Below are 72,089 nucleotides of genomic sequence, written 5' to 3' on the forward strand. Positions count from 1 at the left end.
CAGGGGTGGTCAACTTCCAAGAGACTGTGATCTACTCACAGAGTTAAAAACTGGCAGTGATCTACCGGTACCCCCTTTTGGGGGGTTCAGGTCAAAGTTGTTGAGTTTGGGTTTTTTTAGGAAGAAAAGCCCTGTTTTTGGTGGTTCAGGTCATTTTAGGGGTGCAGGGCAAGATGTTGAGCTTTTTTAAGGGGAGCCAAAGTTTTTTTAGCTTCTTTGGAGGGCACAAGAATGTAGTTTCTTTTATTACTCCATTCATTCGTAAAGAGCTCAACTGTTTAGTTACTCGTTCATGCATAGGGATGAGAGAGAAATTTGATTTAGTTCACATTTAAAGATGACTCTATCAAATTCACATGTTCTAAAACAATATGAGAACCAAAATTCGCACTTACTGAATTTTACAATGCAGTTCTTGAACCAAGCAGAGATTCATATATTAAGGGTTAATGTTGTCAAAATGAATACAGTAGTGAAAATAACACCAAGTATTGTTGCCTCAAGAGAAATTGCCTGCAAAAATGTGTACATGAGTCAAAACTACGTACAAAAATACATTTATAGTCATACCTCGGTTTACGTCCGCTGCGGTTTGAGTACTCTTGGTTTGAGTACTCTGCGGATCCGGAAGTGCTTACTTCCAGGTTCCGCGGTGCGCACATGCGCAGAAGTGATCTGCACAGCATGCGCATGCACAGAAGCGCTCTATCGGCACGTGCAGAAGAGGCGCTCCGTTTAAGTACTGCTCAAGGAGCGAACGGCTCCCTGGAACCAACCAATTGTGTACTTAAACTGAGGTACCACTGTATCAGGAGAAATTGGCACTAAAATGCTGAATGACTTTCAAACGGGTTTCTTTCAAACCAAAGGCAAATTGCTGGAGAAATCTGGAGAAGTGAATAGAAGATTGGAAAAATAAGAAACTGAGAATTGATAGATCTTCCCATCTCTAGTCATGAATGTCACATTTATTTTGCCATTTGTGTGTTAGAATATGTTTGTTGCATTACACACATTTCCAACAGTGGTCTTCACAGTGACTGCCATGCTTTGTTTACCCACAATACCCTGGATGTTGCATTGCTCCAGGACATGTGGGAGGAAATAATAGGGGAGAAATGCCAGCTGAGAGCCCCAAGGAGCATTCACCAGAGTACATTCTTCTGCCACTGGAGACAGATAAACTCCTTACCCATCCCAAGTGGCACGAAGATTTATGAATAGGACTCTTGAATGGAATTCCCATTTAGACTTCTGAAGCATTCATTTCAGACTGAATGAAAATTGAACCAAATAGACTCCGTTCAGTTCACTATTTAATCCAGCCCAAAGGCATATCCCTCTAGCTTGGATCAGTTGAAAAACAATTATCTCTGAGGCAGAAAACAACAATGGACGGTACCCACTGAGGTAGTTCCACTAGAACAAAGATTTCTGTTTGTGCCATGTAAATTCCCTTCCCTCTCTCTCCTCACGTGACGTGCCCCTCACACACACTCTCCTCAAATCTGTTCCAGATAGCTGGGGGAAACAAATTTAGGGGGAATGGGAGAGAAAATGGGGAGGGTAAATTCTGTGGCACAGCCACATATCCTTGTGTTAATGGAAGAACTTTGCTGAATTCTGCCCAATGACTCAAAGAGTGAGTTAGCATTAGGGCAACCTGATGCCCAATCCCCTGAGAGCTACAGATCGCTCTGGGCCATCCGACCCAAATTGTAGCGATCCGTAACTGTCTGTACCCAACTCATCCGATGCCCAAGTCCCTCCAAATATGCCTGATTTGACTTGGGCCTCAGTTGGTATCCAACTACTGTGTAACCCCCCCCCTCTATGTTAGCATTTAACAGAGTATTAGTCAATGAGTATTGAAACATTTCCCGCAAACAGGTTTTCACTCACACAATGTTTTGTTTTACTCAAAAGTCCTACTACATTCTATGGAACTTAATTATTAGCCCCAAGGTCCAGTTCCCTTAGATTTCACTTAGGAGAAGATGCTGTCAAAGCAATACATTATGAGGCCTCTTTTGAGGTTCCAAGGAAGTGGTATATGAAAGGAACGTGAGAGGTGTATGTTCTCCTAATGTGGCCTGCCACTTGTATTTCCTATCTCACAGTTCTTGTCAAATGCCCCCCCCCCCAAAAAAGTGCCACCTGACCAGAATAAAATGACCCAACATATTCCTGTACCTTAATGAACAGACATGTGTAAGATTTTCCTGTCTGCCTACAGCAATCAGATACTTTCTCCTCACCCAGGTAGGAAGTTTCCTCTTTGGACATCCTTCTTTTGAAGCACGCTAGACCAGTTCGCGGCATAACATTACATAATAAGCCTCCTGAGACAGCTTTTGAGTGGCATGTCACAGTGACAGCGCACAAAATTGTCGTCTAGGGTATCAAATGGGATTACCATATAATAGAGAGATGGGAAGGGAAATGGTTTGACAAGCAATGATGTGCCAACATTTTAACATAAAAAGCGCTTGCCAGATCAAATGCACTTTCTCTCTGTGGATGGAATATTAGCTGCGGCAAACTTAGTCATGCCATCCTTGTATAATCCTCGCTACGGTACAGCCATAGGGATGCAAGACATCAAGCCTCCTGCTTGAATACTGGGCTCGGGATGCAACCCTGTGGCAAAACTCCTTTTGATTTCAATGAATTAGGCTAAGATCCAAGAGGAGCTGTTGTGGTTGGTGGGTGCAGCAAAGGCCAAGAGTTGCCCTCCCAGCACAGGCACTGCTGCAGCTTACCTAGAGGGTGGGGTGGGTGGGGGGCAGTGAGGTCAAGGTTGTGTGGATGCACTGGATTGGCTGCACTGGTGCATCCACCACCCTGACCCACCCCATTGCCATCCAGGTAAGCTGCAGTGATGCCAGTGATGGGAGTTCACCTTGGCTATACCTGCAAAAGATAAAGGTAAAGGAAGGTAAAGGTAAAGGACCCCTGGACGGTTAAGTCCAGTAAAAGGCGACTATGGGGTTGCGGCACTCATCTGGCTTTCAGGTCGTGGGAGATGGCATTTTTCCACAGACAGCTTTCCGGGTCCTATGGCCAGCATGACTAAACCACTTCTGACGCAACGGAACACCGTGACGGAAACCAGAGTGCACAGAAACGTTGTTTACCTTCCCGCCACAGCGGTACCTATTTATCTACTTGCACTGGTGTGCGTTCGAACTGCTAGGTTGGCAGGAGCTGGGACAGAGCAACGGGAGCTCACCCCGTTGTGCAAATTTGAACCGCTGACCTTCTGATCGGCAAGCCCAAGTGGCTCAGCGGTTGTAAAGGTGGTGTCTCCCCCTCGCATTAACACCCTGGCGCAGTCAGTTTGATATTTACAGTCTTTATTACATATGTACAAGAAACAGTTACAGTTCAGGATTACACATCCGAACCCGTTGAGTCAGATTCGGAGAGTGGCTTCCTTCGATTCCCGCGCCAACAATGTAGGCGTGGGAATCGCACGAGACGTCTTTGATCCTTACGTTTCATTTCCCTCCTTGTCTGTGCTGATTTGAAAGCCCCTTCCCTTCCAGAATCTGAGCTCCCTTCCCCAGCCTCTGGGTGGTTGAAGAGCTCTGCAGCACCCCTGAGCCCTTCCTCCTCCTGGCTAATCTCCGCCCTCTCTTCCACTTCCTCTGTCTCTGCATGGTTGAAGGGCTCCACAGCATCCCCAAGCCCCTGCTCCGCCTCTTTTGTCACTTGCTCCTCAGAATTCTCCGTGGCAGTGGTTTAGACCACAGCGCCACCCGCGTCCCACATACTGGGAGGGTATAGTGTGAAAAGACCACAAGGCTGCCACCTTGCTGGCGCTAAGCAGGTCTGGGACTGGTCAGCGTTTGGATGGGAGGCCACATTAGAACCACCACCGTGGTGGAAGAAAGGTGGGGAAAAAAATTATGAAATAAATAAGAAGAAATGAATGAGTGAATGACTGCAATCCCAGTACTTTGCCTTTATTGAAGTCAATGTGACTTACAAAGGTGTAAGCATGGTCAAGACTGGGCTGTATTGCATAGGAAAGGAACCCAGTATAGCTTCTATTACCAAATATAAAGTGTATTCTACCTGGAACTGGCACGATTACAGGTACCACATAATAGTAATTCTGCACTTGTAAGAAGTTAGCATGGCGACACCTAAACTTTGGAACTCCCTGCCAATTGACATCAGCTATGTTTTGGCACCTGCTAAAAACATTTTTGTTCGGGCAAGCTTATTTAGACGTGCAGAAAATGGTGCATGCTTTAGTCTGTTTTTAGCTAAAATATTAACTTTTATTATATTTTGACTTTTGTTACACACCTGTTTTTAATTTTGTCTTTTAATGACAAGTTTAATATTTGCTTCATTTTTTTTTTGCAAACCACTTAGAGAATCTATGAAACAGGACAATCATGTAGATATACCGGTAGTTTTTCTAACGTTTCAGTTCTTGGAAGGAGAAAGAAAAAGAAAGAAAATACATTGTGTTCCATCTTAAACAATGAGGGAGGGACAGTACAGGATACTTCAGGGACCTAGGGAAATGTACAACACAGCATGATTTTATTAAAACAACTTTAGTATCAACAAGTTCTGAAGGGTTAAGTCTTCCAGAATGTTTCATGGCTGGCTGGCTAAGGCTACATTCAGAAAACACTTTATTCTCCTTCCCCAATGTTTCCTTACCTGACAATTACAACATTTTATGTGATCTTTCACATGATGGAAAAATCGCTTCTGGAAATCTAGCAGAGGTTTAGTGCTCATTTCCCTGTCAATTGCTTCCAAAAAAGATACATTTCCATCCTGTTAACCTGAAAAATCATGGGAGTTTTGTGCTGTAATTTTCCTGAAATATGATGAAAATTTGAGCGGTATTGTGGCATACGTCTCTCTCTCTCTCTCTCTCTCTCTCTCTCTCTCTCTCTCTCTCTCTCTCTCTCTCTCTCTCCCATTTTCACAAGTTAATCCTAAGGGAACAGAAGCACACACGCTCATAAAGATGGCGACATGTCCAATGATGTTCGCTGTTGTGTCACACCGCACCTACTGTTGTGAATGAAATTTAGTGCAATGTGGTGATAAAAAAACCCCACCAACCACAATTCCATAATGCAACAGGAAACGCAGTGCAAACAGAATGTTAGAAACCAGGACAGAAGTGCTGACATTATAACACGGAAGGCTAATGTGAAAATCTCAAGGTCTGGATGCACCCTAGGTCCAGCAAGTGTAAGAGAATCAGAACTTGAGGTCTACGTAAAACGAAGGCTGGCACTCCTCCAGATTCTGGTATGGCGTAACTGCTAGGAAAATGCATAATAATAATAATAATAATAATAATAATAATAATAATAATAGTTTACTATTTATACCCTGCCCATCTGGCTGGGTTTCCCCAGCCACTCTGGGCGGCTCCCAACAGAATATTAAAAACACGATAAAACATCACACATTAAAAATTAAAAAATTGGGTAGTAAATTTTAGGTTTATATATGAATTTTGAAACACATGGGGGGAAATACTGCATGTTTTGTGAATTCCTAGAACATACTTTCTACTCCCACTTATGCTTGGTTGGAAAGGTCACCCTTGTTCCCATGTTAGAGGGTCCAGGCGAGACAGTTTAACATTCATCTGGCCTCTGCTAGCAGGCTGTTGCTTACATGTTCCCCTCGCTTTATGTTGGCCTTCTTCCTAGCTGCTTTGCACAATTCAGTGTCCTCCACCTACCTCCTCCTCCTCTTCCTCTTGCTTCACCTCAAGCTATGAATAAAGAAAGGCAGTTGGTGTTTGGGTGTCATGTTACTGATTCAACAACTTGCATACCTTTCCTCTGAATCGCTCTTCCTGAGCCCCTCTCTGCACCAGCGGCTGCTCCCGCTTATGTAAAAGCAACATGAGCTTGCTGACAAAGGGCAACAGCTCACTGGGAAGCACTGCCAGACATGATGGGGGAAGGCTGTAACAAGGGGGGGCTGTAGCTCAGTGGCGGAGCATCCTGCCTTGCATGCGAAAAGTCTTCGGTTCAATCCCCGGCATCTCCAGTCAGTGCAGCCAGTACATGGCTAAGATGGAGCAATAGTCCGACACAGTTAGGGATGTGGGAGAAATCCAATTCAGTTTGCATTTCAAAGCGAACCTACCCAAGTCACAACTGCCCAATTGAAACATGAATGGAACATGGCTCTCCTTCGAAATTGGCACTTCTCTGAATTTTGCAGTGCGGTTTTTCCCAGCCAAGTAATGTGTCTAAAAATGCACACTCCAGGGAAAAGTGTGCTTGAAACACACATTAGTGAAAGTAGCATACAACTCTGCAAAAAGTGTGTATGGTGCAAAATTTCACACAAAAATATGTATATTAGGAGGGATGTGCAATGAAATGCTGATTAAGTTTCACATATTTATAGATATACACCAGGCATCCCCAAACTGTGGCCTTCCAGATGTTTTGGCCTACAACTCCCATGATCCCTAGCTAACAGGACCAGTGGTTAGGGATGATGGGAATTGTAGTCCAAAACATCCAGAGAGCCGAAGTTTGGGGATGCCTGATATACACATTTGTTGTTGTTGTTGTTGTTGTTGTTTAGTCGTGTCCGACTCTTTGTGACCCCATGGACCAGAGCACGCCAGGCACTCCTGTCTTCCACTCCCGCAGTTTGGTCAGACTCATGTTTGTAGCTTCGAGAACACTGTCCAACCATCTTGTCCTCTGTTGTCCCCTCCTCCTCGTGCCCTCAATCTTTCAGGGTCTTTTCCAGGGAGTCTTCTCTTCTCATGAGGTGGCCAAAGTATTGGAGCCTCAGCTTCAGGATCTGCCCTTCCAGTGAGCACTCAGGGCTGATTTCCTTCATAATGGATAGGTTTGATCTTCTTGCAGTCCATGGGACTCTCAAGAGTCTCCTCCAGCACCATAATTCAAAAGCATCAATGGAAAGCACATCTCATTGAAAGGAATGAGAGCATACAATGCAATCCTAAGCATTGAACTTAAAAGCAAGTCACAGTGAATTCAATAGAATGCAACCCAACCCCACTTACCTGAGTCAAAAGCCCACTGAATTTAATAGCGCTTGCTTCTGAGTAGATGTAGTTAGGACAGCCCTGTTATTTCCAAGTTAATATGTTTAGGATCAGGTTGTAAGTAACCTATGCATGCTCTCTAGATATGCCATATTGCAATGTCCCCACACCTTGAATGTGATGGGGATTAGAAAGAGGAAACTGTTACCTGGGAGAAGAGTAAAGCCCCATTTCCTCCTAGATCTGCTGCCAATTTAGCGTTGCAGGGATGCATGCTACTTTCATTACCTTGAAAAATGCAGAATTCAGGATGTGCCTTTGGCAAGATATCGCTTAGGGTGTTTTTACAGCACTGTGCTTTAAGAAATGATCTGCTGCCATTTTTAAAATGTTACTTGATGTTGCTGTTGGTGGTTTATTCTATTGTTTTAATAGCTGATAGCTTATTATATAAGCCATTTCCTGTTTATGAGAGTGGTTAATGGGGTGGCACATCATGCTAGGTATGCACAAGCCAGTTCAGGCCACAACCCAATACTGAGGAAGGACCGTAGCTCAGTGGTGGAACATTGATATTGGAATTTTGCACCTCAAACTGCACGTAAAGGCGCAAGAGCAGGTCAAAACTTGCTTTTTGTCCTTTGGCCACCTCTCACTGGGATGTGCGACACTCCAGAAACTAGATGCATGCAGCCTGTAGAGCAGTGTTTCCCAAACTTGGGTCTCCTACTGTTTTTGGACTACAACTCCCATCATCCCTAGCTAGCAATATCAGTAGTCGGGGATGATGGGAATTGTAGTCCAAAAACAGCTGGAGACAGGGGCGTACCCAGGATCAAAACGGGGGGGGGGCAAGAGAGGGGAAGAGAGAGGGAAGGAAGGAGGGAGGGAGCGAAGAGAGAGAGCGAAGAGAGGGAAGGAAGGAAGGAAGGAAGGAAGGAAGGAAGGAAGGAAGGAAGGAAGGAAGGAAGGAAGGAAAGAAGGGGTGTGAGAGAGAGAGAAGGGAGGGAGGGAGAGAAAGGAAGGAAGAAAGAGGGGGGCAGTAAGGATGGAGCTCCCATCTGCCCCCCCCCCAGCTCAGGCTGCTCCTCCCCCCTCCCACGTCCCTGTCGCTGGCTGCAGCAGCGGAGGGGGCAAAAACGGCCTGATTTCCATAACCTGCAGCGACTTTTCCCCTTCAGTTTTTGGAGGGAAAAAGTGCGGGTTATGGTCCATAAAATACAGTATTATTATTTTTGCTTCTGGGGGGGGCAGCTGCCCCCCTGCCCCTCACTGGGTACGCCCATGGCTGGAGACCCAATTTTCAGAAACAGTGCTATGGAGTTTTCATCATAGCTGTCAGCTTTTCCCTTTTCTCGTGAGGAAGCCTATTCAGCATGAGGGAATTTCCCTTTAAAAAAGGGAGAACTTGACAGCTATGGTTTTCATCTCTCTCTCTTTTTGCCTGGAAAAGGCCCAAGCTGCTTATGCACAGCATGAAGAGGCAGTGAAGGAAGAGCTTCACCGGTTGAATTTCTACTTATCATACATTTATTAAAGGCACAGGAATTCTATCAGGAAGCAAATGTGCCAATTGGGTCAGTGGACCATCCATATGTTGCCCAGTCCTGTTCTAGCTTGTCCACAGACGAAAATGTCAAGGTACCCCCCAACAGGCTGTCCCATTTGACAAGCCTTATACAGAAGCCCAAATCCTTATACAGATGTAATTTCATAGACATGAACACAGATCTGAAGCTGATCCCAGGAGACTATCCTTTTGTGAGCTTTGAAGAGTTGAATAAGAATCCCCAAACATGTAGGACATACCTAACTCTTTGTCATTTCAAACTCTGTTTCATAACCCTTCCATTATTTATTCTGTACATCATCCTATCAGGTTGGCATGGTAACTGCCTAAAATTGGTAACAGGCTGAGCTTTTATTGCCGTTTAATCAAAAAGTTTTCAGTACACCACAATGCTCTGAGTACAGAAGCTAAAAATATTTCTCTCCCTGGAGAATAAACAACTGTAGCATGTTGCACTTACATGCAAAAGAGAAAAGGTCTGAATTTCTTCCCAAGCAAGAACCCAAGTTTGTGTGTAGTTCACCAGCACTAAGTAATCTCCTGAATGCTTTATCTTGAATATATTTTATTTCTCAGCAGTCACATTCAATTCCATAATTTTATTTTATTTTGCCATGTCCAGTATACCTGAAGGAGCGTCTCCTCCCCCATCGTTCTGCCCGGACACTGAGATCTAGCGCCGAGGGCCTTCTGGCGGTTCCCTTGCTACGAGAAGCCAAGTTACAGGGAACCAGGCAGAGGGCCTTCTCGGTAGTGGCGCCCACCCTGTGGAATGCCCTCCCACCAGAGGTCAAAGAGAATAACAATTACCAGACCTTTAGAAGGCATCTTAAGGCAGCCCTGTTTAGGGAAGCTTTTAATGTTTGATGGATTTCTGTATTTTAATGTTTTGTTGGAAGCTGCCCAGAGTGGCTGGGGGAACCCGGCCAGATGGGCGGGGTATAAATAAATAATAATAATAATAATAATAATAATAATTATTATTATTATTATTATTATTATATTATGTTTTCATCCTGCATTTCCTCCAGGTTTCTCAGGACCATGTATATGCCGGTTTTTCAGCAACCTCTGATTTTATCATCACAACAACCCTGTGAGGTTGTTTAGGTTGTGTTAGAATGGCCTAATATGAGTTTTACAGATCAGCAGGGATTTGAACCTTGATCTCCTTGGCCCAAGTCTGATAGCCCCAAATCACCTCAACATCCTCGCTCTCAGGCAACTGAGATATTAGACAATCCTGTTGTTGTGGAAGGGGTCTTAAATTCACAGGTTAGATTATGGTAGGTGGAAACCACATGGGTTCAAAATGCAGTGACTGAAGGCACAATCCACACTTACCTTTTGCTTTCTGCGCTGTAAGGCTCCGTGTCCTAGCATTTCTATTTTTTGGCCCGCCACTTTCCCCGAGAGAAACCACTCTTTAACGCTGAATTGGAACAAACAGCAATTTGGGTTTCCCTCATATTGCTGTTTGCTCTGAATCAGTGGTAAAGAGTGGGCTTTCATTGCCGGGCATGGTCTGCAGGCACTGAGGGTGAATGTTGACCAAAGGAGGGAGGAATCTTAGGAAACCTTGCTGTGTGCACAGAGTGCAGCTGCTAACTTTGCCCAGGTGATGGGAGTAGAAATTACACCCATCAGTTAATGGACAGCTGCCCGGACTTAAGTTGATTTGGTTACATTGGTTGAATCTGACTAGTTAATTTGTTTTGCAGATCCTCAACTTATCTTTAATCAATGTAACCTATTGATCTGCATTTGATTGTCTTGACTCTTCTTCCTGGTGTGCTGGCAAAGCACTGGTAGGAAAAAAAGTGTTCTGACATGGAGGTTTAAAGTGTAGCCCTGTTCCTAGAAACGTAGCATGAAAGGAAGTCTGTACGAGCCGTACAGAACATTAACTGGAGCTCCTCATCTGGAACATGGCCTTCAATTCTGTTGCACCTTCACTGGTAACCAGTTTGTTTTTGGGCCCAGTACAGCCATACCTTGGTTTAAGTACGCTTCAGTTTGAGTACTTTCAGTTTAAGTACTCCGCGGACCCATCTGGAGCAAATTAATCCACTTTCCATTACTTTCAATGGGAAAGTTTGCTTCAGGTTAAGTACAGACTTCCAGAACCAATTACACTCATACTTCAGGTTAAGTACGCTTCAGGTTGAGTACTCCACGGACCCGTCTGGAATGGATTAATCCACTTTCCATTACTTTCAATGGGAAAGTTCGCTTCAGGTTAAGTACGCTTCAAGTTAAGTACAGACTTCCGGAACCAATTGTGTACTTAAACTGAGGTACCACTGTATAAGGTGTTGGTTCAACTGACAGTATCAACTATCTCTTGAAGGAGGTGTGTTTGGATAGTATTATCATCAGTGCTATTTTTCTAGAAAAAGAGGTGCCGGAACTCACCATGAAAGTCTCCCTTGTTCTCTTATAATGGCAACGGTGCCCACCTGAGAGGTGCCAGAACTGAGTTCTGGCTGAAGAAAAGCTCCTCTTCTTCTTCTTAATTACAGTCTGATCCAGGTAAGCTATACATGTATACAGCACTATTTTTCTAGAAAAATGAACACCTCCCTTGTTCTGTTATAATGGCATTGGTGCCCATCTGAGTTCCAGGAACTGCCATTTGGGGTGGGGGGAGCCCTGCATGTATACATGCAATTAAAGCTGGCTTTGGATCAATGGTAACTAAGTTATGGCCCAATGGACCTCCTAGTGGATGCAGAGGAGAGCACCAAGTATTTAGAGTGCTGGGTGGAGACGCGGAAAGAACAAGCCCAATAAATCACACACAAAGAGGCAACACCTGTGGAAAAGGATGTCCTTACAGGCGTGTCCTACCAAAGGCTATGGCTATTATGACATTCCCCAAAACCAGGAATACAAGTTTCAAAGGCACCTTCTGTGTCCTTGCCTAATTATTAGACTTCACTCCGAGACTGGCTTCCAGCTAAGTTTCTCAGCGCCGGCTGAGATGTTGCATCAGCGAAAGCGTTTCACGTGGGAGGAACCCAGGCTGCAAAACCAGCCCGTAGGAAAGGAGTGGCAGAATCCCTGGTTGCAACGTCCCACCTCCGGCAGCGTGAAGAAAGAATGCATTCCCCATGGGGAGAGCTCATGCTCCTCTGCACAAACAAGGAAGGAGTAATGAGACGCCCGTGTGCATGTGCGTAGAAACTGGCGAGAAGCGTAATGGAATCTGCACAAACATTCAGAGGGGTCGTTAAAGCCAGCACACCGTTGTGAAAAGCATGGGTGGCCAAGAGGCCAGGGGAGGCAGGTGGGAGGAGCAGGGAACATTACTCCAGAGTGTTTTACAAAATACTTTCCTCCACGCCGCAGTAGAACAGGCATTTTCCTTATTTAGCTTTATATGAAGGTGGATGTGGAAGCAATGATAGAAAGAACATTGTTAATTCCTGCGATATCAATTGCCCCAATGATTACCTCCACTGTGGACAATGACTCACAATTTAAAGCAGATTCGATACTCATCATTTCAAGGAGTGACTGAGATTCACCTTGTAAATATTGCAGCCGTTCTGCTTTTCCACACAATTATCTCGAAGTGCGGCTGTAAAGTACAAAAGGTACCTGTTTCTCATTTGCAGCACGTTCTTGCCTATGGCCTGGTTTGCCCAGACTCAATGCACATTTTAAAAATGAAAGAAAATACTGGGAACTGTAGTTTGTTAAACATGATGGGAACTGTAGCTCTGTGGAGGGGAAACTACAATTCCCAGGATTAAGGGGGGGGGCAGCCATGTGCATTAAATGTGTATTGAGTATGCTTTAAAAATATGGTATGGATCTATCCACTACTGTTTTCTGCTAGCTCCCAGGGAGTTAACCTTGACAACAGTTCATGGTTAAGAAGCCTGAGTTTGGCTGATGCACCAAGACTTGACTCAGGGCTGGCTCTAAGGCAAGGCTGGGTGGCGCAGGGTGCCAGGGCGCCGGGCTGCCAGTGGACCGCCGCGCGGCTGCACCCGCTGCAGCAGTGCTGCGCGCTGCACCCACCAGACAGCCGCGGTGGGAAACGGGGGGGGCGCACCGGAGCGATCTTCGCACCACGGCGCCCGGGCGCACAATATGCTTAAGACGGCCCTGGCTTGACTTAACTGCCCAACTGCACTGTGCTAAACAGTCCAAGAAGCAGCAAAGCAGTTGCTATCACTAAGCCATGATTTTGCTTAACATTGCGTGTGAACACAACTTATGTCTATTCAGAGGCAATTGAGTGGGACTTACTACAATTCTCATCATCCCTTACCACTAGCCATGCTGGCCCTATAACACCTGGAGGGCCACAGGCTCCCCATCTCTGAGTTTGTAAATTGATATTCTATTTAAGTATTTCTTTTCCAAAACTTTGATACATAGCATTAATGATTCTTCCTTCTTCCCAAAAGATAAGCACTTCCTCTTCATCCTTCTGTCGTTTTCCCAATCTCTATTTCTTTATCTTTCCACTTTGGGATGTATATTACTATTGCTGCTGTTGTCACATAAAGAAATAGACCAAAGCATCTGTTTTGGGAATGTCTGAATAGTACAGTGGTACCTTGGAAGAACTGATGCTTTTGAATTATGGTGCTGGAGGAGACTCTTGAGAGTCCCGTGGACTGCAAGAAGATCAAACCTATCCATTCTGAAGGAAATCAGCCCTGAGTGTTCACTGGAAGGACAGATCGTGAAGCTGGGGCTCCAATACTTTAACCACCTCATGAGGACTCCCTGGAAAAGATCCTGATGCTGGGAAAGATTGAGGGCACAAGGAGAAGGGGACGACAGAGGATGAGATGGTTGGACAGTGTTCTCAAAGCTACGAACATGAGTTTGACCAAATTGCGGGAGGCGGTGGGGGACAGGAGTGCCTGGCGTGCTATGGTCCATGGGGTCACGAAGAGTCGGACACAACTGAACGACTAAACAACAACAACCTTGGTTTAAGAACAGCTTAGTTTATGAACAACTTGGATTAAGAACGCTGCAAACCCGGAAGCAGGTGTTTTGGTTTGTGAACTTTGCCTTGGAAGCAGAACATGTTCTGCTTCCTGTTGAGTGTGTTCCATTTGTAAATTGGTTTAAGAACGCTTTGGTTTAAGAACGGACTTCCAGAACGGATTAAGTTCGTAAACCAAGGTACCACTGTACAAAATGGACAGGACCAAACCAGACTGTAGAGCAGGAATGGGAAACTTCCCAAACCTTCCACTTTCCTTGTTCATTGGTCATGCTGGTTGGGGTGGAAGGGAGCTGGAGTCCAATAACATCTGGAATGCCTCAGGCTCCCCATCCCTGCTGTAGAGTAGAGAAAACATGCTGGAAAACCCTTTTGCATATAAAAGAGGGACAATCCAGCCTGGGAGCAAAATTTCTCATGGGAACCAGTATGAGAATATTTCCTGTTTCACAGTTATCATGTTTGCTGCTTTCTGGGGGTTTTTTCCACACGGGTAAGAGGATGATGGGTAATGAAATGATGGTCGGTTTTTTTATCGCAGGATGCAGCTACTGCCTAAGGACATCTGGAGTTCATTATGTAAACAAAATGTAGGAGAAAATCAAAATAATAACTGTTTTGAAATTCCTGATGGCCCCATTCGTAAAGAGCTCACAACATGCCACCATTCCTGCAGATATCTTTTGCACACTGAACTTGTCCAGTAGGTTGCATTGACCTGTCTCAGCATTTTGTCTTCTCCTGCATTTCTGGTAGCAAGTCTAGTAGGGAATTCATCCACGAGCTCCTTTATGTCAAGGTGGGGAACCTGCAGCCTTCCAGATGTTGTTGGACTACAACTCTGCTTTATGCGGAGAGAGTTCTTTTATACAGTTAACACTTCTATGTCATTTTGGCTCTTTCGTGCTTGGGAGATAATCATCTCTGCCTGATTTACAACACATAGAAGTGATGTGATTTCCTTTAAGTCATTTTAGCACCATCAACTTATTTGTACTTAACTTCATTTATGACATCTGAAGTAGCTTGAGGATCAGACTGTCACGCAGATTCCGTAGCTTCTGTGTTGTTCACTTCAGTCTTCCCATGCTGTCTTTTCATCCTTGAGATAAAGATGGCATGCTTTGCTAGAAATAAATGATGGGTGCAGCATAGCATGAGCCATATACCAGTATGAAATTGGAGGAGAGCCAGCCTTCTTTGTGTGAGTCAAGCTGGCTTAGCTCTCCCCAAGGAAGGGGACAGAACTCATTCATAAAGCACCTTCTGGTGGTTCCCTACAGGGAACCAGGCGGAGGGCCTTCTGGGTAGTGGCATCCACTCTGTGGAACACCCTCCCATCAGATGTCAAGGAGATGGGTAACTATGCAACCTTTAGAAGACACCTGAAGGCAGCCATGTATAGGGAAGCTTTTTTAATCTGTGATGTTTTATTAGGTTTTATATATATGTTGGAAGCTGCCCAGAATGGCTGGGGCAACCAAAAAGGGGTAGAAAGGCACTACTGAGCAGCTGACCAAAGCCTCAACCATCAGCTGGAGTTTCCTAGTGCAGCTGAGAGGGAATGAAGGAAGTGGCTTGGATTCCTCTAGCCACTCAGACATGAAGACAGCAGTTGCCCATATCTGCAGATGGTACTGGAAAGCTGGTATATCTAGGTAGGTACTATACCTGTTGTAATTAAGGAGTTAAACGAGTTGCTAACACATCTAGAGCAGCAACCATATTCTAAGTACCTTCTTCATCTTGCCCATCTGGGACATTATCATTTTATCTCTGCAAGGAACACTCTTCCTATAGTCAATGCACTGGTGTGTGTGTGTGTGTGTAAACCCATGTTGTCCAATCTAGGAGTGGGTGGTATAACTCGAACCCAAGGTAACTACCATCCATGTCAGCTAAGCTGTCTTTGGCAGCCAAGTGTGGCATCAAACGGAGCGAACTGTAAGCATATTATTACAACCCATGTGAGCACATTTAAATCTTATGACCCTTAAGCTTTTCGTTTCTCAGGGGCCTAGTTCCACACGTTACGCATAAACAAAGCCTGTTTGCTTCAGAGTGGGCAATCAGCAAGAAGCTGCAGCTGATCTTTGTGCATTTCAAACATATTAATGGGGGGGGGTGCTTAAGAATGCCATTTATTTTATGGCCCAAAGGCCAACCAGCGGTGAGTCCAGTCCAAATCCCATTGAACTCAGTTGTAGAGCCCCCCATTAACATTCGCAGCTCTCAATAGTGTGCCTAGAATGACTCCTAATAAAGTGACTTAGCTTACCTCAAAACACCCTTTTCCCTTTCACTTTTTTAATGAGAGTAAGCAAATGTTTTTGTTAGCAATGAAAACCCATTCATTATATAAAACAGCAGCTGGGAAGTAGGTGGTGGCAGAGCTGTTCAAACTCCGAAGCAAACAGCTTGTTGTCTTCCCCCTCCACGAGTCTTGTTTCTTCATATTTACGTCTGATGGTTGCATAAAAGCCACCTTTAATGACATCTGTGGAGCGTTTCTAAAACGTTAATTTTTTCTTTGAGACCTTTTGTGTTTAATCTGGAGGGATGAGGAGAGAGGTATGGCTTATTCAAACAGCTGAACATGCCAGGTTTCTTTTGTTCCTGGTTATCTGTTTTCTTTCCAGCATTCTCTTAATATCTGAAGTAAATGATCTCTTTAACATCAGCCGTGAAGGCTATAAAACCAAAAAGAAAGAACAAAGTAACGCTACTCTCTAACCAAGCTTCATGCTGACATCCCAAAATACCAAAAGCTATAGTCTGCCCTTCCTTGCTGAGATTTATTTGAGGAAGAGAGAAAACTTGGGGGAATAGTCCATCTGTGTGTTGAGTCAGGAAGCTAGACAATCTACCTTTTCATGGCACCCCAAGTGAAAACATTGCAAAAGTATCTGTCAAAGTTCAGGAAAGCACATTTGGGCTTGGGTTGTCACCTGAACATGATTTTTTGTGCATTTGTCACAGTGTGGGAGACCTGTCATTAATAAATCGAAAATATTTTGTATGTTCAACCCCCCCTGACGGCAGAAATAACTTCAATCTGTTCTGCCTTCCATTTGGAAGAGAAGCATGGCTGGGTAGGGAGTAAGGATGGCAGAGACATTTGATTCAGTTTGCATCTAAACACAAACTTAACTATTTTGCAGTTTCCAAATCAATGCACGGGCCCAAACACAGCTATCCTTCAAAACTCAAACTTCTCTGGATTTCGTAATGCAGTTCTCCAAACAAGTAATATGAGCAGAAAATGCATATGCTATGTCTAGAAAACACATATATCGGGGGGGGATTGCTTTGCAGAAATGTGTATATTAGGGGGGGGGAAATGTACTGAAAGGATGAATTTTCATGAGGATTAAAAAATAAATAAATCTCGAAGCGATGTGGAAATGTGGTGAACTGCATTTAAGAACAGCTGTTTGGCAGTGTAACAGACTCCCACAAGCGGTTGTGGACTCTCCTTCCTTGGAGATTTTGAAGCAGAGGTTGGATGGTCATCTGTCATGGAAGCTTTAACTGAGATTCCTGCATTGCAGGGGGTTGGACTAGATGACCCTTGGGTCCCCTCCAACTCTAAATTTCTATGATTCTGAGACTGGAAAAATAAGAAATTGTGACAGATTCACCCATCCCTAGTGGAGTGTGCTGTTGGAGAAGGCAACAAATGATCTCGAGTTTGAAATGAATGAAATGAAATCTCAACTTATTAAGACTTAGATATAAAGGCTCCAGTCCAGACTCAGTTAGTTGCACTAAATTTCCTCTGAGATAAATGGGGCTTCATTCATGACTTACATCATCATCCTAACCATGTCTTCTCAGAAGCAAGTCCTACTGAATGGGGCTTACTCCTAGCTAAGTGGGATTTGGAGTGCAGCCTATGTTGTCCCCTTGACTTCAGATGCAATCCTAAACACACTTAGTAGGAAGCAGCGAGCATTGAACTGAGTCAAACTAACTCCCAAGCAAACATTTATGGGATTGTGTTCATAATGCATAGCATTCCTTTGTTTGTCATAGCCCTTCTGACACTTGCACAGTAATTGCTACATAATTGCTGCATAAGTAAACAAAGGAAAATTAGGAAACAGTTTTCCAAGTCATTATTTAATAATTAAAATTCATTACCAACAAAGTGAGTAGATAAAACAACCCCCATACTGCTTTGGTAGCAACCAATCCCAAGAATCAGGTGTTGAGTTTGCAAACTGCTAAAGGGAGACCTGCAACAGCAGTTGTCGGTTGATGGCAGAAGACATTCTCAGGTGAAGGCAAATGGAGATAATATCTGACCTTGAAGCTTGATACTCTTCTTTACAGAGGCGTATATTGTCACAGCTCCAGGCCACGGTGACCTTACATTGTTGGAACAGAGTTGTCTCAACCAGACAGTTTTTGCCTGATAGGCATGCTGGTAAATTACTGAACCTGAATTACTGATATCCTCCAAAAAGCATGCAAACAGAAACTTTGGCACTGTGTGTCTCATGTCTAAGCAGAGTACAAAGGATTGCTTTAACTTGGCTGAGGGATACCAGACCAAATGTCAAAGCGCATTTCTGTGATGGGACAATGAGCCCCTCAAAAGAAGCCCACATCTTAGGCTTTGTCTAAAGGTTCCAGCGTGAATGTGTCAGAGCAGACCTTACAGACCAAAGGAGGCTGCAGAGACTTCACTTGAGCAATTACTCTTGTTGTTGTTGTTTAGTCATGTCCGACTCTTCGTGACCCCCATGGACCATAGCACGCCAGGCACTCCTGGTCAGACTCATGTTGGTAGCTTCGAGAACACTGTCCAACCATCTCATCCTCTGTCGTCCCCTCTCAAGAGTCTCCTCCAGCACCAGAATTCAAAAGCATCAATTCTTCGGCAATCAGCCTTCTTTATGTTCCAGCTAACACTTCCATACATCACTATTGAGAAAACCATAGCTTTAACTATACAGACCTATATGAGCTAGAGCAATTACTCTAAAGCTAGACAAATCCATAAATGTTGGTTTCTCTTAGTTTCTCATTTTTTGCCAGGCTTTTCTCTCTTCCCCTGGTAGCATCAAGGAAGAAGCAAGAAAGTGTATATTTATGGTTTTATTCAGTTACCGTGTTGCAAGACAAAGAATCCAATCCTTAACACCATAGTGACGTTGCTCACTCTGAGCTCACTCCCCTTCTTTCCCAAGCAACAACCCGTGGCCCTACGGGTGGTCTCAAGAGCCAAACTCTTTGAGCCCTTTGCTCTTGAAGAGTCCTTTGCTCTTCCAAGGGAAGCAGAGGAGAAGGAGCGGGCGATCCCCAGTCCTCTTCTTCAGTCCAGTCCCTGACATTTTTCCATTTTTTACCATTCAGGTCACCCCCCTTCCAAATCAGGTTGTGCTTTATTTATTTTTAGAGACTGATCTTAAGGAACTGTCCTACTGATTCACACCATTAGGCCATGTAGTTCTGTAACTGTTTGCTGCAGCTTTCCAGCATTTCAGGCAGACAGGAGTCTTGACCAGCCATACCTGCAGATTGAACCTGGGGCCTCTTGTATGCAATGCATGTGCTCGAGAAGTTCTCTGACTATTTTAATCTGCATTATGTTCTGCTAGGTCACTGTTGCTGTCAGCTCCTGGAGTTAAAATCATTGAGCTGGCGGCAGGTCACTCTTGGAGTCTTCGCTTTTTCTGGACCTGCTTGGTTTGGAAATCTGCCAACATCACAGTTTGGCAAGCGTCAGAGTGCAGAGTTAGCTATTCAGAGACAGTAGGTTTTTTAAAAAAAATATATGAAAAAATAAACTAACTGTTGCATCATTCTGGCAGCAGAGCATTAATTACAAGGCCTCATTCTTCATTTTTCTCCTTTTATATATATAAAGGTAAAGGTAAAGGGGCCCCTGACCATCAGGTCCAGTCGTGTCCGACTCTGGGGTTGCGGCGCTCATCTCGCTCTATAGGCCAAGGGAGCCGGGTCATGTGGCCAGCATGACAAAGCTGCTTCTGGTGAACCGGAGCGGTCCCTATATATCTACTTGCACTTTTTGATGTTCTTTCAAACTGCTAGGTGGGCAGGAGCTGGGACCGAGCAACGGGAGCTCACCCCGTTGCAGGGATTCGAACCGCTGACCTTCTGATCGGCAAGCCCTAGACTCTGTGGTTTAACCCACAGCGCCACCTGGGTCCCTCTTTACATATATAAAAAGATGTATTTATGACACATAAAATAAACATTTTAATATTTGGCATGCCTAATTATGTTGATAATTTAATTCCCAGCTCCCTTCATGATATCTCCATTGTCATAGAGGTTATGCCTGAAATCACACAGCAAATGACTAATCAACTCTGGAACTAACAGAAATAAGAAAGTTAGAAGCTTCATTTGGTATATCCCCGTAACACAAGCCAGACAGGCTCATTTCATTTCAAGTAGGGCTGAGCCAAAATTTCTCGGGAAACCATCGTCCAACCATTTCTGTTTGAATCTTTGTCTCTCTTGAGCTGTCTGTGGACCCAGTTTCGATACTGTTGAAGGTGGCTCAAGCCAGCAATGGACTTGGACCGCTTACTCCTAGCATCTCCTCTCCTAGCCTGCTGCTTCTTTCAAATTAGCAGCAGAATTTCGTCCAACGTTTTACGAGCCGAAACTTCTAAGCAGAGAATTTTCTGGAGGTGAGGGGGCAACCTCTTGAATAACTTTCATCTCCCTTCGAGAAGATTTGCCAACACCTCCCCAATTTTAGCTGTGATAAATAATGTGGATAATTTGGGAGGCTGGTTTTGATCAGCTCTCAGTCAAAGGTCCGGTTGCCAAACATAACCTGAGGCAAAGGCGGATGATCTCATCTGCACTTCATTAAAAATAAATAAATAAAAATTTATTAAATTTACATACCGCCCTATACCCGCAGGTCTCACAGGATAAAATCAGAATATAGAACCACAAAATACACAATCAAAATAATTTATTATTACTTTCATGTATTTTAGCTGCCTTTCTAAAGACTTGGGTTTCTTTCTCCACTATTATTATTTTAGACAGTTGATAAGTTGATAAGCACTTTTGCACCCTAATAGCTGGAGGGGGGGGGGGCGGGGAGATGATGAGCTATTATAGTTGTAGCCAATAGTAGTACATTGCTGAATGACAACCCCCATCACCCCTGACCATTGGCTCATCTGAAGGGCATTGCTTTGGAATACTATCTGATATTGTCCCCTGAAAAGGACTGTGGAGGATAAATAATTGGCAGAAACAATCCCTTGTCACTCCAGCACATCACTTTCATTTCCTTGCAGCCCCCCCCCCCCGCCCCACCATACAACGGGAACAAAAGGCAGAGCTTTCTGAAATGCTGGGCTTGCTTTTTTATACCGCATTTCGTCAGCTGCAGCACCTAAAACTGCTTTGTGCGCATCTAATTTTTGTTTGTCATGCAGCATGCCACTGTAAATCTTGCACTTCTATTAAACAGCACCCTCTGGATTTATTTATTATTAAGAGGAATAAACAGTGCGCAAGCTTTTAAGTTTGGCTAGGCAGCAGGATGCGACTACATTTGCTTGGTCCCCTGCCCCCCACAACTCAAAATCTCTGCATATTCTCTGCAGGCTCCCAGCTGTGGGCCTAGCATAGCTGCCAAGTTTTCCCTTTTCTCGCGAGGAAGCCTATTCAGCATAAGGGAAAATCCCTGTAAAAAAGGGATAACTTGGCAGCTATGGGGCCTAGTCCCAGGAGGTGAGGAGGTGATTGCAGGAGAGAATTGGCAGGTGGAAGGAGAGTTTGAGGCAAGGGCTTTGCAATGTACAAGGCCCCGAATTCAATCCTGGAGCTCCCAGGTAGGGCTGGGAATGTCCTCTAACACCCTAGTGAGCTGCTGCCAGTCAGTTCATAGAATAAAATACAGGATTGAAAAAGTAAATAATTAAAGACAAAACAGCAAAACAATAACACCCCCCCTTCCCACAGACACATTTAAAAGGCTGTAAAATGTTAATTAGCCCAAACCCTGGTTGAAGCGGAACATTTTTGTATGGCAACTAAAATATATACAGTATAATGAAGGCGCCAGGCGAACCCTCCCTGGGGAGAGCATTCCACAAACGGGGAGCCACTACAGAGAAGGCCCGTTCTTGTATTTCCACCCTCTGGACCTCACATGAAGGAGGCACACAAAGAAGGGCCTCAGAGGATGAATGCAGAATCCGGGGCAGTTTATATTGGGAGAGGGGGTCCTTGATACTGATCCAGATGGTACAACACTAGGTATAAGGCACCTTCCTATGTTCTTCTTTACTGAAATGCCTGAAAATAGCAGTGATGAAGGGTGGTAATAATAATAATAATAATAATAATAATAATAATAATAATAATAGAAACAAAAACAACAGCAACAACATATTGCAGGTCACAGGTTACTCAATTCTGAACTATAACAGGCAAAAAATTTTTTTGTGTTGGCTAAGCCTTTTAATTTATTGTGATTGACCTATGCTGTCTTTTCTCCCCAGAGATAAAGCATATTTCAACAGCGTTCTTTTAGGCGATTGTGCATATGTCTTGAGGTTTTTCCTAAGAAAATGAGTAAGAAAAGAAAGACTGTTATATTGACATGCATTCCCTGCATAAACTCATTGAACCCTGAGCCAAGTACATCTTAGAATTTGTTAAGGTGCCATGACCTTGCCTCCATGAAACTTTCTAACATTTTTTTTTAAATCTACCATACAGCCTTGCAGAGTTTTCAAAGAGATTGCAATCTACGCTTTCAAGTTGGAAGAAAATTGCTTTCACACTTTATAAAACTAATCAAAAAATTCATTCTGCCACCCATCTAGTTTTGATTTGTATTGGTTTGCTGGATATTTTCCCCAATGAAGTAATAATAACAATAAATTACTCTTCAAACGAGTCATCATTTTATGAATATTTTTATTTGATATTCACTCTTTCTCCACTGCCTCCCTGCCCCTGCAATATGCTAGAGTTCCACTTCCCTGCCACTTTTTTTTGGTTTTTACTGGTCCTGCTCAATGACAGCCTGACATTAAACAGCCTGAGATTAAACAGGAGAGGTCTTTTCAGCCATGAAGATAAGTAGCAGAAAAATTGACACCAAATTAATTTCCATGGGTCAGACTGCTGTTAAGAGCACAAGAGCAGGGCCAGTATAAAAAGCAGTGGCAACAGATCCAGCTCTGGTCACTACAGGCCATGAATCCTGTGTATCTCTTCCAGCTTTATTTTTTTTAATAGTTAAATTAAGTTTTATGGCTGTATTAAGAGATATTTTGCTGCTTTGAGCAAACTCATAGAACTTCTGTAATCTACAAAGAAAGAAAATCATTGCACTTCATGTTCTAGCCTAATCTGATGATGATGGTGATGATGATGATAAATTTATTATTTATACCCCGCCCATCTGGCTGGGTTTCCCCAGCCACTCTGGGCAGCTTCCAACAAAATATTAAAAATACAATAAAACATCATTAAAACTTTCCTGAACAGGGCTGCCTTCAGATGTCTTCTAAAAGATTGTTGTTGTTGTTTAGTCGTTTAGTTGTGTCCGACTCTTTGTGACCCCATGGACCAGAGCACGCCAGGCACTCCTGTCTTCCACTGCCTCCCACAGTTTGGTCAAACTCATGTTGGTGGCTTTGAGACACTGTTCAACCATCTCATCCTCTGTCGTCCCCTTCTCCTTGTGCCCTCAATCTTTCCCAGCATCAGGGTCTTTTCCAGGGAGTCTTCTCTTCTTATGAGGTGGCCAGAGTATTGGATCTGTCCTTCCAGTGAACACTCAGGGCATTGCCTTTATTCCTTGACTAGTGTCGGCGTCCCCCCTGCTTCCTCTGCTCACCGACTCCCTCCCCTCCCCACTCTACCCTTGTGGGATTCCCTTGTGCCTTCTGCCAAGAAAGCCCAAGAAAGTAGGTTATTTCTCTCCTTTGTCCTCCCTGCCACTATGGAAACCAAGGGAAGGATGCAAGCTTTTCCCTCTTGCTCCCACAGCAGCAGCATGGGTGGGGCAGGGGAGAAAGACTTCCTCCCCTTCATTCCTCTTCTTCCACAAGTGGCAGCAGTGATAGGGGCTTGAAGGGCCACTTAAACCTCCCCCTTTTTGTCTCATGCCACCACGACCGCTGTGCATCTTGAGGCCAGCCAGCCCAGCGCTTCTGTGTTCCTTTCTCATCCCTGGCCACTTGAGGCTTTCCATTCACCACCTCTGGCCATGCTGTAGTTCATGGCACCACCTGTTGGTGACCAAGAAAACTGCACCATGATGACACAAACACATTGTTATTATAAAGTAAGATCATTTTTATAACTTGCTTTGCTGTTGTTGTTGTTTTTTTTTAAAAAAAGCTGAAAAAAGTGAAGGATTATTAACTTCAGTGAAAGAAAGTGACAAGGGAATGGTTTTTCCCTCAGAGTGGTTAGTAGAAAACATCCCGAGCTCTTTTCCTTTAAGTTGCTGGGTGCTGATGGATTCTGCCACAGAGTAAGACTACAATTTAAACCCCACTTAACTGGGAGGATGCCCCAATGAATTTGGTAGGGCTTCAGAATAAACATGGTAAAGGTTGTGTTGTAAGCCCATTTATCCCAGAAAAAGCAGAGCTTTTGCAGCTATTCTAGTATGATGTTGCCAAGTTGTTGTTGTTGTTGTTGTTGTTGTTGTTGTTGTTGTTGTTGTTGTTGTTGTTGTTGTTGTTGTTGGTAGCAGTGCTCCTGTGCATGTAGTGGAGAGGGAAAGCAGAAAGGGAACCAGGTGTGCCTGGGTGATGGACCCTCCTTGTTGTGGCAAGTGAATGAGAAGGCTTTGAAGTTTGTTTAAGGGAAATTACCATAGACGCAGCCAGAGAATGAGAAAATAATCAAGCACTGCAATCATGCTGATCACATTAAACTGTGTTGCTCAGGGGCAGAAGGTGTGGGCTGCATGTTTTTTTAGGGGTGCCATGTTTCAAAAAGTACAATCCCTGGCACCCGCAAAGTTGTTGAGCTTTTGAGCAAACTTCCCCCTACGGCATTTTTACACCCAAAAGGCAGGACATTTCCTGACGTATGGCGAGCCTGCATTTTGGGGACTCTCCTTCCTAGTGCTGCGATCCTGGGTGGGTGGGCTGCCCGGAGGCGCTCTTACATTTCAAAAGTTGCCATTCAGCCACTAGCTCTCCGAGTGTAAAACAGCTTAACTGGTAGGGCATCAGACTCTGAATCTCAGGGTTACGGGTTTGAGGCCCACATCGGGCAAAAGATTCCCGCACTGCAGGGGGTCGGACCAGATCACTCTTCCAACTGTATGATTCTATGAGAGAACCCATCTCTATGGGTTTGTGTGGAAGTAGGAGCGCCAGTTTGGCCCCACCACCATGGGTGCCCAGTTTGCACAATTCTGGCTCTGAAAATTCACAGGGGATTTTGTGGGTGCTCAGGCACCTATGTGTGGAGGCTTCCCCTGGTGAACAACTGCCACTGGGAAATTTTATGTCAGTGTTGTATTGCAGTATACTTGGCAGGGATTGTTGCATTCCGACGATCATTTGGGATGGGGAAGCCAGGCTTTTCATTACAACATGTTGACGTTTATATAACCAAGTTCTTCATTTAAAAAAGAAAAAGGAAAAAAAGGAAACCCTCGATGTAGAGATGCACGAGGATGCCGGGAGGAGAGAGAAAGAGAAACTCCCATCCAAACTGAGGCTTAAACGGAAACAACCGGAGGTCAATGCAACGCCACAACTTGTCACTAGCTGTAGTAGCAGCAGCAGCCACGGCTCACAAAAGCTCCTATTTCACAGCTCGCGCTGCGGAAGGATATTTTACCTTGTTTACCCTGCAGCCGGCTCATTGAGTGAGTGGAAAGAGGGAAGGGGAGGGGGAGGGCTGGGCAGGCTTTGCTCGTGTGATTGGCGCCTCGCCGGCTCAATGGGGAGGCACCTCGGGGCTCGGGGCGGGCCCTCTCCGCGGAGCCAGTCGGCTCTGCGGCGGCGGGGACTGGGCAGGCAGTCAGTCTCTTAGCCAGCCAGCCTGCTCGCCTGCCTGTGCGCTCCGGGTCGGCGTAAATGCGCTGGAGCTGCTGCAGACGCCGCCGCTTGTGACACCCAGTAAGTGGAGAGGCAGCAAAGCAGCGCGCGAGAGAATTCCCAGCGCACGTAAGTAGCTATTAATACATGGTGGGGAGATGATGCCTTGCTGAAAGGGATTGGCTCGGCCATCCCTTTCTCTCCTTACCTCCTCCTCCTACCTCCAGGAATTAGAGGGATCGACGCCTGAAATAACTGAGTATATATACATATATATATATATATTCTACACACACACACATTCTACGTGCATCTTTAAAGTCGCAGCATCTCCGCCGCATCTCAGGACTCTCAAAAGGAGGGACAAAGAGGAAACCGGCGAAAGGAGGTCTCCTCTTTTGCAGAGCTACTATTGTTAAGTATTCGCCTTTCATGCTGCTGCTTCTTTTGCATCATCATCGTCATCATCATCGCCGCTGCAGGCGCGTACCGCTCCAGGATTTGCTGAAAACCGAAGGGATTTTCTCCCCCCCTCTTGTTGGAGATAAATAAGCAAAGCAGCCCCACGCGAAATGGAAGAGCATTGATCCGCGCCTGTCCTTGATTGCACTTTTTGTCTGATCAAAGGAAACGCACGCGAGGGAGGGCGCGCGCACACGCGAGCCGTCGTCGCGGGCGCGTGGATCTTCGCTCACCTCTCTCTTTCCCGGTGGTGACGGTGCCTTTCAATTTAGGAACATTTTCCCTCCCGCAAAAGGAAAAGAAAAAGAGAGAGGAGTTTTGGGGAGAGGAGGAAAAAAATCGATGACCAAATAGCGTATTTCTATTTTTCTCTGTGTGTATTTGTATATATATATTATATTTTTCATCTTTTTGTTGTTGGAGCTCCTTGCTGACCCTCTGAAGTTAAATGCTCCCTCTTCGTGGTTTTTTTTTTCATATCTGGATAGTCCTTGCTATCAGGGAAAAAGCTTCAGACGCCATCTACAGTTAAAACGTAGGAAAAAAAATTGATTGGGGGTGGAAAGAAGGGGGGGAACCCAGTCGTCTGGCTGGTTGCAGCGCGTTACCTGAACTTAACACTTTTTCAGCCGTGCGAGGATTTTGCAGGAGCGCAGAGGAAGCCAAATACTAGTAACAATTATCACCTCTCTCTGTTCTCGACTTGTTCATTCCATTGTTATTTCTTTAAAAAACAACCACACAGTTGCATTTCCTGAGAGGCCACGTTTTTGGAAAGACTCACGCTTTGGCTTTGTTTGTGTCACTTTGTTCTCTTGCGCAAAAGCTCCCCGACGTGCCGGGCTTCTCCGGGAGAGGAGAACCCTTAGGCTTGACCACCCGCTCTCCCGTCTCCGCGCCCCCCACCTCCTGCTTCCTCTCTCGGCGACATAAACTGGACACTAACCCCACGGAAACCTGCCCTCCGAAATCACCTTCTTTTCTTCCGGCGACAGCACAAAGGCATCGTTGCGGCAGGCCTGATCTTCACAATAAACCCCCCTCTCCAAAACGGTTGTGTGTGTGCGCGCGCGCTGCTGCTCGCTCCCGCCTGCATCTGTGTGTGTGATTTTGGGGGGGGACCTTTTTTGGAGGGCTTGCTCTCTCCATCCCCATGAACATACAAAGGTCAACCCCCATCACAATCGCACGCTATGGAAGACCTCGGAATAAAACCCAGGATTTTGAAGAGCTCTCTTCTGTAAGGCCCACCGAGTCCAGCCAGAGTTTCAGCCCCAACCTCGGCTCACCCAGCCCGCCAGAGACTCCCAACTTGCCGCATTGCGTTTCTTGCATCGGGAAATACTTACTGCTGGAGCCTCTGGAAGGAGATCACATTTTTCGAGCCGTGCATCTGCACAGCGAGGAGGAGCTGGTTTGCAAGGTAACAACTTTCCTGCCTCTCTTCTCCCACCCCCTGAGATTTTTTATTTTTTTTTTAAGCCTTTCTCTGTCTAGCGAGTTTATTTTTAGAAAGTACTCAGGGGTGGGGGCTGTGTGTGTTGGGGGCGGCTGCGAACCATTGATTTAAGCACTGGGATAAGTTTAATTAAAACAAACGGGGGGAAAAAAACCCTTGCATAATTTAAACGGCTCTCAGCAACTTTCCAGACAATGGCCACGTTATAATGGTGGCCCAGAGCCAAAGACTTGGGGAGAGGAGGAGGAGGAGGGGAGTTAGGCTCTGAAGGCCACATAGGTGGAAATACGTATAATCTAATTTCCCTCCTCTCTTTCCTTTCTGACTTCCCAAAAGGGAATCCCCTGCTAATTTTCAACCGGTCCTCCGAGGATATTTCACTTCCCTTGGGAGGTTTGGGATGCAAACTTGGCAACTTGGCAGCTTTGCCTCTGTGCAAGACTGTGTAAGCTTACTTGGGAGGAAGCCTGATTCCACAGGGAGGGAGTTTTACTTGCAAGGCGACATGTGGAGGATTGGGGTGTGGATCCGAGTTCTTTTCCCCCAAAAAATGCACCCGAGCACCAAGCCTCCTTGCTACGGATTGTTTGCAAACACAATCGCCCACGTTTCAGCAGGAAATCACAATAACAACAGCAAATCCTTGCACACTTGCATGCTTATTTTGTTAGAAGAGCATGAAGAAAACAACAACAGGGCTCAGATTTGGTAGGTTGCTGGCTTCTCGGTTTGTAGCCTCTTTAGCTCCCCGGTGAAGGTAAACTGTGTGGAAAAAAGGAAGCCCACATGCTTCTCCTATGGAGGCAAGTGGCGCCCATTTGCTCACAGGCGATACTGTTTCCTTTGTTCCTAAACTGCTGTGGTTACTCTTTCTTTCACTGTCCCTGCTGCCCTCTTTGAGCTCTGCTCCTGGAGCAGCCCCTGCAAAGACTGTGTGGGGAAATTGCCACACTACACCACCTTTGTAGTTAAAGAATATTTCCCCCAAAATGTGCATTTTTATGGGCTTGAAAACAAAACCCAAACAAGCTGCAGTCCTAGTGTTGAATCGGCAAGCTGTGATATAGACACATGGACCACCCTTCAATAATCCAAGCTTTTTGGTCACTGTAGACCAGGTGGATGTTTTTATTTAGATTCATATGTGCTGAAAAAATTAAATTGCAGCCCCTGGTTCGTCGCAAAGGGCTCTCTGTTCAGGGCAGTATAAAATATACTGGCCACCCGTGAGTCATGAACCCTAAATCTTAATCAAGATTTAGTTCTGCACAGTTTATATCTGATTTTGGATAGTACCGGTAGAGCCCCTCTGACCTTGCAAAGGACTTCCACTGCACAAGGAACCAGAAAGTGGAGCGATGGTGCAGATCATTTAAAATGCATGCATTAGTTTGTCCAAAACAGATGCAAATCAAAATATTATCAGCCTCCTCTTGTGGGAGGAGCAGATGAAAGCCAAAGAATGAGCAGATGAAATGCAAAGAATGACATCTTTATGAAGATGCACAAATCTCTCAGGGCTGCCTTCTCTGCTTGAAGATTTTCAGAAGCTAGTAACTTCTTCATACACATCTAGTAGTTAAATTCGATCCAAAACCACCTGCGATTGTGTTCTAAAGGTATGGGAAATTACTCTGGTACAGAAGCAGAACTCCTATATGAAATAGCATCTTTGTCCATTATGATGTCTTTGAGCTTCAGGATGGGGAAGTACGGTATTAGGAATTTTCATGTTTTGAGGACACCGGCAACCATTTTTCGTAACTAAGCTCAACGCCTCCCTTTAAAAAAGCATTTCAGTTCCCCTCACTTGTAAAATTGTAACAGTTCATGTTTGCCTTTAAAAAACAAAACAAAATCTGCCACTTTGGCTGCTCCTGAAAAAATTGTGCCCTTGTGTAAACAGCTAATAATAATAATAGTAATCAACCGATTCTTGTCTAAGTAAAAACAGGCTTGTGGATCCCCCCACCCCTGTTAAGGGCCAGATAACAAAGGGGGGCTGATGAGGCTTAATTTAATTTGGCTGCAACCCCCCCGAGTATGCAAAATGCCATTCTAAAATCCAAATCTCGCTGCTGGAAAGAGCTAAACTGGGCTACCTATAAAGTTGCATGTCCTGACTTTGCATTATAAAGAACAACAAAGATAAGCTTTTGGGAAGCCAGTCAGAATGACATTTTTTTAAAACAAAAAAACCCATGGCTGTTAGGGGGGAAATTTGCCTGTTAAGGGGAAACATTTTGCTTGGCTGAGGGCCACACGTTTTTATAGTACTTAGAAGGTGGTCATGGCTGCAGTCCTGATCCTGGTTACCTAGGAGTCAGGCTCATTGGATTCAGCAGGACTTCAGAGTAGACAAATAATACTATGCAGGTGATGTGCTGCAATATTTCACAAGGAGGCTGCAGTGGTGGTGGGAATGTATCTCTGTTCCCACAGCTTCTGGTATCATTGATGGGTTCCCCTGAAAGAAAGACATCTGGAGCAGGCTAAGAACAAAAACAAACATCACCTGCAATGCCTTTTACAGATATGTAGTTAACCGGTCAACAGGCCCGAGTAAAAGAGCTTTTCTCTTGCCACACGTCAGGAATAACAGGAAGAGCTGTGGCGGTTCATTGGAATGCCGAAGCTTGCACTTATTTATAGAAACTTGCTAGAGAGTTTCTTAACCTGCTGCAGTCCTCTGCCTGTTTACCTAGGAGCAAGACCCATTGAATTGGGTGAGACTTAGTTCTGAATGGACACGCATGGGATGCTGCTGCAGGTAGCATAAGAGAATGGCTTCAAGACAGGTTTTGCGTGCCTTAAATTAATTTCTGAATTGCTAAGCTACAAGCTATAGAAAGAGCAAGTGGTGAGCCACAGTCATTTATCCTTACGTTGCGCAATATGGTTGGCCTGCGTTCTTCAGCATTAATCTGACACTGTAACTTCCTGACCTTCATTACCAAGGGGACAAATGGATCAGAAGCTCGCAGACTTTGCGAATAATGAAAGCCTTTGTGTCACACACTGGTTATGCCTTCATACTGCAGTGCACCCGTTATTCTCAATGAAACGTTCCGATTGCCTGGAATCCAAATGTCTCAAGCACTGATTCATTCATAATCGCTGGATTAGTGGAACATTTTTTATATATATACTTGAGTTTCCCAGCATGCTTGGCGATTCCTTACCATTTCATTCACGAGAACACAAGGTGGATGTGCCTGCAAGGTTAGAGAGGCACTCGTTCTGCTTAAAAAGATGCACTAAAAAAACTCCACAAAAATTAAAAAGCAAATACAAGTTTGCAAGTCCATTAGAAGATTTTCCTAGTCTTATGGGTAGGGAACTTGCAGCCCAGGGGGCTCAGCCCCCCCCCCAAAGTGACGTCTCATATGTTTGCCATCATTGCATTTTCACCTAAGCTTCCCTGTTAAACATCTCCCAGCATTTTCTCCTGTGCAAGCCATCACAAGTGAAAGGCTATCCGTTTTGCCTCATCTTAACAACCGCCCGCCCCATCACCGTGTGAACAGCAACCGAAACCTTGTGTTTCCTGTTGCTTAGCAACAGAAACACAGAGTCCTTCCCTCATTTTTTTTTTAGCATTTCAGACACTCAACTCTGAGACGTCACCAAAGGCCTCTTTAACTCCTTCCTTATGTGAAACAGCAAGGGAGGTCTTGGTGAAGTGCTGTTTTCTGTATCTCAGCTCCAAATTCCTATGTGGCGGTCTAGCGTTCTTCAACCTTGGGTCCCTTGCTGTTGTTGGACTACAACGCCCATTCTCTTCAGCCAGCTTAGCCAGTTGTCATGGAAGATGGAAGGTGTAGCCCAAGAACCGTTGGGGACCTAGGGTTGAAGAGCATGGGGATAGGCAAGAAGTGGGGAATGGGATAGACTCTGCCAGCCTAAGTTGGTGCCTGGGGATGGAAGAGGCCCTTGCCTGCATATTGGAGAGGGGAGGAAGGAATTTGAGAGCCTTGGGAATCGAACCTGCAACCTCAGCAGTATCAGCACCACATTCTCTAACCAACTGAGCTATCCAGGCTTTGGGAAAAGAAGGTGGTGCGTAGAAATGGCAAACAAGGCTGTGCCCTACAGAACTACAACTTTTGCCAAGCCCAGGCAGCATGGCCAGTGGTCAGGCGTCATGGGAATTGAAGTCTGAAGGGCACCATGTTGACTTACCCCTCTGATAACCAGAAGAAGGCCGTGGTAGTAGCACAACTTGGTTTGCAAGTTGGGTGGGAACCTGTGGCCCTCCGGGTGTTGCTAGATTACAATTCCCATAATTTTTGACCATTTAGCCCATGGTGGCTGGGGCTGATGGGAGTCGGAGTCCAACAATATCCGGTGCCTCAACCCTGGTTTTTTAAAAATAAAATGGGAATACAGAGGGAAGGGGGAAATTGCGAGACAACTGAGAGTGCAATTATCACATATAAGAAGAGAAAGGTAAATTATGTCAGTAACCCTTTTGTATGAGTGATAAAAATAATAATAAAAGTTTTTTTTAAAGAAAACAACAACTCTGGTTTGCAAGAGAGTATGGCCCTTTTAAAGAAATGTAGCATGCTATGCTTACTTTTTTAAACCTATGGCAGAGTTTTCATTCAGATATGGAGCCAGTGTGGTGTAGTGGCGAGATTGTAGGACTAGGACCTGGGAGGCAAGGGATCAAATCCTCTCTTGGCCTTGAAAGCTCACTGGGTAACCTTGGACCAATCACTGCCTCTCAACTTAACCTACTTCGCAGGGTTCTTGAGTGGGAGAACTATGTTTGGCACCTTGAGCTCCTTGGGAAGCAAAAAAGGTGGGATGTAAATGCATAGAAACATAGAATTGAGGAGTTGGAAGGGATCCCAAGGGTCATCTAGTCCAACCCCTTGCAAAGCAGGAATCACAAATAAATGGAATCACAACTAAATGGGTGCTGGATCCATTGGTGGTATGGGTGGGTGGACAGATTGGACAGCCCCTCAGAGGCAATGCATAAAAGCAAAACAAGAGTGGGGGAACCCTAAGTGTTTTGAAGCATGATACAGTACTTCCCTCCCCTCCCCTTTGCTGTAACTGCATTGGCCATCCAGAATCAGAATTTTCATAGATTCTGAGCTGTCGTTGAATTTTTTTGTTTACAAAGAACCGGATGTTCCCTTTTAAAATAAGCCTATTTATTTTTCTCCCCTCTTATCAGTCAGGAAATTAAGCCATCCACTTTCCTTTCTCTTGCTGATATAATTTACTTAGGCTGGCTGGAGTGTGTGTTGGGGTGGAAACTCTCATTTAGTTTTCAAAAGGAAGAAAACACTTCCAGACCGCACCGCTCAGGGCATAGTCTGCTGAAACAGAAACGCCAGTTTGCAATTTTGACATCTTTGCTTTTGTAATATGCAGAGGGGGCTTTATTAGTTTTTAAATCGGTGTGCCTTTGCTACAGCCTGTTTCCTTTCCATCTCTAACCCTTCCGTTTTTATTGCCAATTGCATCTCTAGGTGTTTGATATCGGCTGCTACCAAGAGTTGCTCGCGCCCTGCTTCTGCCTGCCCCCTCACGACAACATCAACCAAATCACTGAAATCATTCTCGGGGAGACGAAAGCGTATGTGTTCTTTGAGAGGAGCTATGGGGACATGCATTCCTTTGTTCGTACCTGCAAGAAGCTGAAGGAGGAGGAAGCGGCCAAGCTGTTCTATCAGATAGCGTCTGCTGTGGCGCACTGTCACGACGGTGGGCTGGTGCTGCGGGATCTCAAGCTGCGGAAATTCATCTTCAAGGATGAAGAAAGGTAAGGGATTTCTCCCTTCCCTCCCGGCCCTTTGGAATCCACCCATGAGTGTGCCAGGGGTGCAGTTTTGAAAGGGGTTGTTTTCTGAAGGTTCGTACTGTTAGCCCCATGTTGGAAGTAGAGGAAACATTCCTGCCAGTTTTGACGGAAGATCTAGGAGGGAGCAGGTGGTGGTTAGTCTACCTTGTTTCCTTCTGGCCCCTGGGGTGAAGCCGCCACCATGTAGCTGAAGCTAAGCAGGTCTAGGTGTGGTCAGTGCCTGGATGGGAGACCTTGTGAGAATCTGTCTGTACGGTGATGAGTTCCATGAGAGAAACATGAGATTGAGATTGTAATGGAATTGCACACATACATTCATGCGCGCACGCACACACACACACACAATGTTCCTCATAAACTAGAATCTGTACAAGTTAACTTGTAATTTTCCTCTTTAAACCAAGTTAATGCTCCTCCGCACGAGCACACACTCACACTCACACTCTACACTCACAAACGTATCTTTTGAACTGTGGAGTTGTAGTTTCCATTCATTTTATTCCTGGGAAAAGGTGTGGTTTTTTTTGTGTTTTTTTTGGGCAGTTACTGTGAGAGATTGCTTTGAGTAGAAAAGCAATGGATGAGTTTATAAGATAAATAAAAAGAAGAAGGGAAGAATAAAGGGTGTTTTACCCCCCCTCACCCTCCCCGATTTGGCTACTGCTTAATCTATATTCTGATTTTTGGAGCAATAAGCCCTTGTTGCCATGGTGTCGTAAACCCCAACCTACCCTACCCACTGAAAAGTTTGTCTGGGACTCACTTCTGCCTTGCAGTGAATCTTGCTCCAAGTGGCCCAAAAGGCTGCCTCTGTTGGTTACAGGTGGGAACATGGAAACTAGAGGCAAAGAGTGTGCCTTCTCATTTAGGGAAAAATGTGGCGAATCACTTAACAGACCTCATACTGGTCTGTATAGCTAGGACAGGTGCTGGTTCTTTTCTAAACGGGATGTCCGGGTTCTTTTAGTACTCTTATGCGAGTGTTCAGTTCGGGGGTCCACGCATAAAACCCAAAAACGTGCAAAGCCAGGAATCCTCGGAACTGCCGCCCACCCCTGTACAAGGTGTGGGGAGCTGCTTACCTGTCTTGGGGCTGCTTACCTGCCTCCTTACCAAAGCTGAGGAAGGCTGCAATAATAGCTGTGTACGGGTGGGTGGAAATAAATAAATCAAGAGAGGGTTTCCTCTCTCCATTCATTTACTTCCTCCTCACCTGCAAAAAGCTGTGGTTGTGTTTTAAAGCATTTTGTGGAGATGTCACTTTTGGAGCAGAGGTTCTAAAACACACACGCATATGCCAGTTTGCAATGCATTAAGCTTGACTTGAAGGGACCTTTGGTAATTCTTTGTTAATGTAATGAATTAACACATGTTAAGCTGGTTTCTTAAGCTTGCTAATAATATCCGCGGAGGTAAGGAGACTGGAGGAGGCAGTGGAAGGGAAAGACATGTTCCTTGTGTGATGTCCTGTAAATACAGCCGGGTTTTTAGATGCTTGGGATGACTGGATAAGGCAAAGGGGGTGTTTTACCTTTCCTTCTTGGCAGCATAAGCAAGCAAGCAAGAGTGAGCCTCTGCTAATCAGTGCATTTGGGGCTGATGATGTTTGGAATTCCTTTCCTGCTTTTATCAGTTTTCTGGGGTACTTACATCACATCAGGTAAATGCCACGGTCTGGAGATGGCAGGCACAACAGGAAATGTAGCACCAGAACAATGAGGACCAGAAACAAAAATTTGCTCAGTCTTCAGGGTGACCTGCAAAATATTTTTCCCCCTTGAGAGTTAGAATTTTTCCTGCATTACCTAAACCTCCTTAGCATGTTTCATAAAGTCTTCTTCAAATGTGAAGCGTGCAACAGTACATTCCTGAAACCACAATAATTGGTATCTACAAAGGAAAAAAACTGGCCAGTGAGTTTGACTGACTGATGAGGGTGTTCAGCTTTCCTTTTCTTTGCCATCGCTGGATGAACGTTAAAAACGCTCTCACACTTTTTGACTGTTTCCCCGCCTACCAAGGAAGCCAGGAAAGGTCAGCTTCTTTTCTTTTGCCAACACATTGACAGCTTTTAAGAGTAGGCAGATCATTTACCTGTTGTGTTACACACACACACACACACAACCCTGTGCGCACACAGGCAAGTCTTTCTTCTTTGCTTCCCATTTTCCAAATACTGCAAAATGCCCAATTCCTAGCTGGCAATATGGATTTGGCAGAATAAAATTGGTGGTGGTTAGTAATAGGACATGTTAACTGCAAACTCAATTAGTTAGACTGCCTTCTCAGGCTGTGATGTTCAAGCTTCTTCACCATATTTCCTGGGTGACGTGGAAGGAACTTTTGATTGTATTCAAAGTACTATTGATTTAGAACTCAAACATCTATAAAGATATTTTTTGGGGGGAGGGGGGTTATTTTGTGTTTCAGCTGTCTGCCAGGCAACAGTATTTGTTGCCAGGTTCTGTAAACTGATGCAGCTTGAATGGTGCGTTGTTAGAGAGGAAGGCGAAATGCATTGTTTGGTAAAGGTAAAGGACCCTTGGATGGTTAAGCCCGGTCGAATTCGACTATGAGGTTGAGGCGCTCATCTCGCTTTCAGGCCAAGGGAGCTGGCATCTGTCCCCAGACAGCTTTTCCAGGTCATATGGCCAGCATGACTAAACCACTTCTGGCACAACGGGACACCATGACGGAAACCAGAGCACACGGAAACTCCGTTTACCTTCCCGCCACAGCGATACCTATTTATCTACTCGCACTGGTGTGCTTTTGAACTGCTAGGCTGGCAGGAGCTGGGGCAGAGCAACGGGAGCTCTCCCTGTCACACGGATTCGAACTGCTGACCTTACGAACAGCAAGCCCAAGAGGATCGGTGGTTTAGACCACAGCGCCACCTGCGTCCCCCTCCCGCATTGCTTTTAATGTGCTGGTTTCTCCCCACCCCTGCGCCTACAATAGAGTAACTGAGGTCTTGGTTGGAATGAGAAGGATTTTGAATACAGTTCCCTATGTTCCCCTGTAGTGGAACATGGAACTTGATTTAACTTAGGAGACTTAGATCAGTTGATAAATAGCTACCTTCATGCAGCGGCTGTGGGGTATTTTTCCTTGCACACCTTGTCCCAACTATGAATTTGGGAAGTCTGGTTGGGGCATGTGCCCTAAAGCCTGAACTGGAATACTTACGTGGAACCAACCCCCCCTTCCATTTAAACACCCCCTCCCCATTTTCATCCAATGAATCTTATAGGTCAGTGTGTGTAGAGAGCATGCTCCCTTTTGTGACTGGCGCATAGCTGCCAAGTTTTCCCTTTTCTCGCGAGGAAGCCTATTCAGCATAAGGGAATTTCCCTTTAAAAAAGGGAGAACTTGGCAGCTATGGACTGGCGTTTGGTTTGCTTTCCCTGTTGTTACACATTCCTTATTTCCTTTCTATATTCCTGTGATCTTGTACTCTCATGGTTGCTTGTTGGTAGTACTTTGTCTTCCTTGATTCTCCCTAGTTCTTAGCTGTTGTGTGGCTCAGGAGCACTGTTACCAACTGTTACCAACAGGATGCTCATAGACTCCTTGTACAAGTGTATAAATTATGATCCTTAATGCTTGGAGGTGCAGTTCCCCAGCTTTACATTTTCTGCGCTATGGGTAAAGACTTTGAGTGCTTTATGATGCAAGAATTGAGGTTTGTTTATTACCTGAATGGAAGCTTCAATAGGCTGCTATGCAGCAAATATGCCCTAGATGCTTTTAGTCATTCCGTTGATTGTTGGGAACTGCCCGAGAAGCCAATGGGCAGTGCATACAACTTTGCCTACAGTATTGTGTGCTCGAAATGGCAACACCTAGATCTCTTGTGTGGATGGAGTTGTCGCAGCAAAATGGATGCAAATCATTTGATGTCGGAGCCAAAGCACAAAGGCATGGTCCCATCTATCTTTCAAGTCTGTTGCTAAGGATCAATCTGTGGGTCTTGCATAAAATAACTTTTATGTTCTTTTAAATTATAAGAGTCTAGAGCTAAAACGCTGCCTAGGTACAGAGCTTGCTTTGAGTGATAGATTTATTTTTCTTGCCAGAAAATTATTAATGTTTGGAGGGTATTAAATCTTCAATTATATTCAAAATATTAGCTGTCACAATATTTGACACTGAAAAAGTTTGTGCTCGTTAATCAGTCTTGTTAACAAGGTTGGGATCATTTTTAAAATATTGAGACTTAAGGCATTCTGTTTACTTCTGAATTTCCTTGCATAGTAAGAGATTTGTCTCTAGATGAGAGTTGAGAAAGAACCCGACTTTCCTTTGCGTTTTGTGCTAATCTAAACATCAGTCCCAATAGTTTAAAAAGCCAGTGTGGTACATGAATGCCTACTAGGTCTGCATGTAGTTATGTTGGTCTGCATGCTTTGATTACCTAATCCCACCTGCTTACCTTGTTTAGCTAGGATTTGCATTACAACCAAAATCTGCAAAGGCAAGAGTCAGTCCTAGCAAGACCTAAGCTGATCAAATAGCATATCGCTGTAGCAGCAGCAGTGGCATAGGAGTTACTTCCTATTGGCACAGTCATGCCTAGATTGAATAGTTGTGTAGGTATGATTCCTTCTGATGCTCATGGTACCTGGACCTCCAGGGAAGACAGCAGCGAGATACAACTGGCTTGCAGGAAAGTAGGTATTGTGCCACTGTGGCACATAGGAAGTGGCCTTGTACCAAGTAATACCATTGGTCCATCTAGTGGAGCATTGTCTGCACTGGACTGGCAGCAAGTCTCCAGGATTCCAAGCAGGGGACAGTCCCACCTCCTTGGAGATGCTGGGGACTGAAGCTGGGTTGCTCTCCCACTGCCCTTCCCCTTAGCAGCTGGACCTAAGGCTTAGCTAATGGGTATTCACAGTCCTACTGTATTGCTTTCTAGCTATACCTTCCTGTAGTTGCTTGGGTAGATCCTTTCAGGTTTTTGCTCTGTTTTGTTTTGGTTTTTTTTATTTGACAATTCAGCGAAAGGAAACTCAGCCCACAAAAATGTGACCAGAGACACAAGCTGTTACATTCCTTACTGGTTGCCAAGTGTAGTAAGATTTCTCAGAGCAATGAATGACTCTGGTTTTTTAACCGCCTATCACCCTTTATTGCAGCCAGCTGATTTACAGTGATTTACAGTTGGAGCTAGTAACCTTTTGAGCAATGCTAAAGGGGGGGCATGGAGGAATTATGGGAGGCCCCTGTGTAGGACCGTTAAGGCTGAGCTTATGAATTTATTGGTTCCGGAACGATCGCAACATCGGCGATGGGTTTCTGCAGTCATGCTAGGTCACAAAATGCTCTGCAGCTTTTGTAGCATGCTTCATCTCAGAAACCCTGTGTGGTAGGCTGTTGCTTTTTCCACTTGGGGAACTGAGGCTGTAGAGTTTGCAATTAGATAGACTCCTGGTTGCAGAGGTTCCGGGGTGGGGGGGTGGGAGTCCCATACTCTTTTCACACTGAATTTGTCCTAGTTGTCAACATCAGGTGGCAGCACTGATCTGTTAAGTGTCGGCCCAACACAGACAAGACTGAGCATATATTCCAGATTCTTAGATCAGGGTAGCAGGTGTGCTGCTCTCCAGAGGTCGCTGGACTAAAATTCCCACCATCGTTGACCATTGGACCCTTGCTAGCTTGGGCCGATGTGGTCTGACAATATCTGAGACCCACAGTGTTGGGTATCCCTGCCTTAGATGCCAATATGAAATTTCCAGGGATCTGTGCACCAAGCTACACATTGCACTTAATGTATAGTGTACCAGGATGTCGCCCATTTTTAATTTTAGTTAATTGCAAGTGCAGACGGGGATGGGAATGTTTCATGGCATCACAGCAGGAGAACAGGTTCATCGGAGTCTCTGACAGCCCAGATTACAGTTCCTCTGTGGTTGGTTTTGAGCTGGAATTGTGTGCATGTGGGGTATCAACTAGAATGGTATTTTGCTGAAGTTGCCCCCAATAGGCTTTGCCACCTGTACCCGATTTTGCTGCTCCCTGATCCACTGTTTGTACCAGCACTCTTTGCCTGGTTTGTGGGTCTGGCTGAAATTCACCATTTGGAAGACCAACCACAAGCATGCTTAGAGCTTGGATAGAATGTTGGAGGAGGGGGAAATAAAGATCTGCATTTAGTTTTAAATCAAATTGCATCCTTTTACGGCTTTTACCATATGCAAACCATCCTCTGCAAGGCGACGTCAGTTGGTTTCATGGTTCTGCAGATCTCGCCGGTAAAAATTGAGTGGTGTTCCATTTTCTTTTGTATTCCGGTTTCTTTCCTTTGTCCACTTTGATTTCTGTACTATTCCCTCTTGCTTTCTTGTGTAACTCTCCCCCCTTGAGGTGCACACATGCTGAGAAGCCTTGTTTATGTAATTATTGAGGATGATAGTCTTCATTAACTCAGAACCGAGAAGAAAGTCACAAGGTCAAATGGAGGATCATCTTTGCTGTGGCAGGTGAAAGAAGAGGTCAGTTTTCATCCCAGAAGCACCCCACTTTTTTCTCATGATTTTTGAACTTGCCCATGTGTAGAAAGATTGTGGGAGGGTTTTTTTTATTTGTCTTCTTTGGGCAATAACTCTCATTTATCAAATAACAGAAAGGGAACTGTTATGCAACTTCGTTTGGCATCAGAGTTTAGACTACCCTTTTTGGATTTCAACATCTACTCATGGATCATTATTATTTGCTTATATTGAGTAACAAAAGATGCAGCAGTGGAGTTGATAATCCTGATGAGTGTTGGTGCCTGGCATCTCAAGACATGATACGTGTAAGGGTTTGAGAAATCAAGTCTTGCATCTGCTCCTTATTTTTTACTCCCCCTTTCCAAAGTGCCACATTGCCAAAGACCCAGCAGGTCTACAGGACTGTGAATGCACATAGTGGCAAGGATGTTGTAGTTCCATGCTCTGGAACTCGATGTGATTCCACATACCCCTTGTGACATGCTCCGATTGACTCCTTTGTTTGAATCCTGCCCTCCCATTGTGATGACCCCCACTGACTTGTTTAGGGGTTTGTAAAGTCACGTTGCTTCATTTTGAAAACATAACGTTCCACCACCCCTGGTGGGGTCCCAGCCATGTAGCACCATCAGATCCTGACTAACTCCAGCTCCAGGGTTGAAGGGACCTGTGGTTCTTCAGATGTGTTGTTGGACCACAGTTCCCCTCACCCTTGACCATGCTGACGGGGGTTGATGGGAGGTGGAATCCAACAACATCTAAAGAGCTGCAAGTTCTCAACCCATCGTGTCCCTTCGTTACCGTGCCTGCAGGGTCACCGTGTGGTCTCCTTAGCCCTGGCAGAGACTCAAGGCGTAGGCTCTTTCCAGATCAAGTGCATTGTTCTGCTTGCGCGGTTACCCACTACTAATGTTGCATAGTGCTCTGCCAGCATGCTGGGTGAGTGGAGCAATGGCATTGTGCTCAGTGGGTTTCATTTCAAGGATAGGGTTTCCCTGTGCATCAGAATCTCTTTTGTAACCCTCGGATTCATCAGGGAAGAATAATGTGAACCGCCGTAGAGGGGGGAAAATGTGTAGGACATGCTGATTGTTTGCCAGAAACGGATGCTAGCTCAGGAGTTTACTTTGAAGGTCCTTCTGGAAAAGGCTTAATTGATCAGGTTTTGTTACATTGCAAAAGGGCCAAGGCTGAATGTACTCGAGTAATGAATGGCATATTGATAAGAAATTCAGAATGGTATTGTTTTTCATGGGCTTCCCTGACGGTTTCTATGGGGACAAAGACGCATTTCCCGTCTGAGTGCTATTTGCTGCCCTCTGATTGCACTTCTGTGGTTTCATTCACCAGTAATGGGAAAGCATTCACAGGCAGAATAGCTTCCCCTTTTTAAATAGCAATGATTCAAGCTTGCTTTTTCTTTTTTTTTAAGCATTAGACTAATGCAGGGTTCTGTCAGTGATCTGAGAGCTGCATAATGCTGTCTGCCCAAGTGCCTCTTCTATCTCCTCTTCCGAACTGAAATGATATACTCTAATTACACTGGCTCTGACAGAAGGCTTTGCATTATATAGTAAGTTTTATAAAGCGGATCTTATCTAGCTGTGTGGAAGCTCCTATTTATCTAACTAATTTCAGTGCAACCATTCCCATGGCTGAGGGAAACAGCAAAACAATTGGTTCACAGGATGTCTTTAAAAAATGGAAGCTAGGGTTAGGAGAATATTCTTTTTTTTCCCCCATTCCGACTCTAAATCTAGATTCTAATCTAAAACAGGATGCTGGCAACTTGCTGCTTGAAATATCCATTGGAGTTTGTCCCTTCTGCGTGCGGCACTTTGCTTAGCAGCTGGGTTCACAAAAGAGCATTGCAGGCAATGCCATAAATATAACCCTGGTCATAAATGTAACCCTGGTCACCGCTGTCTGCACCTACCCTGGGTGCATGGCACAATGTGGCTTATTCTTTATACATTGCAGATAGTTTGGAAATGACGTGTTTCCCTCCCTCTCCCCCCGCCCCCCCAATTTTCTGCCATGTGCTAGAGGCAAAGAACCACCCACTGGCGTTCACTTCTACAGACTTGGGAGAGAGGTGACAATTCATTGTCCTGGGCTTTCCCTCTTTCCCTGCATTTGAGATTGTGATGCCAAGCCAACCAAAATTATGGACAATGCCACAGTTCCTAATCATAATGTGTCATCCTTTTGTTTCTCTTACTCTTCGGATGCGCTAGGGTAGCAATTGTCTGTGCTAAATAATTTTAGGGTTCTTGTACTTTCCCCGTAATCAGTTTTATGAACAAACGAAGCGCCCCCCCTTCTGTGTGTAAAAAGCTACCCAGACATTGATCCATGGTGTATTTGCTCTGGTCCAATCCATTCAGCAGGATGAAAGCATGGCTCCTCCTCCTCCTCCTCCTCCTTTGCTTTATCCTGCGAGAGATTATAGTGGAACAGGCAGATAAAGGCCAGCTGTTGTTCAGTGGCCTGGTTTAAAGAAAATCTGCTTTCCTGTGTCTGCAGGTCCTTGATTCTTCAGTACAGTATAGAAAAGGTTGGTGTGTGTGCGTGTGCTGAGAATCAAACAAAGCCAAGATTGGTATTCCAGTCTTTGTGGCAGGAGTCCGACATGTAACAAAAGGACACCCTTTTGTTCTGAAAAACCTGGAGTCCATTAAGCAACGGATATCTCAGGAAGGGAGACGATAGTTGAGGTGGGGAGGGTTCCTGGCCCCTCCAATGTCAGATTCTCTGCTGAAGAATAAACAGAAGAATATGAGACATGGGAAGTGCATAAATCTTTTGGAAAGGCAAGGACAAAAAGCACGCTGCTTTCTGGTTTCTTATCTGTGGCAGTTATGGGCATTGCATGTTGACTGACACAACAGCAGAGATAACCGAGGGAAAGCAGGGTTGGCAAAAGGGTGGGGATGATGAATACATAAATTGCCAGGAGATGAACAGAATAAAGCAAATACCTTGTATGCATATTCAGCACGACACACGCTTAAGTTAACAGGGTGTACAAAGGAAAGGCAGCTTCTATATTCTTCAGAATTTCTGTGTTTTCTATATTTCGTTCCAGAGACCCAAACAACCCAACCCTCCTATATTGATAAAAGATCTGTTGCTGGGGTGGATCTGACTAGGATAAAGCTGGCGTCACTTGGTGGTAGGGATTTAACATACGCTGAACTTGAGCTAGAACTGTATGGGAACGTCAGTTGTGGGGACTGAGAAAGAAATATGCTTCCGCAGGTCTCAGGCATGGAGAAGAAGTATAGCTCAGTGATATAGCACAGGACCTTTCCGCTGCCCCCTCAGATTGTACGTGAGATGTAAATGGTGTGTGCTTCTGAGAAGATCACCTGGAGGAAAGTCATTGTTTTGTGTCCAGCGTTTGAAATCTGCCAGGTTCCAGGCACATTTTGCACCTGGCTATCAGCCACTTGCGACCATCTGGAGGTACATGTTTTCACACACCAACAACGTGTATCCTGTAGTATTCTACCCATTACATTTAATCTGCACAATCGAAAATAATTTCAGGAAACGAAAGGTTGTGTTGAAAAATGCAACTTCCAAGCCGTCTGGCCCCAAAACGCCAAACAGGTGTTCCGTTTTGGCGACTGTAACCCTGGTTTTAAGGAGCCATTTGGCGCCTAGCTTATATACCGTATCTGAGTTTCTAGCTCTCTTGGTTTGCATCTGTAAAACTCCCCATATCAAGGAAGATCTCAGGGAGGAGAGCATACATAATAAAAAGCATAAAGCCATTAATTTAAGCATCGTTAAAAATCACATTAGATCCACAATTCAGCCGCAGCGTCTGAAATGGTCATATTCATTCCCAAACCCCTGCCAAATGCCTCTGTAACCAGATGTGTACTAAGCTGTTATCTGCAAAACAATCAGCGAGGGAGGCAGACTTAAAAGAGAAGCTGCGAGCATGTTTTTAAGTATGCCTTGATTAAAAATGGGAAGTCAAGGCTATATGCTTCAAATCTTGCTTGCCTCTGGTTGTTCATCCTTCAGGCAAGTTGTGCCTGACTGCAGCTAAAGAGATAGCGACTATGCCCTGTAATAGTTTATCACTGTGTTTTTTCCCTGGGTTTCACTTTTTAGCTGGTCCATGTGTTGCCCATTTGGAAATGGGTGCATGTGCAGTACTCTGGCAGCACTGTTGTACATCGAGCAAAATGTGCGACTCAACGTGCGGCCACAGCTGCACTTACGTTGGCCTGGATTTCTGCAAACCTTCCACCTATGTTTGGAAGCGGGGCGAACAATGGAAATAGGCCATATATCTCCCGTTGTGTGTTGCTGGGTAACACACACACATAAGGCTAGGTGTCCATTGTGCACATAGTGTTTCTAGATCGTAAACGTGAACCAGCCCTCCAAGAGAGACAAAGCAATCAAGGGCAGCTTTTGCTGGTGTTTTTAAAAAAGCAAACAGTTGTTTCTGGAAATAGTCAAGTTATAGAAGAATGGTGTGGAAGTGAAAGCAAAGTACAGTGGTACTTCTGGTTACAAACTTAATTCGTTCTGGAGCTCCGTTCTTAACCTGAAACCGTTCTTAACCTGAGGTACCACTTTAGCTAATGGGGCCTGCTGAGCCACCGCCGCATGATTTCTGTTCTCATCCTGAGGTAAAGTTCTCAACCCAAGGTACTACTTTCTGAAGGAGCGTCTCCACCCCCATCGTTCTGCCCGGACACTGAGGTCCAGTGGCGAGGGCCTTCTGGTGGTTCCCTCATTGCGAGAAGCCACGTTGCAGGGAACCAGGCAGAGGGCCTTCTCGGTAGTGGCACCCGCCCTGTGGAACACCCTCCCATCAGATGTCAGGCTACAGCAGAGGCCAGTTGCTGTGCTAAGCAAACACATGACTTTGCATCACTTGTGTTCATTTTCTGTACTTAAGTGTGAGAGTCTGGTTGACTTCTAAGGCATGTCTATATACCAAAATGAAACAAATACCTTAAACTTGAGAAATGGGGATTGTGTCTAATGGGAAAACCATGCCTTGGAGGGAAAACTTACTGGGTTATGGGTTACATTGGTATCTTTTCTGTGTGGTCTTTAGCTGTGTTTATGAAGCACCTCAAATGTTGTTCTTAATAATAATAATAATGGACATGATGGGGCTTGGCTTGGCTTATGTAGTTCTCTCCAAGCTGTCAGTTTTATAAAGTAAAAACCACTGGGGTTCTGTTTTCCAACAAGTCCAATGAGATGTGTGAAAGGACATTTCTGAAATAGTCAGTCCCTATCTTAAACTCCCTCCTGCCAACCTAGCAGTTCGAAGGCATGTCAAAGTGCAGGTAGATAAATAGGTACCGCTACAGCGGGAAGGTAAACGGTGTTTCTGTGTGCTGCTCTGGTTCGCCAGAAGCGGCTTTGTCATGCTGGCCACATGACCTGGAAGCTGTACGCCGGCTCCCTCGGCCAATAAAGTGAGATGAGCGCCGCAACCTCAGAGTCGGTCACGACTGGACCTAATGGTCAGGGGTCCCTTTACTTTTATCTTAAACTCCCTGGATATTCATTTGCCGGACCAGCTTCTGGCATTTTGGGAAATACCTGGGTCGTTTCCCAGTGCCTCGAGAATTTCGGACGCTGATGTCCATGTACACATTATCTCTCTGCTAAGAATTGAAAACAATTGTGAGCATTCTTGAATGTCCTTTGTCTTTGCGCAACAAGGCAACTGCGTGGGTATTTTGTCAGTGAGTCTAACCGTGGCCTGTCTCTTCTTGCCCTACAGGACTAGAGTAAAATTGGAGAGCCTCGAAGACGCTTACATTTTGCGAGGGAACGACGACTCCCTTTCCGATAAGCATGGATGCCCCGCCTATGTGAGCCCAGAGATCTTGAACACAAACGGCAGCTACTCTGGCAAGGCGGCCGACGTGTGGAGTCTAGGAGTCATGCTGTACACCATGCTCGTTGGACGCTATCCCTTTCATGACATTGAGCCTAGCTCTCTCTTCAGCAAGATCCGCCGCGGGCAGTTCAGCATTCCAGAGACTCTATCCCCCAAGGCGAAATGCCTTATACGTAGCATTCTGCGCCGGGAGCCCTCAGAAAGGCTGACTTCACAGGAAATTCTGGACCACCCTTGGTTTTCTACAGATTTTAATGTGTCTAATTCAGGATATGGTGCTAAGGAAGCAACGGATCAGCTGGTGCCTGACGTCAACATGGAAGAGGACTCGGACCCGTTCTTTAACTGAGCGGCGGGGACTAGTGTTTTGGGTGCTGCATGGCCAGGAAGGGACAACATGAAGGGAGTCCTTTCTGGCCGTGCAGAATTATATCTGTGTCTCAGCCTGGCTTAATAGCGAGAGAGAGAGAGAGAGAGAGAGAGACAACCTGGAGTTCTTTTTTTCCCTGGTTGACGAAGGAACGCCCAATAAATGAGCTAACACCGCAGATGTAGCATGTGGATGGTTTAGATGGGAGGAATCGTTGCTATTCAGTTAGATTGACATAGAAAATAAAGGAGGCGGCAGCACACAGAGAGACTGTAGCTTCTCATCTTTATGGAGCCAAGGACACTACGCATCCCAAGTTCCAGTGCAGCCACTAATCCACTCCTGATTCCGTTTCGTTCATGTATTTACAGTTCCCAGTAAATAGAAACTTTTGCCTCAACTTGCATCTTGGCATCGCACTGTTAGATATTTAACTTCAGCCATTATTCAGGGAAGGTACAATTAGCTATTATTTTATTCTTTGTTTTCCTGGATTATTCTCTCCCCCCCCCCCAATCTGATGTTTAATAGTTACAAGTGAGATTCATTTTCAGCGGGCGGGCGGGGGGTAGTGCCATAGCTGCCAAGTTTTCCCTTTTCTCGCGAGGAAGCCTATTCAGCATAAGGGGAAATCCCTTAAAATAAGGGATAACTTGGCAGCTATGGGTAGTGCACAAAAAGGAACACACGAGAAGTGGGTGCTAAACCATGTCTTTTGATAGGTTGTTCTAAAGTTCACATTTCTCCTAGATTCCTTATTTTATTTTGGGCCAGGAGGGATTAACATTTAAAACGTTCTTTTCCACATCCCTTGAAGGGAGGAAAACTCACAAGTTGTTCAGGGTTAGTTTGATTATTATTATGATTATTATTTTGGTCAAATGGCTTTGTGGCAGGAAGCAGTTACAATCCAGATGTTCAGACGTATTTGACTATTTTATTAGCAAAACTGACAACAACGGGGGGGGGGGATTGTCCATATTTGGGGTTGTGTTTTTTTCTTCTTAACCGGGATTGGAAACACTGGCTTCCACTATACTGCATATAAATTTTGACCATGTTATTTGGGGAAGGCCACCTTTGCATCACCTAAAGAAGAAAAAGGGCGAACCCCTAATCCTGTAAACAAATTTTCCTCTGACACCCCTGAACGTGATCAGAAGAGCTCTTTATATTTGAAGGGGAAAAGGCCCCCCATCACTTACTTTGTGGAAAGGCAATGACTTTGGTTTTCTTGTTTTTGTTTTCTAAACAGGATACTGTTTTAAATTTTCTTCTCATTGATCTATTAATAAGCTGAATATTACCACGACACAGATCTGTCTCCTAAAAAGTACACAGTAATATGCACCTTTTTGTATTGTCAAGACTTATTTATTGATTAAACTGTCACAGTTGTGATGAATTAAGCCAGTACTTAATTACGGGTTGACTTGGGGGTGACATGTTACATGCTGTAGTTAACACACTTCTGTTTTTGCTCTTCAGGTATTCCTGTCCCTAAATGATAATACTTTATTTTTTACTATTATTTTAGCCCGCCCACCCAACGCCAGCACCTTCCTTAGAGAGCTTTCATTTTGATTTAGACTGGCAAATGATTTTTATTACTGCTTTTTATATTGCTGTATGATATTGAGGGGGTGTTGGGGGGGGGACACACACACACAAGAAAACAAACAAAACAGAAATCTCTTGGCATAAATATTTGTGTTTCCAGTACCTCAGTTGTTCTGATGTTACTGCCTGTATGCGTTTTTTGTGAAGTGGTCATGTTTTTTGGATAGGTACACGTGGACTCTGTAGTATGTAAATGTTACTTGAATTTTGTGCTTAATTATAGTTATGTGGCATGTGCGTACTTGGCATTTGACGTATGGATGCTAATCACCTGCTCTTGCAGGGAAGGTTTCGATCCCACTCTCAAGTTGATAATTCCACAGTTCCTTATCAAGAGACAGAGCTGCAGCTGACCTGCCTTGGTTCTATTTTGGTATCTTAAGAATATAAAGGAGTAATGTTTTTACACTCTGAAGATGGTGCTGTGTTGAGGGAGTTCTTTTTTTAAAAAAACAAACACAACGGCAATGTTTATTATTTTATAAACTTGTAGGAGGAAAGATTGGTGATGTGCATGGTGGGATTTTACTGCCTCTGGTGCTTTGTCTTGTATTTGGTTTAATGTTTTTTGTCCTAATCTCTTCAATAAACAAAATTGTGCATATTTAACTAAATTCAATTTGTGAAGGCTTTATTATTAGTTGACTGCCCTATACACACGGGTCTCATTATTAACCCATGAATAGGTAAAGGTAAAGGACCCCTGGAGGTTTGAGTCCAGTCAAAGGCGACTACGGGGTTGCCTCGGAAGCACACGTTCCCCTCAGCCGAGGAGAACGGCACCCGCCATTGCCGCGCGATCGGCCGGAAGTCCCATCTCGCTTTCAGGCCAATGGAGCTGGCATTTGTCCACAGGCAGATTTCCAGGTCACGTGGCCAGCATGACTAAACCGCTTCTGGCGCAACAGAACACCGTGATGGAAACCAGAGCGCACAGTAACGCTATTTACCTTCCTGCCACAGCAGTACCTATTTATCTACTTGCACTGGTGTGCTTTCAAACTGCTAGGTTGGCAGGAGCTGGGACAGAGCAACGGGAGCTCACTCCGTCACAGGGATTCGAACCGCTAACCTTCCGATCAGCAAGCCCAAACGGCTCAGTGGTTTCAACCACAGCACCACCCGTGTCCCTTCTTAACCCATGAATAGAGGCATGCAAGCACAAGATTCTGAAAATATAAAGGGGGAAGGCCCATAGGAGTAGGGCACATGTTTTGCATGCAGGAAGACCAAGATATAACCCTTGGAATCTTACAAGAACTACTTGCCTGAGGAGTCACTGCCTGCCAATGTAGACAATGGATAATCTAATTATAATGCTGCTTCATGTGAATTTTTCTTTCAAAAAAACAATCAGTTCTGAAGTCAGACCTGGATACTAGACATAAAGACTTGGAATATTTGACTGAATCTTCATTAGAGTCTGAATTAAAAACGTTGGATTTTAACTCTTTGCTACATGCAAGCTTGATTTGCTTAGAGATGCCGATTTGAAAATGCTTTCCTTTTATTTTAGCGCATATTCACTGCATTTCAAAACAACACAGTCCTGTTTATGAAAGGTGCCATTTAGAATTACACACAGAGACACACACAGAGAGACCTTTCTTCAAGAGATGGCTCTTAGGTTAAAATTAGCCAGACACATTGTAGTTGGGAGGTTCAGGATACACTTGTCAAAGTGTGCTGAATATTTTGGCACCGTTGATACAGAGATTCATTCATTTAATTTATTAGTCACTTCATTGTGACTAGGGTAATCCCTAGGCAACTGACAAATAAGTTTAGAAACTTCTCAAATGTCATCACTTTCCCCCCTTCACTCTGAGGGCAGGTTGTTGTAAGCACACATTCCTCAGGTAATGACTTTTTAATTAAATAATAATGTATAAAGTCTCACTTTCAGAGGTGCATTCTGCATCCAAGAGAATCTGACAAGATGAGATTCCTCCCAGAGTGTTTCCTTGTCTTGTGGCTTTTGGCACAATTATTGCTGCCTCTGCAGCGGCTGTCTTGCAGTTTCATATTGTTCCTCAGAACGGCAGCAGGGGGGGAAATCATTAATATGTAAACTTGGAGAGAAATTAGTTTTCAAATGCAGCCAGAGTTTAAATTACCAGAAACTCTTTCCAATTAAACTCCTACAATAAATGTGCTTTAGAAAAAAAAAAGCCCTTGGAAAAAGCAGGCTGTGATTCCTTCCCTTTAACAAAAAGGCAGTTTGGGCAAGAGGAGTTGAATTTCACCACCACCTCTTTCCAACTTCTCTTACTTCAGCCCACCTCCCTTTGGAGGCTCTGTGAGCAGCTTCTGTTCTGTTTGGGTGGAAATAGTTAGAAGTGTGCCTGTTTCCTTTGCACTGCCAATAATTATATAAAAAATGTGGCTGACTAATGGTTGCTCATTTGCAGGGAATTATATTAAACACGGAGGCCCGCCTCGTGCTGGTGTGAGGGAAACCTTTTGGCTAAAGGAGCCAGTTTCCAAATAAGAGGAAGGTTTATAAATGCCCTGGCCTTATGTAGGCCTAAACTTTCCTACGTCGCACAGTACTGAGATCTGAGTTGCCGCCTCTTTTTATTTTCAAAGGTCCTCTGAGAACTTCCATCATACATAGCTAATGTGACAGTACTGGGAAATGCTTATTTTCCTCCAGAAATTCTTATCAGCACTAGGTGTAAGGCAGTGTTTCCCAAACTTGGGTCTCCAGCAGTTTTTGGACTACAACTCCCATCATCTGTAGCTATCAAGACCACTTGTCAGGAATGATGGGAATTATAGTCAGAAAGCAGCTGAAGGCCTAAGTTTGTGTAAAGGAATGAGTTCCACTTCCCAACCCCACCATGTTCTTAGGCAAACAGAAAAGTTTACAGGAGGCAGGTGCAATAAGTGTCTTCAACTGCAAGTTAATGGATCCATACCTGCCCTAGTCCTCAGCACTGGAAATCGAAGCAGAAGAGAAGGTTTGGTAGGGCTCAAGAATCCTGAAAAAAGCATAGGCTAAGGTGCTAAGGTGGGGCAAGAAGCTACAGTTAGAACTGAATATGGAATAACTGATTGGTTCAAAATTGGGAAAGGAGCACGACAAGGCTGTATATTGTCTCCCTGCTTATTTAACTTATATGCAAAATTCATCATGCGAAAGGCTGGACTAGATGAATCCCAAACCGGAATTAAGATTGCCGGAAGAAATATAAACAACCTCAGATATGCAGATGACACAACCTTGATGGCAGAAAGTGAGGAGGAATTAAAGAACCTTTTAATGAGGGTGAAAGAGGAGAGCGCAAAATATGGTCTGAAGCTCAACATAAAAAAAAAACCAAGATCATGGCCACTGGTCCCTTCACCTCCTGGCAAATAGAAGGGGAAGAAATGGAGGCAGTGAGAGATTTTACTTTCTAGGGCTCCATGATCACTGCAGATGGTGACAGCAGTCACAAAATTAAAAAACGCCTGCTTCTTGGGAGAAAAGCAATGACAAACCTAGACAGCATCTTAAAAAGCAGAGACATCACCTTGCTGACAAAGGTCCGTATAGTTAAAGCTATGGTTTCCCCAGTAGTGATGTATGGATGTGAGAGCTGGACCATAAAGAAGGCTGATCTCCGAAGAATTGGTGCTTTTGAATTATGGTGCTAGAGGAGGGTCTTGAGAGTCCCATGGACTGCTAGAAGATCAAACATATCCATTCTTAAGGAAATCAGCCCTGAGTGCTCACTGGAAGGACAGATCGTGAAGCTGAGGCTCCAATACTTTGGCCACCTCATGAGAAGAGAAGACTCCCTGGAAAAGACCCTGATGTTGGGAAAGATGGAGGGCACAAGGAGAAGGGGATAACAGAGGACGAGATGGTTGGACAGTGTTCTCGAAGCTACGAACATGAGTCTGACCAAACTGCGGGAGACAGTGGAAGACAGGAGTGCCTGGCGTGCTATGGTCCATGGGGTCACGAAGAGTCGGACACGACTAAACGACTAAACAACAACAACAACAACAAGGTGCCCTTCTCAGTACCACAACAGCATGAGTTTTGCTACAGGCAGTGAGAGACATTATCAGAGACCAAGGACCACAGTGGTTTTTGCTTTATTTTGTAGAGCAGATGAGGTTCTGGTACTCATATTTTCATAAAAGTGCTGTCAGAGCATGATGGACAACAAAAAGAGAGAGGTGATGTTATTGTGTAGCAGTGAACATCATCACAAAAGCACCTTCTTTACATATGTGTATACCGACATAACACACTAATTAAACCTGCAACCATTTTTTGTATGTTTCAGTCAATATTGCTTATGCTCTGCTGGCTCATGGCAGGTTGCAGATGACTTACAGTAATCCATTCAGCATGATGGCCATTTTAAAAATATCAGGACACAGCTGAGTTGACTTTATACATAGAAATATGTGCCACTAAATAAACTGAAAGAAACGATGGGCTACTTCCAAACCCAAACCCCATATTTTCCATGCAGATGGCAGAAAGGGGAAAGGATTGGGCAAGGAAGCAAAATACACTTCAAAATCTTGAAATGATTCTGCACAAACTCTTAAAATGGCTGAGTGACTAACAGCAAATACCAAAGAAGTTACTGGACATCAGTGCTTTTCTTAACCTTTTGTTGAAGTCTATGAAACGTTCTAGCAAACTCAAGTATTCCAGCAGCTCTTGACTTATCTGTGCTTTCCTTGTCCCCCATTGCAGCAGCTGTGAGGGGGTTGTTGTTAAATCCACATCATTAGAGAATACCAGGAAAATTAGAGACAGGTATATGTGATTAGCAGGTACAAGGTAGATTGTATACCTTGGGGTTGGTCTAATGAAACCCAACCCTACATCCTGCTTATCTGTACTGGACGCAAATATTAATTCCAGAGTCCACAGCTGGGTAAGACCTTTATTAGGACCAACCAAAATGTCACAAAAAGGTGACAAGCTTCTGAGATCTCTAGAAGTCTTCATCAGGGATGACGTTTCACAAGTTCGAGTGTGGATGGAAAAGGAATAAATAGTAAGGCTGGATGTTAACAATCATGATGTCTGCTTACAGGTTAAACAAGGCAGATATTGCAGTCTGTTTACACACCTGCCTAAAATGGAGATTAAAGACGAAGCTACACCTAGAAAATGCCCAGGTGCTGAGATATCAGGATTCTCGGGATTCTGGAATAAAGAATGGCTGTTCCACCCGTTTCTTCAAGAAAGCAAAGCCCAAGTTGTAGGTTAAAATTCCACACCTCATATGAGACGCCAAGTTCTTGGCAGGGAGAATGTGAGTATACCACATGAAGCCTATTTTTACCTCCAATCCGGTGCAGAATTTCTCATTAGAGTCTGGGTAGTACTTTTCTAAAAACTCTGGATCCAGGAAGGACTTTGGCTGTCTGTTTGCGTGTTTAAGCTGTGCCAATCTGTAAAACAACAACAGCAACAACAACTGCAAATATTACAAAGCTCCAATAAACCTCCAGCAACAATCTCCTTTCAAAGGAAAGCAAAGCTGGAAAAGTGCTGCCGCCCCCCCCCCAAAAAAAACATGACACTACGAAACTCTTCACTGCTTGTAGAAGTGCCATGAAGAAAGCACAGTATTTTTGTTGCTTAATGTTTGGGAGTTCAGCAGTAGTAGATGCTTTTTTTTAAAAAAAATGCTTTATTGTTCATACTTGCATCTGTACATCAAAGACATATCTTCCACAGAGTATATGGTATTTGTGAGGCTAAACTGCCTGGATATTGCTACTGTATGTTAGGGGTTTTTTTTATTAAAAAAAACAATAACACAGCAGCATGAAATAGTACTTTTACATTATTTATCCTAACCTTTGAATTATAATTTACTTTTAGTGTACCAGTGGGTCGCTTGACACACATGCATTTATAGCAGTTTTCCAAATTGTTAGAATTAATGTTGCAATATATCATTTATATTGCACTGCTCTGTACTTCTGGTTTTATTCATCTTCTTAACAATCATGTAAAGCCAGTCCTACTTTTTACAGCTCTGGGGCTGAGACAGAGGTGAGTTGCTTAAAGATCATTCCCCAGTGTTTTGCTTTGTACAACTCATGAGCCAGTCTCAATTCACTTTGCCCTTGATCCTAAGTTTAAACTTGGCACGATGAACTTGAGTACCAAATGCATTCATATTTCAGTGGCAAAACACATGTGTAATTGCTGACCCAAACTGAAGGATGTGCATGTATTCAAATTGTTACGTTTCCTTGCAATAGACTGAGTCTCCTTCATAGTTTCACAATTTCCATATTCATTGCAGGGAAACATGACTGTAAAACACTGATGTGCTGTTCACAATTCTTGCCATTGTGCATGGATTTTACCATTTAAACTTGGGGCCTTTTTATGACTCAGCTAAAAATATAAAGTACGAAACAGCCCACAGATGCTAGGCCAAGAATCTGGTAGCGGTTTAAGTATAACCGTTTGTGACTCACAGGTAGGCACTTCCCATTTTGTTATTTTTCTGACTTACATGTCAACACTTCCCATTTTATTATTTTTGCCCTGGGAGCAATTTGCCAAAATGTTCTAATGTGTGAAAATTAAAATATGGAAATCACCTCTCATTACATGGCAGGTTTCATATTTGGAGCAAGAACCAAACTCAATTGTGTGGCTTGTATGTGCTTTTGTAACACAGGAGAAAAGGTTATTTCAAAAAGGTTTTCTCTCATTTTAGTGCAAATCAAGTTGCTCTCTTGATATTGTTCTGTTTGGTTTTTTTAAAAGTCTGTTTCATTGAGTTTGGTGCAATCTAAATGGTACAATATAGGGACCCAGGTGGCGCTGTGGGCTAAACCACTGAGCCTAGGGCTTGCTGATCAGAAGGTCGGCGGTTTGAATCCCTGTGACGGGGTGAGCTCCCGTTGCTCGGGCCCAGCTCCTGCCAACCTAGCATTTCAAAAGCACATCAAAATGCAAGTAGATAAATAGGAACCGCTACAGCGGGAAGGTAAACGGCGTTTCCATGTGCTGCTCTGGTTTGCCAGAAGCGGCTTTGTCATGCTGGCCACATGACCTGGAAGCTATACGCCGGCTCCCTCGGCCAATAATGCGAGATGAGCGCGCAACCCCAGAGTCGGTTAGGTCCCTTTACCTTTACCTAAATGGTACAATAAAGGATGTCTTTTGTTCCATAAACTCATGCATAGGTGAGAAAAAAACAAGAAACAGAAACAAAGATGGCATCACTCTGGTTTATCAAATGTCTTCAGAAATATTGTTCTCTTTGTGACTAGTCTGAAGGGAACACATACCCAGGAATGGAAGGAGGCAAGTGCTCCTTCAAAGAACTTTTTCTTGCATGACATGACCCCTTCAGACAACATGTGAGCAGGAAGTGGATCTATGACAGTCAGCTATGATCCTAATGGTAAATCCTTCAAGCCATGACCCCAATACATGCACAGCAAAACATATGAAAGGGACTTGTACGCACATACCACTGCACACCTGAGCATCTACACCATTGGGAACCTAGATCACACAAGGTGTCTGATTGTGTAGAATCAACGATGTGTGTGCAGCTGTACATGCTGATGTTCGAGGTGTGGCTGGGCAGCATGATCCCAGTCATTCTTTCCTCAGAATGGCCATTTTCACGCATCACATTAAGCGAGGGTCGCTAGCCACCTTTAAACTATGGCTTGCTGTTTGCTTACAAATCCTGTCTTGTTAGGCAGCAACAAGCCATGTCCTGGGGTTTGGATCACAACAGAAAGCCAAGTTTATTGGCTTCCTGGCTTGTTCCTCCCACTTGTGCCACAGGAGGAGCAAATTGGAGTGACTAGGCTGCATGCGCCAGCACACTGCTCGTGGATCATAAACCATGCTAAGCCATCAGCCGCTTTTTATGGAGACATATGGAGGCGAGCACTGTGTGAGAGAGAGTGCTTCATATGAAGAGGTCTACTGCCTGGAATAAAAGCATTTTGAAAAGGTCACCTCTAGCTGACTACCTCTTCATCGTTTGGCCAGAAGAGACTTCAAAATGCACTCCATGCTCTTATATATTTCGCAGGTCAGAATCCTCCCGCTAAGGATGGTATTGACAGAGAAGGATTGTTGTCGAATGAGAGGAATTAATGATTTTGCTCTTTCACAATGAACAGGAAGCTTTCAAAGGGCTTTGGCTCAGCTCATTGACTGCTGAACCACTGTGGAAAACAAAAAGGTTACGGTTTCAGTAAGAAAACCACGCTCTTCCTCTCACGAGTTTGCTGACTTGGTTTTCTTAAATTTTATAATGATGAAGGAACAATGTTTCTTTTTCAAAAAGTCCTGGATCCAGCCCCTAAGAACATGGAATATAACTACCTCAGTCCATACAGTGGTTTTCAGGCTAATACGTGCCAGTTGTTCCAAGCCCCAGTATTTTCTCTTTTGAAGAGATTTGGGAAGGAGCTTTAATTTTTTTTTTAAAAAAAAACCTTGTCCACATGCCTTGCACAAACTTCTTCATGTGCCTCCTCCGTGGAAGGGTGGCAACAGGAGAATGGGCCTTTTCTATAGTGGCTCCCTGTTTGTGGAATGCTCTCCCCTGAGAGGTTTGCCTGGCTTCTTCAGTATATATATGTGTGTGATATATATGTGTGTGTGTGTGTGTGTGTGTGTGTGTGAAAACGTTCCCCTTCAACCAGGCCTTGGGCTGATTAATACCCTACAGTCTTTTAAATTGTATCTGTGGAAGGGGTAGGGGGTATCGTTTTGCTGTTTTGGTTCAACTATTTACTTGTGTTTTATTCTGTGATTTTATTCTGTGAACCGCCCTGGGATCTCTTGATGAAGGGTGGTATATAAATTAAACAACCAAGCAAACAAACAAACTGAGTATGCCCTCTTGCTAGAACATGTCTCTCACATCATCACTATATAAAGCAACATGGGAAAAGCTTAATAAGTGTTACATGACAGAAGGAATTCATGACTTGCTAAATCCTATACCTTTACTTCAGAGTAAGCTTCGCTCAGCTCTGTGGAACTTACACAGGAACATAGGAAGTTCCCTTATAGAGAGTCAGGTCATAGGTCCATATAGTTCAAAAATTTCCAAATTGACTCTCCAGCATTTCAGACAGGGAACATGACCACACATACCTGGAGATCCAGAATAATGGGTTATAGCCAACGAAAAATGGCTCAGGGCAGCTTTTAAAGCTGCATCATACCACTTGTCATGGCTTCCTCCAAAGAACCCTGGGAAGTGTAGTTTATAAAGGATGCTGAGAGTGGCTGGGAGACCCCTCTATCCTTCACAGAACTGCAATTCCCAGAGTTCCCTGTGAAGAGAGATTGACAGTTAAACCACGCTGAGACTTTAACAATGACAAAAACCCAACTAAATTATACTGTTGAACTGAAGAAAGTGGGGAGGCATGGCTTTTTTTTCAACTAGAACTTGCTGGAAATCAGTTTTGGCACCTCTCAGTTGGGCACCATGGCCATTCTAAGAGAACAAGGGAGGCGTTCATGGTGAGTTCTGGCACCTCTTTTTCTAGAAAAATAGCATGGGGGGTCATAGCTGCCAAGTTATCCCTTTTTTACAGGGATTTCCCCTTATGCTGAATAGGCTTCCTCACGAGAAAAGGGAAACCTTGGCAGCTATGTGGGGGGTGACGTGTTGGAGGACTGGCAGTGAGAGTTTGGGTTTCTTTTCTTCCTAGATGTACTTTGGACCCAGATCAGTTGTGGTACTGAAAACAAATTCTGGAGTCCGGAATTATTTAACCCCCAAGTCTATGTCTTTTGTACTTGGATCCGGTTGGTGGGGCCTAAAAGAGCAAAGGAAATCCCAAAAGTCCTGTGCATCCATGTCCTACAACGTGTCACCAACTCTGCAATGTTGCCCTGGGACTTCATGACAGATTCTCCAGACTTCCACAACAGATAAATCAAATGAAATGATGGAGGTGGAAGATTTGGGCATCACCGGAACAGTACTTAGCAAGAAGGAAAACCACGTTGTACACCGTACAGATTCCCATCTACCTAAATAAATGCTGCATGCAAAAATGTGTTTATTAGGCAAGATTACCACTAAAATGCTGAAGATTTATTTTTATTTTTATTTTAAGTTCCAGATTGCTGCAGAGATATGGAGAGCTGCATCTGAGATTGGAAAGATGAAAAAATGGGAGGACCAAACTTTCGAGCTTCTTCCCACCCAAATGACTGGGTCATTTTAAACGAGGCCTCTAATGGAAAAGCTGCTTTCATGTGACTGAGGCAGTATTTAAAGGCTCTTCAATGAAACCACTTCACTCATTCAGCAAATCACTCCTATCTCATTGTGGGTGCGAGCTATTTAGTGGCTAAAACACACCTATATGAGTCAGCCCTTTCTGAACCATTCTGAGCAGACAACTAATATATTGAAACTACCACAAAAATCATTTTTTAAAAAAAGAAGAATAATTGCATAACAACCAGGCAGAAGAGATGTTGTTGCCTGAGGTGAAGGAGAAGACGGGCGTACTTCCATTTTGTGTACAAAAGGTGACCAAACTGGTGGTGGAGTCTTTCTTCAGCACTGGCGATGGGACAATGCCTGCATAGCAAGATAGGAAGTTGCCTTATTTATACAGACTCATGCCATTACTCTATATACCTGGGATAGCTCAGTTGGCAGAGCATGAGACTCTTAATCTTAGGGCCGTGGGTTCAAGCCCCATGTTGGGCAAAAGATTTCTGCATTGCAGGAGATTGGACTGAATGACCTTTGTGGTCCCTTCCAAGTCCCCAATGCTATGATCGTCTATCACAGACAGACAGTGGCTCTCCAGTGTTCCAGACTGGAGACATTCCTGCCAGCTCCACCTAGATTAAACCAAGGTTTGTTGGTTAGCTTTTCTAGTAGGGTGGTTTTCCATACATTTTGGTACTCATGGTCTACATTCACTCCTGACAGGTCCTTCCAGTGTCTAGTTATGATGTTTCTTGCTGCTGAGAGTGACTTATGAGTTCCTTGTCATGTATGTGTGCATTGTCATCTTGGAAGATATTTAATAAGGCTAACTACAGTGGTACCTCGGTTTATGAACACAATTGGTTCCGGAAGTCTGTTCATAAACTGAAGCGTTCATAAACTGAAGCGAACTTTCCCATTGAAAGTAATGGAAAGTGGATTAATCCGTTCCAGACAGTCCGCGGAGTAACCGTTCATAAACTGAAGTGAACTTTTCCATTGAAAGTAATGGAAAGTGGATTAATCCGTTCCAGACGGGTCCGCGAAGTACTTAAACTGAAGCGTTCATAAACTGAAACATGGGTGTAATTGGTTCCGGAAGTCTGTTCATAAACTGAAGCGTTCATAAACTGAAGCGAACTTTCCCATTAAAAGTAATGGAAAGTGAATTAATCAGTTCCAGATGGGTCCGCGGCGTTCATAAATCGAAAATTCATAAACCGAGGTGTTCATAAACCGAGGTTCCACTGTAAATACAACCCCCCCAAAAAACCAACAAGCCAGGGACCTTCTGTGTGCAAGGCTAGAACCCTTCCCCACCATACCCAAGGAAAACAGGTATAAGTCAGGGGGATGCCCAGCCCCACCACCACTCCCTGCTTCACAGCCCCTGCCAAATGAAGAGGCCGCCTCACTGCCAAACGGCAGAGCCGGCCAAAGTAGTCACCAGCCATTTCAGTGCTGTGCAGAAAGGATTGTGTCCACAACCTGAAAAATGCACTAAAAGTCTTGGCAGTTCCTGCTCTCCGCATGTCTCTGAGGCTGCAATCCTGTACCCAGTTTCTACTGAACTTGCAGTGCAAGGGCCAACTGCATTCCCCCCCCTCTGTTTCTCCATGGCTCTGTTTTCTTAAAAAAAATTATTTATTTACTTACAGCTGTGGAGGGGGACAATTGTTATCCGGATCACAGCACATAGGGAGGGGAGATTTATCCCTTCCCCATTCTGGACACTGAAAATTGCAATGGTGGAGGTTGTGTGTGTGTGTGTGTGTGTGTGTGTGTGTGTGTGTGTTTTCCAATTGATTCCAATGTCAAAGAAAGCACTCATACAAATGCAAAATCCTCACTTTGTGGTGTATTCAACAGTGGGTTGTATCCAGCGCTTTTTTTTCCAGCCCAAACTCACCGGACCTCAGTTCCGGCACCTCTCAGGTGAGCGCCATTGCATAGCTGCCAGGTTTTCCCTTTTCTCGCGAGGAAGCCTATTCAGCATAAGGGAAAATCCCTGTAAAAAAGGGATAACTTGGCAGCTATGCGCCATTGTTATTCTAAGAGAACAAGGAAGGCGTTCATGGGGAGTTCTGGCACCTCTTTCTCGAAAAGTAGCACTGGTCGTGTAGACTCTATGGCTGCAGCATCAGCCAGCTTTTTCCCTCCCCCAACCTATCTAGACTGATGAAGAGTTCTGGAGAGCTGAAACTCTTGTGTGCTATTTTGTAACATTCTATTTTGGGAATGATTAATTCTATATGCAAGTAATGAAGCCAGACTCTCCAGGTGTCCCTATTTTCTAGAGACAGTCCTGGATTTACAGAAGCCGTCCTGGTTTCTAATTTGATCCTGGAATGTCCTGCTTTTCCTTAGGATGTCCCTATTTTCATTGGAGAAATGTTGGAGTGTATGGAATAGGACATCCCCAGGGCTTCTCCCCCACCCCCAGCCAGAAACTCACTGGAACTCACCTTCGGTACCTCTCAGGTGGGCATCATTGCCATTATAGGAGAACAAGGGAGGTGTTCATGGTGAGTTCTGGCACCTCTTTTTCTATAAAAATAGCATTGGACATTCCTACTTTCATCGTAGGAGTGCTGGAGGGTATGTCTCTATTTTACTCAAAGAAATGTTGATGAGTATGGATGAAGCCACATTGGGAAGTGGAGGGAGGATCTAATTCAAAATAAATTAGGAGTTTTTCTACACATTTCATTGCACTGTAACTAGTTCCCTTTGACTTCTGTTTCTTGCATGACAAGTAACTCTTTATTTTAGAGTGAAATTTAAATGCTCAGAAGAGAGAGAGGTGGGGGGATTCAGATTCAAATCAGGCATGCAGAATTCACATCCCAGTTGCAAGTATGTTTGGTTTAAATCAACTGGGGAATAGTGGTGTGTGTGTGTGTGTGTGTTTTCACTGCTAACCTTTAGCCAACAGCTCTCCTTCCTGAGAAATATGTTCATAAGACACCCCAACACAGACACCTCTTTTAAAAAGTCAGCCATGGTATGGAGCTGCCTGGGGTTCAGCAGTTGCTCACTCAGGAGAAAATCCTACAGCAACCAATAAGTGAGAGCCAAAATATGTTGCAATATTATTTTAGAGGATTCATCAGCTTATTTCCTGCTAGTCTTGCATAACCCTCATTTATTTCTGAAGCCTGCCTTATGTGGATTTTTGTTGTTGAAAGTGTTCCACTTTCAGCGAACGCTTGGGTAATTCACGGAAACAGATGACTCATTAATACTTTCCCCCTGGTGATATTATTCTGATCTTCTATAACCCATGGCTTTCTGTATTCTTTTCAGAAGAGTGCTATTTGTTTTCTCCTGAGCAAAATTCCAGCACTGAAGTACAGAATGCACATGATGAAAACAATACTTAGAAAGATTTCTCTGAAGTCTCTGTGATCCTCCAGTTCCTGGGAGGTCATCTCCAGGAATGCTCTGAGATCAGAAAGAGAGCTCTGATCTCAGATCTGATGCCCAGTTCCTCCTCACTCCTGTGGCAACTACCTCAGAGCTCTGATACTGGTAGGCTCTAAAAAGGGTGTGTTTGTGTCAGAGGAGGACCAGAAGTCGGATGGATCTGAAGGCTCCAACACCTTCTTAGTTCCCACACTCAAACCAGGGAGAAAATCACACCAGACCAGGAGCTGAGGTGATTCAATCCTGTTCATTAGTTCGAATAGGAAGGAAATTGCGTACAAAAGAAATGTGGGGAAGGGGAGCCTCTGGAGAAAGAAAAAACTGGTGCTCCTCTAGGGCAGTTCAGCAGGGCAATGAGCAAAGCACTGTCAACAGCCCCTTGAGAAGGACTGCAACCTTCGTGGATTTAAATAAAGTGGCACATATGCTGAATGATATGCACCTGTGAAATACAATGAATTTTCAAGTCCTTAGGGAAAGATGGAAATATATATGAATTCAATGGCTGTGTCTTAGTTTTTATTTCTTTTTAAAGCACACAGTCTATGGGAATCAGAGGACGAGGAGGGGTAATTCTAGTGGTGGAACCAGTCATTGAAAACTGCAAAGTTAAGAGTCAACTGAACCCACTCGGTTTTGGGTGTTGTCTTGCATTGTTCATTCAACCTGAATGTGGCAGTTGTTGATGGCATTAAGTGGTTGTATCTTGCTATAACACAATACTATGTTTGTTTTAAATCTTCAGGTTGTTGCTGTTTCTCCTTCTTCCCATCAACAGTAGACTATGTTTCTCAGCACATCACCTCCAGAGCGGATAGAGCCAGCGAATTGGAACCCCTATTGATCCACCATGCAACAGGTGGTGGTGGTGTGTTAGTGACTAAGCCTGAAGGAGGAAATTGCTTCAGTTTGCTTCAGGTAACTAATCCACGCCTCTTGAAATGATCCATGACCTAAAATACAGCTATCCTCTGAAATTTGCACTTACCTGAAATTTGCAGCTTAGTACAGAAGTGTATTTATTAAAGGGACATATGCAAAAAAATTGCATCTGTTGCTGAAAAAAGGTGATTATATTAGGGGGAAATCTTGAAACAATTTGTATATTGGGGAGAATCAGATTCTAAATGTGTACATTAGGGGAAATGTGCAGAAAAAAAACTTGTGCATTTTCATGAAGACATTTATTTATTTTTTAAATCACAAACTGATACAGAAATGTGGTCGACTGAACTTGATTAGAAAAATGGGTAACTGAGAGAAATCAAAATTGATTTGCCCATCCTTATGGCAGTGGATGCAACTCATTACTTGCACAACTTCAGTCATTCTACTGGATGATGATGCGCCCGTGCGCTTAGGAAAAGCAATATATACTTGGAAAATGAAAAGAATGGAGCCTCAGGTGTCAGCTACAGTTTCTACATCTCAGACCCATCACTAAGACTTCAGTTATTGGAAAGAATGTGTATCAAGTTTTGGTTCTGCAACTGTTAGTAGAGCATGCTGGTCCCACAAGTTTATCCTAGGCCAGAGGTTTTCAACCTATTTGAGTCCATGGCCCCCTTGACCAACTACATTCTTTCTGCGGCACACCCCACTGCCCCAAAGAGAGGTGCCGCCTCATACTGCCCCACAGGGGCCTGGGGAGAGGATGCCCCCAGTCTTAGTAACCCAATGAAGGCCAAAGGTGGACATGAGGCCTGCACAGGGGACAGACTCTCCTTCAGCACCAGCCACAGCTCCCAGGCAAGCCTTGCACACAGCAAGCCCAGGAAAGGCCAGCACAGTGCCTGTCCGCCTGCCCGGCCTCCCACTAGTCCAGGCATCCCCAAACTTTGGCCCTCCAGATGTTTTGGACTACAATTCCCATCTCCCCCTACCATTGGTCCTGTTAGCTAGGGATAATGGGAGTTGTAGGCCAAAACATCTGGAGGGCCACAGTTTGGGGATGCCTGCACTAGTCTGTCCATTCCCAACAGCAAGTGCTGGAGGGCTGGCTGGCTGGGCTCCCTCACCCACTTGCTTGCTTACTCTGAGGCCGCGTCTGCATCTGGCAACCAGCACCCCCTGACCAGCCCCAGAGACACGATTTGCCAGGGGAGCTAGGAGCCAGGGCTGTTGCAACAAACAGCCACACAAGCCTTTGGGAGGCAGAGAGGCATCTGGAGGAGGGGGAGAGAAGGAAAGAGGGACAGAGGCCAGTGTTGCCCACGGCACCCCTGTCCATCATTCAAGGCACCCCAGGGTGCCACGGCACACTGGTTGAAAACCATTGTCCTAGGCCAATGCTGACTGGAAGTTGATTTTAATCATTGTACATCCTGACCATCATCTGACCTGTGCCTCCTTTATGCCACCATGCAGGAACTGCTGCAGGCACAACCCCTATACTGTATGCAGTTGTAGTTTTGAAATTTGTGCCAGACAGGAACACTGCCAATTTGGCCTGCGTCATCAGCAAAAGTAGCATGTGGGTGGAAATCCCTGGCACTGCACATCAGGAATATTATGCTGATCCTCTTCTTCCTCATTCATTTGGACTCAAAACGGAACGTGGGTGGGAAATGCGTTTTCACTATAAGAATTTTTAAAAAGGATTTCCCCATCACTAAGTGCTCAAATGCATCTCAGAGAGACTGGACGGACTGTCCAGTTGTGAATAGATGGAGCCTACGAGGAAAATATGTACCTGTACAAGCTATGAGAGGGGTGAGGGTGGGGGATGCCATCCCAGTAATAGAGACTCACAAAAACAAACTTCCCTTAGAAGTACCGTGAAACCATTCTTATTGTCTTTCCAGAGGCAAGATTTATTTATTTTTTCTTTTCATTGAGCTTTTGGACATAAATCCATTTTTAAGGAGCCCCTTCTTTTAGGAATGATATGTATGTATGTATGTATGTACGTACGTGTATGTTTGTGTAGTGCTTTTTTTCTGGGGGTACGCAGGGGTATGCATACCCCTAAATATTTTGTGAATCATTGTACTTTTCTGTATTTATTTTCCCCGATTTGAACTATAGAGTCAAAATGAGAGTACCCCTAAACATTTTTTTAAAGGAAAAAAGCACTGTATCTATGTATTTCTCACTCTTCATTAAAAACACTGGGCAGATGACAATAATATTAAAACAACCAACAATAAGATACAATAATTTTTTTTTGTTTTTGTGTGATGTTTTTGACAGTTTGTTGGGTTGTTTTTTAAAAAAATTAAGTTTGGAAATTGGAAAGTAGCGTGGACATTTAATTTTCTTTACCCCACCCTGCAAAAATTGCAATTATAAGGAGCAAAAGGCAAGTTTTGAGAGGAAATCAAAAGTGTTAACCACCCACTCTATTTTAGTTAGAGAACCCATCTGTACTATATACAAGCCTACCCAGGTGCTGAGAAAGTTGAGGTGATTTTGTCTATGCCACTCTACATCCGAGGATCACAGGGCAGTTTACAATATAAAACCACAAAAAAATACATACATGACATAGTAACAAACACCACCACCACCATTGCCCAGTTTAAAAGGCCATAGATTGTTAAATTAGCCTAAGGCGTGTGGTGAGAGTATGATCCTGAAAAGCTCTGGGTATCTTGCACAGGTCATGTGACTCGCATGGGAGCATGGCTGGGAAGATGCATGTCCTGGTTTTGGGACTGAACATGTTGGAGGGTACGAGAGTGGGGGTAGACTTGCCCTGGGCCTTGGAGAGCTGAGCTGGCTGGGGGGCTCCACTGGGGCCTGCTAGACTTATATTGTCATTGCAATAATGCCCTTTGCCTCCCAGACAATCAGGGACTTAGGGCAAGCTTTTGATAATAAAATCTGGACACATTTTACTGCATACTAGCGTCAGATCAGATCGGGCAGCGATTCCACAGGGCTGCATCTCATGGGCAAGACTCCCACTCTGGGCCTCAGACAAACTGCACAGGCCTGGCTGAATCTAATCACTTTTTAAATAAAAAAAGCCAAAAATAAAGATCTGTGAGCTTTCTGATGTTTTGGTACCACTACCCACGGTGTATTGTGTGTGTACGCATATGCAGAATGGTTGTGAAATATATCTCTGTATGCGCCTCAAAGCCTTTTGTGTTCTTCCTGAACAAACACAAACTTAGATACAGTACATTTTTGGATGAATGGTTTGTGCGTCGAGGGGGCATGAATGAAAGTAGGCTGTTCTGATTGAAGCCACTTGACATTTGAGTTCCTGAAATGAATAGTGGTCATTCTCAGGGTGCATATACCATATTTAAATATCTGAATCAGGACTCATTTTTGGTCGTGTGCTTGTGAAGCTTATGTTGAGCTCATTTTTATTTTATTTTTTGGTCTTCTGTCTCTCATGGACTTCTTGGGGGTTTGAATTAATACTATAAATATGGATGGATTGTTCTGCTTACACCCCTGTGTAACTGAAGTCGATGGAAACATTTCATGCATGAAGATTGTTACTCTGGGTTTGAGCCAGGGTAGACCTTGGTAATATGATGCACTATATAAAATTTGACCAACGCCCACCCAGCCCTTGTTCTGCCTTCCCCAAGCCAGCTAAGTGAGGTGCCGGGCTTTGGGAAGAAGCAATGAGGCTCTGGTAGGCTCCTAGTACCCTCCCATCTCCTTCCAAAAGCTAGGCTTTGAACAGGAGGAAGGAGGACTCTAGGACCCTGCCATAGCCCTCATGCCTTCTTCCCAAAGCCCAGCACTTACTAGGCTTTGGGAAGGAGGCGGGAAGGTGCCTCCTTGGCTCCTGCTCCCTCCTTTGTGCTTTGATGAGGCACTTGCCTAGTTGCCTGCGATAAGTAAGAAGTGCTTCCAGTTAACCAAGGGCACCAATGCACTCTAAATGCATGCACAGAGAGCGTCCCTGCAGTCCCTGCATAGAGGACTGCCGGTTCTGAGCAGAGAAAAACCTTACGTCCATTGGGGTGGAGCCCATCAGCTTGGATGGGCGATGGGCACCATGTTCTCCTGAGGCTGTTTCACTCCATTTTCCATTGGGCCCCAGCCGGCATAGCAAATGGACAGTGATTATAGGAGTTGTAGACCAACAATTGAGGCTCCAATACTTTGGCCACCTCATGAGAAGAGAAGAATCCTTGGAAAAGACCCTGATGTTGGGAAAGATTGAGGGCACTAGGAGAAGGGGACGTCAGAGGACAAGATGGTTGGACAGTGTTCTCGAAGCTACGAACATGAGTTTGACCAAACTGCGGGAGGCAGAGCAAGACAGGAGTGCCTGGCGTGCTATGGTCCATGGGGTCACGAAGAGTCGGACACGACTAAACGACTAAACAACAACAACAGACCAACAATACAATGTTGCGTATCCCTTGATGACAAAGCATCAGCATTTCTTTCCCCCTCCTTGGGGTAAAGCCAACTTGGGGGAGGAGTGACAGTTTAGAAAGCCCTCTCCTTCCACCACTTTTCCATTTCAGATTACAGCCTGGGTGGCTGGGAATTTCTTGCTTGAATGACAGCCAGCAAGTCCATGGAAGAAAACTCTGAAGCCATGCAGAACAGATCACGCCAAAAAGTGATTCAGTTATACCCTACAAGTCCATCACCATATCCATTAAATGGCCAAAGAATGAAGCATTTGGGAGTGGGGGGGGCGGAATTACACACTACTCAGCCACAGGTTGTGTCATATATGCCTGCAGTAGGGCTAGGCGCAGGGCCGCCGCAAGCCGGTCGGGCGCCCTGATGCTGTGGCGTGGAGATTGCTCCGGCGCCCCCGCCCTGGTGGGCAGGCGCAGCGTGCAGCACAGCTTCCACGTGGCTTTGCCACACAGTGCGCTCCTGCCGGCCCAGCACCCTGGCACCCCGCGCCACCGAGACTACCCCTAGAGCCGGGCCTGGCTAGGCGATGTATTGCAATATTGTCCAAAACTGGTTTGAAATACATATTGTAATATTGGTTTCATAATTTTTCACCTGGCAATATATCACGAATAATGATGTCTGTGTGCTGTGCAAAAATCACAATGTGGGGAACACCGTGAAGCCAGCCAATGCCTCTGCATAGCTCCATCCTTATTTCAGACATCGTGATATATTGGTAAAGCAGGTTCTACCCTTAAAGTAGAACATGGGTTGCGGAAGGGTTAACAAGATATCCCAGGTTGGAGAGGCGGGTCACTTTGGATGGCCACATGGGTGATTGGTGGGTTGAGCTGTTGCTGGGGAATTTAGCATGTAGCAAATGATTGATTGACAGCTTCTGCACTTAAATAGGTTTAGCAAGCAGTTTTTCCCCATTTTTGCTGCTTGCAACAAATCTCCTGCCCACCCTCCTCTTATTTTAGGCGTTCTTGCTTTGATCTTGCTGCGCCTGTCATGGGGTCGCCTGTTTTGGATCAGGGGCCTGGTAGGAATTTTGCCACTTGGCTCATTGGCTTGTGCCAGGTGGGTTTTGCCTACTACGCAGCAATAAGTCACAACTTGTAAGGTTGGCGGTTAGGCATTGGTTCAAATTGGATGGTGGAGGGGTACGGATTTTGGCTGGGCCTGCCCCTCATGGTTGCTGCTGCCTTTAGGGGTATTCCGTTAAAGGAATCCTGGGGCTCTACATGTTTGTCCGTTTATCCCTGTTAGGGGCCAGGGCCGTGCATGAGCCTCGGGGAGCATCTGAGGGATGAGGTCATGGGCTTGGGCCCCTGCCCCGATCTCTCCCAGAGGGTGCTCCCCTAACTAGGCTAGTGGGACTCAGATCTGTCCCAGGTGGGGGACAGATGGCAAGAACCAATGCCTAAGCAACCACTCATATTCAGTTGTATTTAAATAAAGTTGTGGCCAAAATTAATGCTAAAAACCTCAAACTTAAATATTGTGTGATGTGTGAGTTGTTGGGGGGATATCTTGGTACCCCGGCATGCAAATCGCAATGTTTAGCTGGTGATATATCACAATGTTGACAACCAAGCCCCAGCCTTCGGACGAGAACCAGATGAGAAGGAGTGATTGCTTCCACTGATTGTTTTTCTTCTAACGCTACTATGAAAGTGCAAAAGACATGTCATCTTTTGCATTTAGTCATCCTCATTCAAATTGTGGTTGTTGTTTCTAAAAGCATCCATAAAGAAGGAAACAGACCTGGCCTACATCATTCCCTCGGGAAAGTGAATAAGGCCTTTGGAATACATTGTTTGCATACCAAAGAATATTAAAAAAATATTGTATGAGGGCTGCAGAGCTCCTGCCGCACTTTTAGAATCCATATATATATAGCATCAAACTGGTAAGCGAGAATGGTATAAAAAAATATATCACAAAGTCTGTTTCTCACAAAGACTAAGTAGGATTTAACCCAGCTCCTGAGAGGAAAACAAAGTATTAATCTATGTCAATGCCAAAGCAACAGGATGAGGATGCTATATTAAGAGTAAATGAAAAGGCTTTTCTCTTTTTCCCTGTAATCTCAGTGTACACAGGTCACCTGCCTAGTCAACAAATCTTTTTAGTATTTCCTGGTAATTTCTTTTCCAATGTACAGTACTTGGTGGCTGGTTTTTGTTTATTGTATGAAACCATGTCACATGTGTATTATTTTTTACTTGCTATATCATTCAAAGAATTTCAGAAATGTGGCTCTGAGCCAAAAACTCGCAAAGCCCACACAGCAAGCAAAAACGAACCAGATTTGGGAACTTCCATTTCCAAAATTTCCCATTTTAAGAACTGGGCACAGGGAAAGGGGGGAGATGAGTTGATGCTTTTACATTTCTCTTCTGAAAACAGCCCAGAAAGAAAACATCACAAACAGCATGCAAATACAGTGGAACTTGGGTTTATGAACACCTCGGTTTACGAATTTTCGGTTTACGAATGCCGCGGACCCATCTGGAACGGATTAATCCACTTTCCATTACTTTCAATGGGAAAGTTCGCTTCAGTTTATGAATGATTCAGTTTATGAACAGACTTCCGGAACCAAGTACACCCATGCTTCGGGTTAAGTATGCTTCAGGTTGAGTACTTGCGGACCCGTCTGGAATGGATTAATCCACTTTCCATTACTTTCAATGGGAAAGTTCACTTCAGTTTATGAATGCTTCAGTTTATGAACAGACTTCCGGAACCAATTGTGTTCATAAACCAAGGTACCACTGTACCATAAAAGAGAAGACAAAATCATTCAACAAAAAAATCTTTTAAAAACCAGAAATTTATTATATATTTTAAAATCTTTAGAGCTGTATTCAACTAAGGCATGATCTGAGCAGACCCACTGGTAATGTTAGTGGATATGGCTGACTTCATTGATTTCAATAGGCCAAATCTGAGCAAGGATGGTACCTGCCTGATGTCTAATGGGCTTATAGTCTATTTATAGTTGTCCCCCCCACCCCACCGATGAGCTCAATGATGAGCCAGATACATTTGAGATTTAGGTATGGATGCAAATTTAGAAATAACTACCGGTACTATAATTTAAATAGAAATGCAATGAATCTCTCCAAAGTAGGGTAAACTGTGACCAGGTGACTGCTACTCATTCATCTGTCCAGGTACTTAACCTCTGAAACCTTACCTTCTTATCATTATTTACATTTAAACTGGATTTGTACTGGACAACCCTTTGGATTGAGAACATGCGGCTACCATACAAGACAAAGCCTTGGAACAAACTATTTTGGTTCAACAAAGTTGACTGAAATATCTTACCTACTGCTGAAAGTAGTTCCCATAATTGCCAGGTGAATGGAATGTGAATTAAGTTCATTTTGGGGTGGAACTTTCATCTTCAAGTTCTTTCCCCTTCATGTGTTTTTCACTCGTTAAACTTAAAGATAGTTGCTGGGGGGAAATAAACAATTTTCATTTCACCATGGGTTGTTTTTTTTAAAAAAAAATGTTTCCTTTGTCTTCTTAAATAAGCTTTGCACTTTAGCACAGCGGCTTGCAACATTCTGAATGCTGAGAAAATTTGCTGAAGATGGTTTGAGTGAACCGTGAGCTGAACATGAAAAAAACTGGTTCATTTTGAAAAGGGAGGAGCATGAATTGGAACAGGTTCGTTTTGAGGTACAGTCATACCTTGGGTTAAGTACGCTGTGGGTTACGTACTTTCAGGATAAGAACACGGCGGATCCGGAAGTGTTTACTTCCGGGTTCTACCATGCACGCATGCGCAAACGTGTCCTGCGTGCTTCGCGCATGCGCAGAAGCAGCCCGCGCGCTTTGCACGTGTGCACAAGTGCTCTATCAGTGCTTCGTGCATGTGCAGAAGCACGGCTCTAGATACGTACTTTTTGGGGTGTGAATGGCACCCCGGAACAGATCAGGTACGTATCTAGAGGTACCACTGTATGTTGAAATTGATTGACACCTAGTTCCTTTTTAAAATGAGCACCGCAGAGGAGTTTAAGCAGGCCTCTCTTCACATATCTGGAAAAGACGGATGCAGAACCCAACAAAACTATGCAGACGACCCCCAATTTCCAACAGTGACTTCTTTTTCACTGTGCCCTTTGACTATACTTCTTAGCATTTTCCAGAACATGGACCTTAGGAAATATTTTCAGGACATATTATTTTGGGGCAGCTGGAGAGAAACAGCATGGTATCAGTGATGTGTGTGTGTGTGAGAGAGAGAGAGAGAGAGAGAGAGTTCATGAAAGTGAGAGTGATCTTTAACTGAGTCTCGTTGTCCCACCCCAGACATTTATATACATCAGTGAAACTCAGCTGAGTCATTTTTCACATGGGTGGAAGCAGCTGCTGGCCACCTCATTATACAGCAACTCACAATGGAGTCGTTCATTTCCCAAATAGTGGAGCTTTTGTGGCGGAAGAATCCTAAGAACTGAGGGCCATGTTTGCATGTTATAGTTCAAGTATACTGTGTGGCTTTATAATCACAGGATAAGGGAGAAGGCACTCACTGGCTGTGAATGGAAGTATTTTTCATCGCATTTGTATCCAAGTTGCTGAGGTTGGTATGCACTGGGTTTTCCCTAGCTTTATCCCTCAAGACAACGTTGTGCGGCAAGTGAGGCTGAGAAAGAGCACATAGCCACCAGGATTTCACTGAGGAAAACAGAGCAAGTTTTTGTGTCTGCCGAGCTGAGCCGAAAGTTGGAATTGGAAGCTGGTGGAGTGAAATTCAGGGCTTCTGAAACCAGGGGAGTGTCCTTTCTGGAAAGAAATTCCTCAAACATTTGTAGGGGTGGGGCCTACCATTGAGGTGGTAGCGGCGGCGGCGGCAGCTACAGTGGTAGTCTTTCTAGCCTTAACCTTTTAAAACTTAATTCTGGTGCCTCAGGCGGTAGCTGAGATCCACTCAGTGGCCATCAACTATCAGTCACCATTTTCTGCCCAGACTGTGAATCATTCTAGGGGAACTGGGGTGGAAATTCTTCATAACGAGGCTTGTGCCTGTTCCTTAAGTCTCTTTTCCTCCCGCCAAATGTTAAATCGCCACAAGCATTTACAAAGTTTTTTATCTTTACTTTGGATTTGGGCCACACAGCCCTTCAAACAGAGAAGCGTCCTCTGTAAATTAGGAGAGCTGGTCACCCTGCACTGAGGAGGAATGAAACGTATTGTGGTGAATTATATTTACAACTTCCATTTGCATGAATGAGACTCTGAAGTCTAATCCTTCATTTCCGTTCCCACTCTCAAGCCCTTCTGCGGCTTGCTTGGTTGTGTTCCAGGTCCTTGATGGGGGACTTGTTTTTAAAGTTTGCTCTGGGAGTAACACAATGCTGGAAACTAATAATAATAA

At 44.4% G+C, this 72,089-nt stretch overlaps 1 protein-coding gene and 1 long non-coding RNA gene across 2 annotated transcripts; one reads left to right on the forward strand and one right to left on the reverse strand.

Annotated features, from left to right (window-relative positions):
* Nucleotides 1-26,415: 26,415 nt before the first annotated feature.
* LOC148686199 (uncharacterized) lies at nucleotides 26,416-27,517 on the reverse strand. Its single transcript, XR_015948888.1, has 2 exons — nucleotides 27,410-27,517; nucleotides 26,416-26,582 (listed from the first exon to the last, which is right to left on the reverse strand). It is a non-coding gene; the product is annotated as an uncharacterized LOC148686199 (long non-coding RNA).
* TRIB2 (tribbles pseudokinase 2) lies at nucleotides 26,580-48,334 on the forward strand. The gene is made up of 3 exons (XM_035109828.3): nucleotides 26,580-27,483; nucleotides 33,009-33,301; nucleotides 45,611-48,334. Exons 1-3 carry the CDS (start codon nucleotides 27,214-27,216, stop codon nucleotides 46,077-46,079), a joined length of 1,032 nt encoding a protein of 343 aa, XP_034965719.1. The 5' UTR covers nucleotides 26,580-27,213; the 3' UTR covers nucleotides 46,080-48,334.
* The last annotated feature ends 23,755 nt before the right edge of the window (nucleotides 48,335-72,089 follow it).

This window comes from Zootoca vivipara, chromosome 3 (genome assembly GCF_965207765.1).
Source record: "Zootoca vivipara chromosome 3, rZooViv2.hap1.1, whole genome shotgun sequence".
NCBI lineage: Eukaryota > Metazoa > Chordata > Lepidosauria > Squamata > Lacertidae > Zootoca > Zootoca vivipara.

What these genes read in the sequence shown, in the direction of transcription:
- TRIB2 (XM_035109828.3), top strand. Translation starts at nt 27,214, where the DNA reads ATGAACATACAAAGGTCAACCCCCATCACAATCGCACGCTATGGAAGA. An exon ending in AGGAGGAGCTGGTTTGCAAG is followed by an intron (nt 27,484 to 33,008) that starts GTAACAACTTTC and finishes TTGCATCTCTAG; the next exon opens with GTGTTTGATATCGGCTGCTA. An exon ending in ATCTTCAAGGATGAAGAAAG is followed by an intron (nt 33,302 to 45,610) that starts GTAAGGGATTTC and finishes CTTGCCCTACAG; the next exon opens with GACTAGAGTAAAATTGGAGA.